The sequence below is a fragment of the Arctopsyche grandis genome, chromosome 4, assembly GCF_051622035.1.
Source record: "Arctopsyche grandis isolate Sample6627 chromosome 4, ASM5162203v2, whole genome shotgun sequence".
In the NCBI taxonomy this organism is placed as follows: Eukaryota; Metazoa; Arthropoda; class Insecta; order Trichoptera; family Hydropsychidae; genus Arctopsyche; species Arctopsyche grandis.
This window is the reverse complement of record NC_135358.1, coordinates 36,951,297-37,023,385: the sequence shown is the minus strand read 5'-3', so window position 1 is coordinate 37,023,385 and position 72,089 is coordinate 36,951,297. Positions and strand designations below refer to the sequence as shown.

General features: G+C 37.5%; 1 protein-coding gene across 1 annotated transcript; it reads right to left on the bottom strand.

Moving 5' to 3' along the window:
- Positions 1-22,037: 22,037 nt before the first annotated feature.
- Positions 22,038-63,019, bottom strand: LOC143910841 (uncharacterized). Its single transcript, XM_077429439.1, has 2 exons — positions 59,875-63,019; positions 22,038-22,079 (listed from the first exon to the last, which is right to left on the bottom strand). The coding sequence occupies exons 1-2, from the start codon at positions 61,534-61,536 to the stop codon at positions 22,038-22,040; spliced, it is 1,704 nt and encodes a 567-aa protein (XP_077285565.1). The 5' UTR covers positions 61,537-63,019.
- Positions 63,020-72,089: the final 9,070 nt, after the last annotated feature.

Genomic DNA, 72,089 nt, shown 5'->3' with positions numbered 1-72,089 from the left:
GAGATTTTAAATTTTAAACAAAACTCGCTAAACTCCAAAACTAACCCAACCTAACCTAACTATCACCAAAATCAAAGAATTCGAGATTTTAAAATATACACGAAACTCGCTAACCTCACCAAACCTTATCCAACCTAACCTAACCATCACCGAAATCAAAGAATTCGACATTGCAAAAATATACACAAATTTCGCAGACCTCAAAAAACCTAACCCAACCTAGCCAAACTATCACCGAAATCAAAGAATTCGACAATGCAAAAATATACACAAAACTCGCTAACCTCACCAAACCTAACCCAACCAAGCCTAACTATCACCGAAATCAAAGAATTCGACAATGCAAAAATATACACAAAACTCGCTTACCTTACCAAACCTAACCCAACCTAACCTTACCATCACCGAAATCAAAGAATTCGACATTGCAAAAATATACACAAATTTCGCTAACCTCACCAAACCTAACCCAACCTAGCCTAACTATCACCGAAATCAAAGAATTCGACAATGCAAAAATATACACAAAACTTGCTAACCTTAAAAAACCTAACCCAACCCAACCTAACCGTCACCGAAATCAATAAACTGGACAATGGAAAAATATACACAAAACCCGCTTACCTCATTAAACTTAACCCAACCTAACCTAACCATCACCGAAATCAAAGAATTCGACAATGCAAAAGAATACACAAAACTCGCTAACCTCACCAAACCTAACCCAACCTAGCCTAACTATCACCGAAATCAAAGAAATCGACAATGCAAAAATATACACAATACTCGCTTACCTTTCCAAACCTAACCCAACCTAACCTTACCATCACCGAAATTAGAGAATTCGAGTTTTTAAAATAAACACGAAACTCGCTTACCTCACCAAACCTAATCCAACCTTACCTTTCCATCACCGATATCAAAGAATTCGAGATTCTAAGATTAACACAAAACTCGCTAACCTTACCAAACCTAACCCATCCCAACCTTACCGTCACCGAAGTCAAAGAATTCGACATTGCAAAAATATACACAAAACTCGCTAATCTCACCAAACCTTATCCAACCTAACCTAACCATCACCGAAATCAAAGAATTCGAGATTGTAAGATGTACACAAAACTCGTTAACCACACTAAACCTAACCCAACCTAGCCTAACTATCACCGAAATCAAAGAAATCGACAATGCAAAAATATACACAAAACTCGCTAACCTCACCAAACCTAACCCAACCTAGCCTAACTATCACCGAAATCAAAGAGTCCGACAATGCAAAAATATACACAAAATTCGCTTACCTTACCAAACCTAACCCAACCTAACCTAACCATCACCGAAATTAAGAATTCGAGATTTTAAATTTTAAACAAAACTCGCTAAACTCCAAAACTAACCCAACCTAACCTAACTATCACCAAAATCAAAGAATTCGAGATTTTAAAATATACACGAAACTCGCTAACCTCACCAAACCTTATCCAACCTAACCTAACCATCACCGAAATCAAAGAATTCGACATTGCAAAAATATACACAAATTTCGCAGACCTCAAAAAACCTAACCCAACCTAGCCAAACTATCACCGAAATCAAAGAATTCGACAATGCAAAAATATACACAAAACTCGCTAACCTCACCAAACCTAACCCAACCAAGCCTAACTATCACCGAAATCAAAGAATTCGACAATGCAAAAATATACACAAAACTCGCTTACCTTACCAAACCTAACCCAACCTAACCTTACCATCACCGAAATCAAAGAATTCGACATTGCAAAAATATACACAAATTTCGCTAACCTCACCAAACCTAACCCAACCTAGCCTAACTATCACCGAAATCAAAGAATTCGACAATGCAAAAATATACACAAAACTTGCTAACCTTAAAAAACCTAACCCAACCCAACCTAACCGTCACCGAAATCAATAAACTGGACAATGGAAAAATATACACAAAACCCGCTTACCTCATTAAACTTAACCCAACCTAACCTAACCATCACCGAAATCAAAGAATTCGACAATGCAAAAGAATACACAAAACTCGCTTACCTCACCAAACCTAACCCAACCTAGCCAAACAATCACCGAAATCAAAAAACTCGAGTTTTTAAGATTTACACAAATCTCGCTAACCTCACCAAACCTAACCCAACCTAGCCTAACTATCACCGATATCAAAGAATTCGACAAAGCAAAAATATACACAAAACTTGCTAACCTTAAAAAACCTAACCCAACCCAACCTTACCGTCACCGAAATCAATAAACTCGACAATGGAAAAATATACACAAAACCCGCTTACTTCATTAAACTTAACCCAACCTAACCTAACCATCACCGAAATCAAAGAATTCGACAATGCAAAAATATACACAAAACTTGCTAACCTTAAAAAACCTAACCCAACCCAACCTAACCGTCACCGAAATCAATAAATTCGACAATGAAAAAATATACACAAAACCCGCTTACCTCATTAAACCTAACCCAACCTAACCTAACCATCACCGAAATCAAAGAATTCGACAATGCAAAGTTATACACAAAACTCGCTAACCTCACCAAACCTTACCCAACCTAGCCTAACTATCACCGAAATAAAAGAATTCGACAATGCAGAAATATACACAAAACTCGCTTACCTCACAAAACCTAACCCAACCTAGCCTAGCTATCACCGAAATCAAAGAATTCGACAATGCAAAAATATACACAAAACTCGCTTACCTTTCCACACCTAACCCAACCTAACCTAACCATCACCGAAATCAGAGAATTCGAGTTTTTAAAATATACACAAAACTGGCTCACCTCACCAAACCTTATCCAACCTAACCTAACCATCACCGAAATCAAAGAATTCGTGATTGTAAGATGTACACAAAACTCGTTAACCTCACCAAACCTAATCCAACCTAGCCTAACTATCACCGAAATCAAAGAAATCGACAAGGCAAAAATATACACAAAACTCGCTAACCTCACCAAACCTAACCCAACCTAGCCTTACTATCACCGAAATCAAAGAATTCGACAATGTAAAAATATTCACAAAACTTGCTAACCTTACCAAACCTAACCCAACCCAACCTGACCGTCACCGAAATCAATAAATTCGACAACAGAAAAATATACACAAAACCCGCTTACATCATTAAACCTAACCCAACCTAACCTAACCATCACCAAAATCAAAGAATTCGACAAAGGAAAAATATACACAAAACTCGCTTACTTTACCAAACCTAACCCAACCTAACCTAACCATCACCGAAATCAAAGAATTTGACAATGCAAAAATATACACAAAACTCGCTAACCTCACCAAACCTAACCCAGCCTAGCCTAACTATCACCGAAATCAAAGAATTCGACAATGCAAAAATATACACAAATCCCGCTTACCTCACCAAACCTAACCCAACCTAACCTAACCATCACCGAAATCAAAGAATTCGACAATGCAAAAATATACACAAAACTCGCTCACCTCACTAAACCTAACCCAACCTAGCCTAACTATCACCGAAATCAAAGAAATCGACAATGCAAAAATATACACAAAACTCGCTAACCTCACCAAACCTAACCCAACCAAGCCTAACTATCACCAAAATCAAAGAATTCGACAATGCAAAAATATACACAAAACTCGTTAACCTCACTAAACCAAACCCAACCTAGCCTAACTATCACCAAAATCAAAGAAATCGACAATGCAAAAATATACACAAAACTCGCTAACCTCACCAAACCTAACCCAACCAAGCCTAACTATCACCGAAATCAAAGAATTCGAAAATGCAAAAATATACAGAAAACTCGCTTACCTTACCAAACCTAACCCAACCTAACCTTTCCATCACCGAAGTCAAAGAATTCGACAATGCAAAAATATACACAAAACTCGCTAACCTCACCAAACCTAACCCAACCTAGCCAAACAATCACCGAAATCAAAGAACTCGAGTTTTTAAGATTAACACAAATCTCGCTAACCTCACCAAACCTAACCCAACCTAGCCTAACTATCACCGATATCAAAGAATTCGACAAAGCAAAAATATACACAAAACTTGCTAACCTTAAAAAACCTAACCCAACCCAACCTAACCGTCACCGAAATCAATAAACTCGACAATGGAAAAATATACACAAAACCCGCTTACCTCATTAAACTTAACCCAACCTAACCTAACCATCACCGAAATCAAATAATTCGACAATGCAAAAATATACACAAAACTCGCTAACCTCACCAAACCTAACCCAACCAAGCCTAACTATCACCGAAATCAAAGAATTCGACAATGCAAAAATATACAGAAAACTCGCTTACCTTACCAAACCTAACCCAACCTAACCTTACCATCACCGAAGTCAAAGAATTCGACAATGCAAAAATATACACAAAACTTGCTTACTTTAACAAACCTAACCCAACCCAACCTAACCGTCACCGAAATCAATAAACTCGACAATGGAAAAATATACACAAAACCCGCTTACCTCATTAAACCTTACCCAACCTAACCTAACCATCACCAAAATCAAAGAATTCGACAATGCAAAAATATACTAAAAACTCGCTAACCTCACCATACCTAACCTAACCTAGCCTTACTATCACCGAAATCAAAGAATTTGACAATGCAAAAATATACACAAAACTCGCTAACCTTACCAAACCTAACCCAACCTAACCTTACCATCACCGAAATCAAAGAATTCGAGATTTTAAAATTTAAACAAAACTCGCTAAACTCACCAAAACTAACCCAACCTAACCTAACTATCACCAAAATCAAAGAATTCGAGATTTTAAAATATACACGAAACTGGCTAACCTCACCAAACCTTATCCAACCTTACCTTACCATCACCGAAATCAAAGAATTCGAGATTTTAAAATTTAAACAAAACTCGCTAACCTCACCAAAACTAACCCAACCTAACCTAACCATCACCGAAATCAAAGAATTCGACATTGCAAAAATATACACAAATTTCGCTAACCTCACCAAACCTAACCCAACCTAGACTAACTATCACCGAAATCAAAGAATTCGACAATGCAAAAATATACACAAAACTTGCTTACCTTACCAAACCTAACCCATCCCAACCTAACTGTCACCGAAGTTAAAGAATACGACATTGCAAAAATATACACAAAACTCGCTAACCTCACAAAACCTAACCCAACCTAGCCAAACTATCACCGAAATCAAAGAATTCGACAATGCAAATATATACACAAAACTTGCTAACCTTAACAAACCTAACCCAACCCAACCTAACCGTCACCGAAATCAATAAACTCGACAATGGAAAAATATACACAAAACCCGCTGACCTCATTAAATTTAACCCAACCTAACCTAACCATCACCGAAATCAAAGAATTCGACAATGCAAAAATATACACAAAACTCGCTAACCTCACTAAACCTAACCCAACCTAGCCTAACTATCACCGAAATCAAAGAAATCGACACTGCAAAAATATACACAAAACTCGCTAACCTCACCAAACCTAACCCAACCAAGCCTAACTATCACCGAAATCAAAGAATTCGACAATGCAAAAATATACACAAAACTCGTTAACCTCACTAAACCTAACCCAACCTAACCTTACCATCACCGAAGTCAAAGAATTCGACAATGCAAAAATATACACAAAACTCGCTAACCTCACCAAACCTAACCCAACCTAGCCAAACAATCACCGAAATCAAAGAACTCGAGTTTTTAAGATTTACACAAATCTCGCTAACCTCACCAAACCTAACCCAACCTAGCCTAACTATCACCGATATCAAAGAATTCGACAAAGCAAAAATATACACAAAACTTGCTAACCTTAAAAAACCTAACCCAACCCAACCTTACCGTCACCGAAATCAATAAACTCGACAATGGAAAAATTAACACAAAACCCGCTTACCTCATTAAACTTAACCCAACCTAACCTAACCATCACCGAAATCAAAGAATTCGACAATGCAAAAATATACACAAAACTTGCTAACCTTAAAAAACCTAACCCAACCCAACCTAACCGTCACCGAAATCAATAAACTCGACAATGAAAAAATATACACAAAACCCGCTTACCTCATTAAACCTAACCCAACCTAACCTTACCATCACCGAAATCAAAGAATTCGACAATGCAAAGTTATACACAAAACTCGCTAACCTCACCAAACCTTACCCAACCTAGCCTAACTATCACCGAAATAAAAGAATTCGACAATGCAGAAATATACACAAAACTCGCTTACCTCACAAAACCTAACCCAACCTAGCCTAGCTATCACCGAAATCAAAGAATTCGACAATGCAAAAATATACACAAAACTCGCTTACCTTTCCACACCTAACCCAACCTAACCTAACCATCACCGAAATCAGAGAATTCGAGTTTTTAAAATATACACGAAACTGGCTCACCTCACCAAACCTTATCCAACCTAACCTAACCATCACCGAAATCAAAGAATTCGTGATTGTAAGATGTACACAAAACTCGTTAACCTCACCAAACCTAATCCAACCTAGCCTAACTATCACCGAAATCAAAGAAATCGACAAGGCAAAAATATACACAAAACTCGCTTACCTCACCAAACCTAACCCAACCTAACCTAACCATCACCGAAATCAAAGAATTCGACAATGCAAAAATATACACAAAACTCGCTCACCTCACTAAACCTAACCCAACCTAGCCTAACTATCACCGAAATCAAAGAAATCGACAATGCAAAAATATACACAAAATTCGCTAACCTCACCAAACCTAACCCAACCTAGCCAAACAATCACCGAAATCAAAGAACTCGAGTTTTTAAGATTAACACAAATCTCGCTAACCTCACCAAACCTAACCCAACCTAGCCTAACTATCACCGATATCAAAGAATTCGACAAAGCAAAAATATACACAAAACTTGCTAACCTTAAAAAACCTAACCCAACCCAACCTAACCGTCACCGAAATCAATAAACTCGACAATGGAAAAATATACACAAAACCCGCTTACCTCATTAAACTTAACCCAACCTAACCTAACCATCACCGAAATCAAATAATTCGACAATGCAAAAATATACACAAAACTCGCTAACCTCACCAAACCTAACCCAACCAAGCCTAACTATCACCGAAATCAAAGAATTCGACAATGCAAAAATATACAGAAAACTCGCTTACCTTACCAAACCTAACCCAACCTAACCTTACCATCACCGAAGTCAAAGAATTCGACAATGCAAAAATATACACAAAACTTGCTCACCTTACCAAAACTAACCCAACCCAACCTAACCGTCACCGAAATCAAAAATTCGACATTGCAAAAAAAAACACAAATTTCGCTAACCTCACCAAACCTAACCCAACCTAGCCTAACTATCACCGAAATCAAAGAATTCGACAATGCAAAAATATACACAAAACTTGCTTACTTTAACAAACCTAACCCAACCCAACCTAACCGTCACCGAAATCAATAAACTCGACAATGGAAAAATATACACAAAACACGCTTACCTCATTAAACCTTACCCAACCTAACCTAACCATCACCGAAATCAAAGAATTCGACAATGCAAAAATATACACAAAACTCGCTAACCTCACCAAACCTAACCCAACCAAGCCTAACTATCACCGAAATCAAAGAATTCGACAATGCAAAAATATACAGAAAACTCGCTTACCTTACCAAACCTAACCCAACCTAACCTTACCATCACCGAAGTCAAAGAATTCGACAATGCAAAAATATACACAAAACTCGCTAACCTCACCAAACCTAACCCAACCTAGCCAAACAATCACCGAAATCAAAGAACTCGAGTTTTTAAGATTAACACAAATCTCGCTAACCTCACCAAACCTAACCCAACCAAGCCTAACTATCACCGAAATCAAAGAATTCGACAATGCAAAAATATACACAAAACTCGCTTACCTTACCAAACCTAACCCAACCTAACCTAACCATCACCGAAAACAAAGAATTCGACATTGCAAAAATATACACAAATTTCGCTTACCTCACCAAACCTAACCCAACCTAGCCTTACTATCACCGAAATCAAAGAATTCGACAATGCAAAAATATACACAAAACTTGCTTACCTCGCCAAATTTAACCCAACCTAACCTTAACATCACCGAAATCAAAAAATTCGAGTTTTTAAAATTTAAACAAAACAAGCTTACCTCACTTAATCTAACCCAACCTAACCTAGCCATCACCGAAATCAAAGAATTCGAGATTTTAAAATATACACAAAACTCGCTAACCTCACCAAACCTAACCCAACCTAACCTAACCATTATTGAAATCAAAGAATTCGACAATGCAAAAATATACACAATACTCGCTTACCTTTCCAAACCTAACCCAACCTAACCTTACCATCACCGAAATCAGAGAATTTGAGTTTTTAAAATAAACACGAAACTCGCTTACCTCACCAAACCTAATCCAACCTTACCTTTCCATCACCGAAATCAAAGAATTCGAGATTCTAAGATTAACACAAAACTCGCTAACCTAACCAAACCTAACCCATCCCAACCTAACCGTCACCGAAGTCAAAGAATTCGACATTGCAAAAATATACACAAAACTCGCTTATCTCACCAAACCTTATCCAACCTAACCTAACCATCACCGAAATCAAAGAATTCGACAATGCAAAAATATACACAAAACTTGCTAACCTTAAAAAACCTAACCCAACCCAACCTAACCGTCACCGAAATCAAAAAATTCGACAATGGAAAAATATACACAAAACCCGCTTACCTCATTAAACCTAACCCAACCTAACCTAACCATCACCGAAATCAAAGAATTCGACAATTCAAAAATATACACAAAACTCGCTTACCTCACCAAACCTAACCCAGCCTAGCCTAACCATCACCGAAATCAAAGAATTCGACATTGCAAAAATATACACAAATTTCGCTTACCTCACCAAACCTTACCCAAATTAGCCTAACTATCACCGAAGTCAAAGAATTCGACATTGCAAAAATATACACAAAACTCGCTAACCTCACCAAACCTAACCCAACCTAACCTAACCATCACCGAAATCAAAGAATTCGACATTGCAAAAATATACACAAAACTCGCAAACCTCACCAAACTTTACCCAACCTAGCCTAACTAATACCGAAATAAAAGAATTCGACAATGCAGAAATATACACAAAACTCGCTAACCTCACCAAACCTAACCCAACCTAGCCTAACTATCACCGAAATCAAAGAAATCGACAATGCAAAAATATACACAATACTCGCTTACCTTTCCAAACCTAACCCAACCTAACCTTACCATCACCGAAATTAGAGAATTCGAGTTTTTAAAATAAACACGAAACTCGCTTACCTCACCAAACCTAATCCAACCTTACCTTTCCATCACCGATATCAAAGAATTCGAGATTCTAAGATTAACACAAAACTCGCTAACCTTACCAAACCTAACCCATCCCAACCTAACCGTCACCGAAGTCAAAGAATTCGACATTGCAAAAATATACACAAAACTCGCTAATCTCACCAAACCTTATCCAACCTAACCTAACCATCACCGAAATCAAAGAATTCGAGATTGTAAGATGTACACAAAACTCGTTAACCACACTAAACCTAACCCAACCTAGCCTAACTATCACCGAAATCAAAGAAATCGACAATGCAAAAATATACACAAAACTCGCTAACCTCACCAAACCTAACCCAACCTAGCCTAACTATCACCGAAATCAAAGAGTCCGACAATGCAAAAATATACACAAAATTCGCTTACCTTACCAAACCTAACCCAACCTAACCTAACCATCACCGAAATTAAGAATTCGAGATTTTAAATTTTAAACAAAACTCGCTAAACTCCAAAACTAACCCAACCTAACCTAACTATCACCAAAATCAAAGAATTCGAGATTTTAAAATATACACGAAACTCGCTAACCTCACCAAACCTTATCCAACCTAACCTAACCATCACCGAAATCAAAGAATTCGACATTGCAAAAATATACACAAATTTCGCAGACCTCAAAAAACCTAACCCAACCTAGCCAAACTATCACCGAAATCAAAGAATTCGACAATGCAAAAATATACACAAAACTCGCTAACCTCACCAAACCTAACCCAACCAAGCCTAACTATCACCGAAATCAAAGAATTCGACAATGCAAAAATATACACAAAACTCGCTTACCTTACCAAACCTAACCCAACCTAACCTTACCATCACCGAAATCAAAGAATTCGACATTGCAAAAATATACACAAATTTCGCTAACCTCACCAAACCTTACCCAACCTAGCCTAACTATCACCGAAATCAAAGAATTCGACAATGCAAAAATATACACAAAACTTGCTAACCTTAAAAAACCTAACCCAACCCAACCTAACCGTCACCGAAATCAATAAACTGGACAATGGAAAAATATACACAAAACCCGCTTACCTCATTAAACTTAACCCAACCTAACCTAACCATCACCGAAATCAAAGAATTCGACAATGCAAAAGAATACACAAAACTCGCTAACCTCACCAAACCTAACCCAACCTAGCCTAACTATCACCGAAATCAAAGAAATCGACAATGCAAAAATATACACAATACTCGCTTACCTTTCCAAACCTAACCCAACCTAACCTTACCATCACCGAAATTAGAGAATTCGAGTTTTTAAAATAAACACGAAACTCGCTTACCTCACCAAACCTAATCCAACCTTACCTTTCCATCACCGATATCAAAGAATTCGAGATTCTAAGATTAACACAAAACTCGCTAACCTTACCAAACCTAACCCATCCCAACCTTACCGTCAGCGAAGTCAAAGAATTCGACATTGCAAAAATATACACAAAACTCGCTAATCTCACCAAACCTTATCCAACCTAACCTAACCATCACCGAAATCAAAGAATTCGAGATTGTAAGATGTACACAAAACTCGTTAACCACACTAAACCTAACCCAACCTAGCCTAACTATCACCGAAATCAAAGAAATCGACAATGCAAAAATATACACAAAACTCGCTAACCTCACCAAACCTAACCCAACCTAGCCTAACTATCACCGAAATCAAAGAGTCCGACAATGCAAAAATATACACAAAATTCGCTTACCTTACCAAACCTAACCCAACCTAACCTAACCATCACCGAAATTAAGAATTCGAGATTTTAAATTTTAAACAAAACTCGCTAAACTCCAAAACTAACCCAACCTAACCTAACTATCACCAAAATCAAAGAATTCGAGATTTTAAAATATACACGAAACTCGCTAACCTCACCAAACCTTATCCAACCTAACCTAACCATCACCGAAATCAAAGAATTCGACATTGCAAAAATATACACAAATTTCGCAGACCTCAAAAAACCTAACCCAACCTAGCCAAACTATCACCGAAATCAAAGAATTCGACAATGCAAAAATATACACAAAACTCGCTAACCTCACCAAACCTAACCCAACCAAGCCTAACTATCACCGAAATCAAAGAATTCGACAATGCAAAAATATACACAAAACTCGCTTACCTTACCAAACCTAACCCAACCTAACCTTACCATCACCGAAATCAAAGAATTCGACATTGCAAAAATATACACAAATTTCGCTAACCTCACCAAACCTAACCCAACCTAGCCTAACTATCACCGAAATCAAAGAATTCGACAATGCAAAAATATACACAAAACTTGCTAACCTTAAAAAACCTAACCCAACCCAACCTAACCGTCACCGAAATCAATAAACTGGACAATGGAAAAATATACACAAAACCCGCTTACCTCATTAAACTTAACCCAACCTAACCTAACCATCACCGAAATCAAAGAATTCGACAATGCAAAAGAATACACAAAACTCGCTTACCTCACCAAACCTAACCCAACCTAGCCAAACAATCACCGAAATCAAAAAACTCGAGTTTTTAAGATTTACACAAATCTCGCTAACCTCACCAAACCTAACCCAACCTAGCCTAACTATCACCGATATCAAAGAATTCGACAAAGCAAAAATATACACAAAACTTGCTAACCTTAAAAAACCTAACCCAACCCAACCTTACCGTCACCGAAATCAATAAACTCGACAATGGAAAAATATACACAAAACCCGCTTACCTCATTAAACTTAACCCAACCTAACCTAACCATCACCGAAATCAAAGAATTCGACAATGCAAAAATATACACAAAACTTGCTAACCTTAAAAAACCTAACCCAACCCAACCTAACCGTCACCGAAATCAATAAATTCGACAATGAAAAAATATACACAAAACCCGCTTACCTCATTAAACCTAACCCAACCTAACCTAACCATCACCGAAATCAAAGAATTCGACAATGCAAAGTTATACACAAAACTCGCTAACCTCACCAAACCTTACCCAACCTAGCCTAACTATCACCGAAATAAAAGAATTCGACAATGCAGAAATATACACAAAACTCGCTTACCTCACAAAACCTAACCCAACCTAGCCTAGCTATCACCGAAATCAAAGAATTCGACAATGCAAAAATATACACAAAACTCGCTTACCTTTCCACACCTAACCCAACCTAACCTAACCATCACCGAAATCAGAGAATTCGAGTTTTTAAAATATACACAAAACTGGCTCACCTCACCAAACCTTATCCAACCTTACCTAACCATCACCGAAATCAAAGAATTCGTGATTGTAAGATGTACACAAAACTCGTTAACCTCACCAAACCTAATCCAACCTAGCCTAACTATCACCGAAATCAAAGAAATCGACAAGGCAAAAATATACACAAAACTCGCTAACCTCACCAAACCTAACCCAACCTAGCCTTACTATCACCGAAATCAAAGAATTCGACAATGTAAAAATATTCACAAAACTTGCTAACCTTACCAAACCTAACCCAACCCAACCTGACCGTCACCGAAATCAATAAATTCGACAACAGAAAAATATACACAAAACCCGCTTACATCATTAAACCTAACCCAACCTAACCTAACCATCACCAAAATCAAAGAATTCGACAAAGGAAAAATATACACAAAACTCGCTTACTTTACCAAACCTAACCCAACCTAACCTAACCATCACCGAAATCAAAGAATTTGACAATGCAAAAATATACACAAAACTCGCTAACCTCACCAAACCTAACCCAGCCTAGCCTAACTATCACCGAAATCAAAGAATTCGACAATGCAAAAATATACACAAATCCCGCTTACCTCACCAAACCTAACCCAACCTAACCTAACCATCACCGAAATCAAAGAATTCGACAATGCAAAAATATACACAAAACTCGCTCACCTCACTAAACCTAACCCAACCTAGCCTAACTATCACCGAAATCAAAGAAATCGACAATGCAAAAATATACACAAAACTCGCTAACCTCACCAAACCTAACCCAACCAAGCCTAACTATCACCAAAATCAAAGAATTCGACAATGCAAAAATATACACAAAACTCGTTAACCTCACTAAACCAAACCCAACCTAGCCTAACTATCACCAAAATCAAAGAAATCGACAATGCAAAAATATACACAAAACTCGCTAACCTCACCAAACCTAACCCAACCAAGCCTAACTATCACCGAAATCAAAGAATTCGACAATGCAAAAATATACACAAAACTCGCTAACCTCACCAAACCTAACCCAACCTAGCCAAACAATCACCGAAATCAAAGAACTCGAGTTTTTAAGATTAACACAAATCTCGCTAACCTCACCAAACCTAACCCAACCTAGCCTAACTATCACCGATATCAAAGAATTCGACAAAGCAAAAATATACACAAAACTTGCTAACCTTAAAAAACCTAACCCAACCCAACCTAACCGTCACCGAAATCAATAAACTCGACAATGGAAAAATATACACAAAACCCGCTTACCTCATTAAACTTAACCCAACCTAACCTAACCATCACCGAAATCAAATAATTCGACAATGCAAAAATATACACAAAACTCGCTAACCTCACCAAACCTAACCCAACCAAGCCTAACTATCACCGAAATCAAAGAATTCGACAATGCAAAAATATACAGAAAACTCGCTTACCTTACCAAACCTAACCCAACCTAACCTTACCATCACCGAAGTCAAAGAATTCGACAATGCAAAAATATACACAAAACTTGCTCACCTTACCAAAACTAACCCAACCCAACCTAACCGTCACCGAAGTCAAAAATTCGACATTGCAAAAAAAAACACAAATTTCGCTAACCTCACCAAACCTAACCCAACCTAGCCTAACTATCACCGAAATCAAAGAATTCGACAATGCAAAAATATACACAAAACTTGCTTACTTTAACAAACCTAACCCAACCCAACCTAACCGTCACCGAAATCAATAAACTCGACAATGGAAAAATATACACAAAACCCGCTTACCTCATTAAACCTTACCCAACCTAACCTAACCATCACCAAAATCAAAGAATTCGACAATGCAAAAATATACTAAAAACTCGCTAACCTCACCATACCTAACCTAACCTAGCCTTACTATCACCGAAATCAAAGAATTTGACAATGCAAAAATATACACAAAACTCGCTAACCTTACCAAACCTAACCCAACCTAACCTTACCATCACCGAAATCAAAGAATTCGAGATTTTAAAATTTAAACAAAACTCGCTAAACTCACCAAAACTAACCCAACCTAACCTAACTATCACCAAAATCAAAGAATTCGAGATTTTAAAATATACACGAAATTGGCTAACCTCACCAAACCTTATCCAACCTTACCTTACCATCACCGAAATCAAAGAATTCGAGATTTTAAAATTTAAACAAAACTCGCTAACCTCACCAAAACTAACCCAACCTAACCTAACCATCACCGAAATCAAAGAATTCGACATTGCAAAAATATACACAAATTTCGCTAACCTCACCAAACCTAACCCAACCTAGACTAACTATCACCGAAATCAAAGAATTCGACAATGCAAAAATATACACAAAACTTGCTTACCTTACCAAACCTAACCCATCCCAACCTAACTGTCACCGAAGTTAAAGAATACGACATTGCAAAAATATACACAAAACTCGCTAACCTCACAAAACCTAACCCAACCTAGCCAAACTATCACCGAAATCAAAGAATTCGACAATGCAAATATATACACAAAACTTGCTAACCTTAACAAACCTAACCCAACCCAACCTAACCGTCACCGAAATCAATAAACTCGACAATGGAAAAATATACACAAAACCCGCTGACCTCATTAAATTTAACCCAACCTAACCTAACCATCACCGAAATCAAAGAATTCGACAATGCAAAAATATACACAAAACTCGCTAACCTCACTAAACCTAACCCAACCTAGCCTAACTATCACCGAAATCAAAGAAATCGACAATGCAAAAATATACACAAAACTCGCTAACCTCACCAAACCTAACCCAACCAAGCCTAACTATCACCGAAATCAAAGAATTCGACATTGCAAAAATATACACAAATTTCGCTTACCTCACCAAACCTAACCCAACCTAGCCTTACTATCACCGAAATCAAAGAATTCGACAATGCAAAAATATACACAAAACTTGCTTACCTTACCAAATTTAACCCAACCTTACCTAAACATCACCGAAATCAAAGAATTCGAGTTTTTAAAATTTAAACAAAACAAGCTTACCTCACTTAAACTAACCCAACCTAACATAGCCATCACCGAAATCAAAGAATTCGAGATTTTAAAATATACACAAAACTCGCTAACCTCACCAAACCTAACCCAACCTAACCTAACCATTATTGAAATCAAAGAATTCGACAATGCAAAAATATACTCAAAACTCGCTTACCTCACCATACCTTACCCAACCCAACCTAACCGTCACCGAAATCAAAAAATTCGACAATGGAAAAATATACACAAAACCCGCTTACCTCATTAAACCTAACCCAACCTAACCTCACCATCACCGAAATCAAAGAATTCGACAATTCAAAAATATACACAAAACTCGCTTACCTCACCAAACCTAACCCAGCCTAGCCTAACCATCACCGAAATCAAAGAATTCGACATTGCAAAAATATACACAAAACTCGCTTACCTCACCAAACCTAACCCAACCTAGCCAAACTATCACCGAAATCAAAGAACTCGAGTTTTTAAGATTTACACAAATCTCGCTAACCTCACCAAACCTAACCCAACCTAACCTAACCATCACCGAAATCAAAGAATTCGACATTGCAAAAATATACACAAAACTCGCTTACTGGAAAAGACTTCGATAATGGTTTGATGTAGTTTATTGAAATGTAAAATCTGCACGTGGATATGGGCCAGCGGAGCGTACGAGAACACAAGTTGTCCGTACGCCGTCTGCTCGCTGACTACTCGACCGTAGCGGTCTTCCGCTTGGGTCGACACTACTGCCAACTCTTCAATAATGCCAATCGACAATCAGTTAATAAGACTGTTTGCCATACGTCATTATAAAAGTCGGAACATAGTCCCACATAGGAAAACTGTTGAACAATACAGTTATTCTACAGAGTTACAGCATTACTGACGAGTCGTTTACAATAACTCATAGCTCTTAAAATAATTAAATAGAGGGTGAATAATGAAACCTTTGCCTCATCCAGTGTGAGGATAAAATCAATTTATTGGTTCAGTAATATTTCAACTTATAGGTATACCTCTGGTGAATGTTGTTTCTATTTACATTAAAATTTTTGAAATCTCCTTTGAAGCTGTGAATAAGCATTACAAGATAAGTTTACTTTAAAGAAGAGAGAGTGGACTGTATATGGTTTAAAACTTAAGCATTCCTCATCTTGATGTTAACTTAGACAATACAATGTTGACACTATTACAGTTGTCAATACAGATCAGCTATTACCGATCAACTAAACTTGATTAGTGAGTGTAATGCTCCTAAGTTAACTTGATTTCATCAACAAGTAACACAAACATTGCTAAATTACAAGTAAATTGGAAAGTCATTCATTCATTCCTACAAGCAGGAAATGAAGGCGAACTATGATTATAGATGTCTCTACGTTAAACATCGAAATGTTCAGTATTATAATATTTACTTATTCTATGATTCACATAAATACTATAAACAGTAAGAGTTAACTTATGTTTTCATAACAAGAAACATAAGACCTGCGGATGACTCCCGGCAGGTTATAATTAAGTAGACATGAAATAATTTAAGATGCTCCATTAAGTTTGGCTTGGAGACTAACATTAACAAATCATGAATATAATTTTAACTGTCAAATTTGAACAGTTTATTTTAAACTCGGATATAATCCTTCCGAGTGATGACATGAGACAAGTCTTATATTATAAAGACAAAATGATTAGATTAAATTCGGAGATATATACTGCCGAATGTTAAAATGAAAATAGCTTAAATTATACACACAACACAATTAAAGTGAATTACGGAGTACTACTATTAACATTGAATGATTTAAACTCATGATTACATCTAATAAGTAATATGCGTTGGGGGTAGTGTCTTCGGGTTAAACTAAGCTACCGAAGTTGACGGAATTGAAGCTGCTGTTTCTCCTCCATCTTGCTGATCTTCCTTCCTGTCAAGTGGTCCTTGTGGTAGAATCGGCAATGGCGCCACTAGATGACTGGACCGACGAAACTCTCCGCTGGCAGTAAAGACGTCGACGACTCGAACTCTGCCATCTGGTCCGGGATACAATTTAGTGACTCGATCCAAGACCCATCGGGTTGGCAGCATGTGTTCCTCCTTTAACAGGACCATTTGACCCACACTCAGATTGTTGCTCGAGTCCTTCTTCCATTTGTGTCGTAACTGCAAAGAATGTAAATATTCCGCCGACCAACGTTTCCAAAATGCTGCTGTGGTCAATTGTATCTGAAGCAGATTGGCATGGACATTAGTGTTATATTTAACCTCCATTGGAAGAGCGAGTAAGGATCTGCCAACTAAGAAATGTCCAGGTGTGAGGGGTAAAAGGTCTAGTGGATCCGATGACAAGGGACTAAGAGGACGGGAATTCATGCAAGCTTCTATTTGAGTCAATACCGTACAAAATGATTCGAAATTTAAGGTGGTGGTCTTTAACACCTTGTTTAAATGAATTTTCATGGATTTAACCGCTGCTTCCCACAGCCCTCCCATGTGAGGCGCCCTTGGCGGGTTAAACTTCCAACGAATCCCTTCGGAGGCTACATACCGTAGTAGCTTCTCCTCATGAGGACGTTCGTAAATTAATTTTACTAAATTAACGAGTTCACGACTTGCACCGACAAAATTAGTAGCATTGTCGGAATATATCGTATTGGGCCTGCCACGTCTGGCTACGAATCTTCTTAAACAATTTAAGAAATTTGAACTCGTTAAGTCTCCGACAAGTTCCAAGTGAACTGCCTTACTGGAAAAACACACAAAGACACAAACGTAACCCTTAATTATCTTAGAATTCTTATTGCAACCACTCTTCACAGGAAAAGGTCCTGCGAAGTCTATCCCCACATGACTGAAGGGAAAATTAGCAGTGGTACGTTCGAGCGGGAGTAATCCCATTAATCTATTGTGTGACAGTGGTTTATTTCTGAAACAAATGACACATGAACGCACCACTCCTTTGACAGTATTATGTCCGGCCAATGGCCAATAGGTCTGCCGCAATAACGACAGTAAGGCTTGAGTACCCAAGTGAATATATTTCAAGTGTGCATCTCGGACAATCATGTGTGTAAGTTTATGCTTATTTGACAAGATAATGGGTGACGTTGATAGAGTTGTTCCCAGAGGAAGTCTACTTCCAACACAAATTAAATTCTCATGGAATAGAGGGGACAATTTAGCTAATTTACTGCTACTGGGAATTGGATGTCCCTTGCTCAGCAAATGATATTCCAATGGAAATGATTCCATTTGCGATAACCTAATCAAATTATTTAAAGCATCTTTTAATTCTAAAGCGGACGGTTCGTTATTTTCTTTAACGTTTAATTGTTTATTCCTTAGTGGCCGACGAACATATGATAAAACTCGAAGGAGTCTTGGAAGATGAGAATATTTATCTATCCAATTATTTTCCCTCACAAGGGTAGCGTTAGTGACTACCCTTCTCTCTGGAAGATCTATTGTGATCTCAGGAGGTCTTCGAGGCCATCGTGATTCATCTAATTTCAACCAACTAGGGCCGTCCCACCATAACGAATTATGATTTAATTCTGATGGTTGAGTCCCTCGAGAAATTAAATCTGCTGGATTGTCTGTAGAGGAGACATGGTACCACTCAATGGGTTGAGATATTGATTGGATTTCGGCCACTCGATTGGCAACGAAGGTAGTCCATTTACATGACTCTCCCCTAATCCAATGCAATGCGACGGTTGAATCCGTCCAATAATATTTTTCATTAATATGAATTGTTAATTGGTCTATTGTTGACTTCATTAACTTTGATAATAACATAGCGGAGCACAGCTCTAAACGCGGAATAGTTACAAAACTGAGCGGAGCGACTCTCGAACGAGAACACACAAGATGACATTTGGAATTTCCCAATTGATCAGTACATTTTACATAAATACAAGCACCATAAGCTTTCTCGGATGCGTCACAAAATCCGTGTGCCTGTATATTAATGGCATTATTTAGTATTATCAATCTAGGAATTTTATAAAGTTTCATGACTGTATTGGATAATTGACAATCCTTCCATTTTTTGAAGATTGTCTGAGGAATGAGTTCAATAAGTTTTAATAAAAATAAATTTAACCAATCTGATTGGACACTAGGTCCCACCATCAAAATATTATTTAGTGAGATATTGGACGTTGTCTTTGCGGACGCATCAAAAACTACACGATATTTAGTGGTAAGGCTAGACTCCTTAACCACGACGTGATGAGGTAAATAACAATGAACCTCATGTGCCTCCGGAGGTTCACACTCTGACATATGTCCTAAATTTATGTACTCTTCTAAAACTTTATTGTATTCCATTTTTAAATTATTATTGGCTAAAAAACGTCTTTCCAAAGTTTTGTGTCTTTTCTCCGCAATGTGCAATGAACTTCCTAATACTACCGGGGAATTTTTATATGGTAAAGCTACACAAAATCTACCGTTTTTATCTCGTGATGTGTGTGCTTGGAAATGTTCCTCACATCTTTTCTCCTCAAGAGATTGATGTTTTACCATAGGAACCTGGTCTATCATCCAAAAGTTTTGAATGTGACTGTCTAATTGACTTAAGCCTATGTGGCTCTTCCCTGGAGCATTATTTACTTCGGGATATGGACCAACTATTGTCCATCCGAATTCGGTATCCTTTAAGATAGGCATACCTTTTCCTAACTGGATGGTTCCTGCTTTCATAGCATGAACGCAAATCTCGGCGCCGAGCAATAAATCGATTGGCGTCGGTTTATTCCAAAGGGGATCTGATAACTTGATTCCCGCTGGTATTGAAATTAACTGTTGATCCAGTTTCACAGTTGGAATTTCGCCAGTAATTTCTGGTAATACCAAACACAACACTTTGGTTGAGTAATTAGTGGTTGAAGACCTTATGGTCACCTTGGTGATGTGACGAATGCTACTTTCTTGATTAGCGATACCTACAATTTTTTGAGAGATTTTCTCTAATTTGAAGTTATTCTTCTTAGCGAAAGATGTGGTAACATAGTTGACTTGTGAGCCGGAATCTAATAATGTGCGACCCTTAACGACCGTTCCATTGGACGTTATAATGTCTACTTGTACCGTGGGTAAAATTATCTCCCTTTGAGAGAAATGAGTAGAATGAGCATTAATTGACTTCCTTCCCGTATTATTTGAACTAAATGTATCGTCCTGATGCAACAAAGTATGATGGTTTTGTTTGCACCTTAAGCAATTATAGTTAGACTTGCAATTTGTTATCTTATGCGATGAATTTAAACATTTAAAACACATGTTATTAGATTTAACGAATTCATTTCTTTCCAAACTGGATTTTGCTTTGAATTTATCACATTTGCCTATGAAATGATTATTTCGACAGAATGCGCATGCGTTTACCTTACTTGATGGGTTTTTGTTCGCGACATGAGTTCTCATGATTCTTTGACGACTATGAGGGAATTCCTTCACCGTAGTTACAGATGCAGTAGATTGTAATACATTACATCTATTCTGCAAGAATGTCTCTAAACTTTCATATGGTGGCATTTCTCTGCTAACCAGCGATATTTCCCAGTCTCTTACTATATTAAAAGGTAATTTCCTTAGAACTAAACATGTTACCCATGGATCTAAAATTTCTCTCGCGTAACCCAACGATTCAATGTTTTTAATACACACTGTTACCTGATTCAATAGATTTCTCAATTCGATATGTGATTCTCTTGTGATTAATTTTAAGTCACAAAGTGAATTAATCCTAGTTTTGAGATTAAGTCTTGGTAAATTATATTGCTTGTCTAAAATACTCCAAGCTATTTCGTAATTGTCTGAGCTAATATCTAAACCTGATACAGCTGCCAAAACGGGACCGATTAAGGATTGATGCAAATATTGCAATTTCGTGACATTCGAATATTCCGTTTTGTTTCCTATTATATTCTTAAAAGCTTGTTGAAATGATTGCCATTCAGATGGATCTCCCTGAAATGTGGGAATGGTTAACGTCGGTAACTTATCTCTAGCAAATTTAATTGTTGCTTGCTCTACCTTCAGTTTACCATCTTGAATGGATTGTCTCTCTAATGCTGCTTTAAGATTTTGAATTGTCATTGTGATTGCATCGTACTCTTCGTCTATTTTGGCCGCTTTCGGTATGTCTGTAAGGTTATCTAAATACTCGTAATGGAGTTTTCGGACATAATCGTATGCTTCTTTAATGGTTTGATACTGTCCTTCATCTAATTCGGAGGATTTATCTATTTTTCCTTTTAGTCTTTGTACCGCGCCTGAATACCTTAATTCTATTGACGTCATTATAACTTCTACTTTATTTTCCTTCGCTAATATTTCTATCGATTGAGTCTGACTTCGAGTCTGATGTATTCTAGAGCTTGACCTGTCTCTAATAGGTTCTACGTCCCTAGTTGGATTTCGACCTTTATGCGACTGGGAAGTCGAAGCTTCTATTTCCTCGTTTTCAGCACTTGACATTTGTTTCAGAAAGTTGCACTATTTCGTCTCATAAATACAGTTATTCTCTACTATAGCTGTCAATTGAACTATTCGTAGAGATAAGGTAATAATATTCAATAATTAACCGTGAATCTTAATATTCTACTTTAACTATTATCACCGGAATCTATCCAACATATTTTGGAAGAAATAACAACCCTAAATTGGTGGGTGCTTGATTTAAACCACTTTGGGGCTACAAGTCTTGTGATTTATTTTAAATCACCACTGTTTCATCACACATTATGAAACAAAGAGATCTACCGATGTATGAATATACCGGTATGTACTTGGTTTAAGCCACTTTGGGGCTACAAGTGTAATTCCACATTTATCGTGGAAGGGGGGGGGGAGGATGTTTCTACATACATTAAGAAACAAATAGATCTACCGATGTATGAATATACCGGTATGTACTTGGTTTAAGCCACTTTGGGGCTACAAGTGTAATTCCACATTTATCGTGGAAGGGGGGGGGGAGGATGTTTCTACATACATTAAGAAACAAATAGATCTACCGATGTATGAATATACCGGTATGTACTTGGTTTAAGCCACTTTGGGGCTACAAGTGTAATTCCACATTTATCGTGGAAGGGGGGGGGGAGGATGTTTCTACATACATTAAGAAACAAATAGATCTACCGATGTATGAATATACCGGTATGTACTTGGTTTAAGCCACTTTGGGGCTACAAGTGTAATTCCACATTTATCGTGGAAGGGGGGGGGGAGGATGTTTCTACATACATTAAGAAACAAATAGATCTACCGATGTATGAATATACCGGTATGTACTTGGTTTAAACCACTTTGGGGCTACAAGTATAATTCCCCACGTGCTTTGCTAATTTTACACTACATCTGATTTTACACTTTTAATACGAAATTCGATGCGACCGATGAAACATTCCTTCGTAGCGCGATATTATTTTATACAATCGCGTTAATTAATTGCTATACTTTAAAACATATTTTAAAAACTGACCTACCCACATGATTGCCTTTTGAACAGATTGCCTGAGATTGAATACATTCACTTACTTGAATATCCTTTACGATGTTTATGTGATCGTTCCGATAATTTTGGATTACCTCTGTGTCCCATGCGTCTTTGTAGGTTATGTTTTTATTTATATATTTTCTGCGTCCAATCACGCGGTCATGCACCTCTGTACATCAATCAATATATTGCTGAAATAGAAGCAAACATGTTATTAGTATTGGAAAGGTACGGATTGTAACAAAGGAACGATACCGATTTCTTAATTGACATCCATTTTTTCTCGACCACGTTTTTTCCTATTGGTTTGTCCGTTTGGTGTTGTGGCCTAGGTTACTGGTGTCCGGTTCGAAATGACCATCATGGAAAAGACTTCGATAATGGTTTGATGTAGTTTATTGAAATGTAAAATCTGCACGTGGATATGGGCCAGCGGAGCGTACGAGAACACAAGTTGTCCGTACGCCGTCTGCTCGCTGACTACTCGACCGTAGCGGTCTTCCGCTTGGGTCGACACTACTGCCAACTCGTCAATAATGCCAATCGACAATCAGTTAATAAGACTGTTTGCCATACGTCATTATAAAAGTCGGAACACTTACCTCACCAAACCTTACCCAACCTAGCCTAACTATCACCGAAATAAAAGAATTCGACAATGCAGAAATATACACAAAACTCGCTAACCTCACCAAACCTAACCCAACCTAGCCTAACTATCACCGAAATCAAAGAAATCGACAATGCAAAAATATACACAATACTCGCTTACCTTTCCAAACCTAACCCAACCTAACCTTACCATCACCGAAATCAGAGAATTCGAGTTTTTAAAATAAACACGAAACTCGCTTACCTCACCAAACCTAATCCAACCTTACCTTTCCATCACCGAAATCAAAGAATTCGAGATTCTAAGATTAACACAAAACTCGCCAACCTTACCAAACCTAACCCATCCCAACCTAACCGTCACCGAAGTCAAAGAATTCGACATTGCAAAAATATACACAAAACTCGCTAATCTCACCAAACCTTATCCAACCTAACCTAACCATCACCGAAATCAAAGAATTCGAGATTGTAAGATGTACACAAAACTCGTTAACCACACTAAACCTAACCCAACCTAGCCTAACTATCACCGAAATCAAAGAAATCGACAATGCAAAAATATACACAAAACTCGCTAACCTCACCAAACCTAACCCAACCTAGCCTAACTATCACCGAAATCAAAGAATCCGACAATGCAAAAATATACACAAAACTCGCTTACCTTACCAAACCTAACCCAACCTAACCTTACCATCACCGAAATCAAAGAATTCGACATTGCAAAAATATACACAAATTTCGCTAACCTCACCAAACCTAACCTAACCTAGCCTAACAATCACCGAAATCAAAGAATTCGACAATGCAAAAATATACACAAAACTTGCTAACCTTAAAAAACCTAACCCAACCCAACCTAACCGTCACCGAAATCAATAAACTGGACAATGGAAAAATATACACAAAACCCGCTTACCTCATTAAACTTAACCCAACCTAACCTAACCATCACCGAAATCAAAGAATTCGACAATGCGAAAATATACACAAAACTCGCTAACCTCACCAAACCTAACCCAACCTAGCCAAACAATCACCGAAATCAAAAAACTCGAGTTTTTAAGATTTACACAAATCTCGCTTACCTCACCAAACCTAACCCAACTTAACCTAACCATCACCAAAATCAAAGAATTCGACAATGCAAAAATATACACAAAACTCGCTTACCTCACCAAACCTAACCCAGCCGAGCCTAACTATCACCGAAATCAAAGAATTCGACAATGCAAAAATATACACAAAACTCGCTAACCTCACCAAACCTAACCCAACCAAGCCTAACTATCACCGAAATCAAAAAATTCGACAATGCAAAAATATACACAAAACTCGTTAACCTCACTAAACCTAACCCAACCTAGCCTAACTATCACCGAAATCAAAGAAATCGACAATGCAAAAATATACACAAAACTCGCTAACCTCACCAAACCTAACCCAACCAAGCCTAACTATCACCGAAATCAAAGAATTCGACAATGCAAAAATATACACAAAACTCGCTTACCTTACCAAACCTAACCCAACCTAACCTTACCATCACCGAAATCAAAGAATTCGACATTGCAAAAATATACACAAATTTCGCTAACCTCACCAAACCTAACCTAACCTAGCCTAACAATCACCGAAATCAAAGAATTCGACAAAGCAAAAATACACACAAAACTTGCTAACCTTAAAAAACCTAACCCAACCCAACCTAACCGTCACCGAAATCAATAAACTGGACAATGGAAAAATATACACAAAACCCGCTTACCTCATTAAACTTAACCCAACCTAACCTAACCATCACCGAAATCAAAGAATTCGACAATGCAAAAATATACACAAAACTCGCTAACCTCACCAAACCTAACCCAACCTAGCCAAACAATCACCGAAATCAAAAAACTCGAGTTTTTAAGATTTACACAAATCTCGCTTACCTCACCAAACCTAACCCAACTTAACCTAACCATCACCAAAATCAAAGAATTCGACAATGCAAAAATATACACAAAACTCGCTTACCTCACCAAACCTAACCCAGCCTAGCCTAACTATCACCGAAATCAAAGAATTCGACAATGCAAAAATATACACAAAACTTGCTAACCTTTCCAAACCTAACCCAACCTAACCTTACCATCACCGAATACAGAGAATTCGAGTTTTTAAAAAATACACGAAACTCGCTTACCTCACCAAACCTAATCCAACCTTACCTTTCCATCACCGAAATCAAAGAATTCGAGATTCTAAGATTTACACAAAACTCGCTAAACTCACCAAAACTAACCCAAAGTAACCTAACTATCACCGAAATCAAAGAATTCGAGATTTTTAAATATACACGAAACTCGCTAACCTCACCAAACCTTATTCAACCTAACCTAACCATCACCGAAATCAAGAAATTCGAGATTGTAAGATGTACACAAAACTCGTTAACTTCACTAAACCTAACCCAACCTAGCCTAACTATCACCAAAATCAAAAAAATCGACAATGCAGAAATATACACAAAACTCGCTTACCTCACCAAACCTTACCCAACAAGCCTTACTATCACCGAAATCAAAGAATTCGACAAAGCAAAAATATACACAAAACTCGCTTACTTTACCAAACCTAACCCAACCTAACCTAACCATCACCGAAATCAAAGAATTCGAGATTTTAAAATGTAAACAAAACTCGCTAACCTCACCAAAACTAACCCAACCTAACCTAACCATCACCGATATCAAAGAATTCGCGATTGTAAGATGTACACAAAACTCGTTAACCTCACAAAACCTAACCCAACCTAGCCTAACTATCACCGAAATCAAAGAAATCGACAATGCAAAAATATACACAAAACTCGCTAACCTCACCAAACCTAACCCAACCAAGTCCAACAATCACCGAAATCAAAGAATTCGACAATGCAAAAATATACACAAAACTCGCTTACCTTACCAAACCTAACCCAACCTAACCTAACAATCACCGAAAACAAAGAATTCGACATTGCAAAAATATACACAAATTTCGCTTACCTCACCAAACCTAACCCAACCTAGCCTTACTATCACCGAAATCAAAGAATTCGACAATGCAAAAATATACACAAAACTTGCTTACCTCACCAAATTTAACCCAACCTAACCTAAACATCACCGAAATCAAAGAATTCGAGTTTTTAAAATTTAAACAAAACAAGCTTACCTCACTTAAACTAACCCAACCTAACCTTGCCATCACCGAAATCAAATAATTCGAGATTTTAAAATATACACAAAACTCGCTAACCTCACCAAACCTAACCCAACCTAACCTAACCATTATTGAAATCAAAGAATTCGACAATGCAAAAATATACTCAAAACTCGCTTACCTCACCATACCTTACCAAACCCAACCTAACCGTCACCGAAATCAAAAAATTCGACAATGGAAAAATATACACAAAACCCGCTTACCTCATTAAACCTAACCCAACCTAACCTAACCATCACCGAAATCAAAGAATTCGACAATTCAAAAATATACACAAAACTCGCTTACCTCACCAAACCTAACCCAGCCTAGCCTAACCATCACCGAAATCAAAGAATTCGAGATTGTAAGATGTACACAAAACTCGTTAACCACACTAAACCTAACCCAACCTAGCCTAACTATCACCGAAATCAAAGAAATCGACAATGCAAAAATATACACAAAACTCGCTAACCTCACCAAACCTAACCCAACCTAGCCTAACTATCACCGAAATCAAAGAATCCGACAATGCAAAAATATACACAAAACTCGCTTACCTTACCAAACCTAACCCAACCTAACCTAACCATCACCGAAATTAAGAATTCGAGATTTTAAATTTTAAACAAAACTCGCTAAACTCCAAAACTAACCCAACCTAACCTAACTATCACCAAAATCAAAGAATTCGAGATTTTAAAATATACACGAAACTCGCTAACCTCACCAAACCTTATCCAACCTAACCTAACCATCACCGAAATCAAAGAATTCGACATTGCAAAAATATACACAAATTTCGCAGACCTCACAAAACCTAACCCAACCTAGCCAAACTATCACCGAAATCAAAGAATTCGACAATGCTAAAATATACACAAAACTTGCTAACCTTAACAAACCTAACCCAACCCAACCTAACCGTCACCGAAATCAATAAACTCGAAAATGGAAAAATATACACAAAACCCGCTTACCTCATTAAACCTAACCCAACCTAACCTAACCATCACCGAAATCAAAGAATTCGACAATGCAAAAATATACACAAAACTCGCTAACCTCACTAAACCTAAACCAACCTAGCCTAACTATCACCGAAATCAAAGAAATCGACAATGCAAAAATATACACAAAACTCGCTAACCCCACCAAACCTAACCCAACCAAGCCTAACTATCACCGAAATCAAAGAATTCGACAATGCAAAAATATACACAAAACTCGTTAACCTCACTAAACCTAACCCAACATAGCCTAACTATCACTGAAATCAAAGAAATCGACAATGCAAAAATATACACAAAACTCGCTAACCTCACCAAACCTAACCCAACCAAGCCTAACTATCACCGAAATCAAAGAATTCGACAATGCAAAAATATACACAAAACTCGCTTACCTTACCAAACCTAACCCAGCCTAACCTTACCATCACCGAAATCAAAGAATTCGACATTGCAAAAATATACACAAATTTCGCTAACCTCACCAAACCTAACCTAACCTAGCCTAACAATCACCGAAATCAAAGAATTCGACAATGCAAAAATATACACAAAACTTGCTAACCTTAAAAAACCTAACCCAACCCAACCTAACCGTCACCGAAATCAATAAACTGGACAATGGAAAAATATACACAAAACCCGCTTACCTCATTAAACTTAACCCAACCTAACCTAACCATCACCGAAATCAAAGAATTCGACAATGCGAAAATATACACAAAACTCGCTAACCTCACCAAACCTAACCCAACCTAGCCAAACAATCACCGAAATCAAAAAACTCGAGTTTTTAAGATTTACACAAATCTCGCTTACCTCACCAAACCTAACCCAACTTAACCTAACCATCACCAAAATCAAAGAATTCGACAATGCAAAAATATACACAAAACTCGCTTACCTCACCAAACCTAACCCAGCCGAGCCTAACTATCACCGAAATCAAAGAATTCGACAATGCAAAAATATACACAAAACTCGCTAACCTCACCAAACCTAACCCAACCAAGCCTAACTATCACCGAAATCAAAAAATTCGACAATGCAAAAATATACACAAAACTCGTTAACCTCACTAAACCTAACCCAACCTAGCCTAACTATCACCAAAATCAAAGAAATCGACAATGCAAAAATATACACAAAACTCGCTAACCTCACCAAACCTAACCCAACCAAGCCTAACTATCACCGAAATCAAAGAATTCGACAATGCAAAAATATACACAAAACTCGCTTACCTTACCAAACCTAACCCAACCTAACCTTACCATCACCGAAATCAAAGAATTCGACATTGCAAAAATATACACAAATTTCGCTAACCTCACCAAACCTAACCTAACCTAGCCTAACAATCACCGAAATCAAAGAATTCGACAAAGCAAAAATACACACAAAACTTGCTAACCTTAAAAAACCTAACCCAACCCAACCTAACCGTCACCGAAATCAATAAACTGGACAATGGAAAAATATACACAAAACCCGCTTACCTCATTAAACTTAACCCAACCTAACCTAACCATCACCGAAATCAAAGAATTCGACAATGCAAAAATATACACAAAACTCGCTAACCTCACCAAACCTAACCCAACCTAGCCAAACAATCACCGAAATCAAAAAACTCGAGTTTTTAAGATTTACACAAATCTCGCTTACCTCACCAAACCTAACCCAACTTAACCTAACCATCACCAAAATCAAAGAATTCGACAATGCAAAAATATACACAAAACTCGCTTACCTCACCAAACCTAACCCAGCCTAGCCTAACTATCACCGAAATCAAAGAATTCGACAATGCAAAAATATACACAAAACTTGCTAACCTTTCCAAACCTAACCCAACCTAACCTTACCATCACCGAATACAGAGAATTCGAGTTTTTAAAAAATACACGAAACTCGCTTACCTCACCAAACCTAATCCAACCTTACCTTTCCATCACCGAAATCAAAGAATTCGAGATTCTAAGATTTACACAAAACTCGCTAAACTCACCAAAACTAACCCAAAGTAACCTAACTATCACCGAAATCAAAGAATTCGAGATTTTTAAATATACACGAAACTCGCTAACCTCACCAAACCTTATTCAACCTAACCTAACCATCACCGAAATCAAGAAATTCGAGATTGTAAGATGTACACAAAACTCGTTAACTTCACTAAACCTAACCCAACCTAGCCTAACTATCACCAAAATCAAAAAAATCGACAATGCAAAAATATACACAAAACTCGCTAACCTCACCAAACCTTACCCAACAAGCCTTACTATCACCGAAATCAAAGAATTCGACAAAGCAAAAATATACACAAAACTCGCTTACTTTACCAAACCTAACCCAACCTAACCTAACCATCACCGAAATCAAAGAATTCGAGATTTTAAAATGTAAACAAAACTCGCTAACCTCACCAAAACTAACCCAACCTAACCTAACCATCACCGATATCAAAGAATTCGCGATTGTAAGATGTACACAAAACTCGTTAACCTCACAAAACCTAACCCAACCTAGCCTAACTATCACCGAAATCAAAGAAATCGACAATGCAAAAATATACACAAAACTCGCTAACCTCACCAAACCTAACCCAACCAAGTCCAACTATCACCGAAATCAAAGAATTCGACAATGCAAAAATATACACAAAACTCGCTTACCTTACCAAACCTAACCCAACCTAACCTAACAATCACCGAAAACAAAGAATTCGACATTGCAAAAATATACACAAATTTCGCTTACCTCACCAAACCTAACCCAACCTAGCCTTACTATCACCGAAATCAAAGAATTCGACAATGCAAAAATATACACAAAACTTGCTTACCTCACCAAATTTAACCCAACCTAACCTAAACATCACCGAAATCAAAGAATTCGAGTTTTTAAAATTTAAACAAAACAAGCTTACCTCACTTAAACTAACCCAACCTAACCTAGCCATCACCGAAATCAAATAATTCGAGATTTTAAAATATACACAAAACTCGCTAACCTCACCAAACCTAACCCAACCTAACCTAACCATTATTGAAATCAAAGAATTCGACAATGCAAAAATATACTCAAAACTCGCTTACCTCACCATACCTTACTAAACCCAACCTAACCGTCACCGAAATCAAAAAATTCGACAATGGAAAAATATACACAAAACCCGCTTACCTCATTAAACCTAACCCAACCTAACCTAACCATCACCGAAATCAAAGAATTCGACAATTCAAAAATATACACAAAACTCGCTTACCTCACCAAACCTAACCCAGCCTAGCCTAACCATCACCGAAATCAAAGAATTCGAGATTGTAAGATGTACACAAAACTCGTTAACCACACTAAACCTAACCCAACCTAGCCTAACTATCACCGAAATCAAAGAAATCGACAATGCAAAAATATACACAAAACTCGCTAACCTCACCAAACCTAACCCAACCTAGCCTAACTATCACCGAAATCAAAGAATCCGACAATGCAAAAATATACACAAAACTCGCTTACCTTACCAAACCTAACCCAACCTAACCTAACCATCACCGAAATTAAGAATTCGAGATTTTAAATTTTAAACAAAACTCGCTAAACTCCAAAACTAACCCAACCTAACCTAACTATCACCAAAATCAAAGAATTCGAGATTTTAAAATATACACGAAACTCGCTAACCTCACCAAACCTTATCCAACCTAACCTAACCATCACCGAAATCAAAGAATTCGACATTGCAAAAATATACACAAATTTCGCAGACCTCACAAAACCTAACCCAACCTAGCCAAACTATCACCGAAATCAAAGAATTCGACAATGCTAAAATATACACAAAACTTGCTAACCTTAACAAACCTAACCCAACCCAACCTAACCGTCACCGAAATCAATAAACTCGAAAATGGAAAAATATACACAAAACCCGCTTACCTCATTAAACCTAACCCAACCTAACCTAACCATCACCGAAATCAAAGAATTCGACAATGCAAAAATATACACAAAACTCGCTAACCTCACTAAACCTAAACCAACCTAGCCTAACTATCACCGAAATCAAAGAAATCGACAATGCAAAAATATACACAAAACTCGCTAACCCCACCAAACCTAACCCAACCAAGCCTAACTATCACCGAAATCAAAGAATTCGACAATGCAAAAATATACACAAAACTCGTTAACCTCACTAAACCTAACCCAACATAGCCTAACTATCACTGAAATCAAAGAAATCGACAATGCAAAAATATACACAAAACTCGCTAACCTCACCAAACCTAACCCAACCAAGCCTAACTATCACCGAAATCAAAGAATTCGACAATGCAAAAATATACACAAAACTCGCTTACCTTACCAAACCTAACCCAACCCAACCTAACCGTCACCGAAATCAATAAACTGGACAATGGAAAAATATACACAAAACCCGCTTACCTCATTAAACTTAACCCAACCTAACCTAACCATCACCGAAATCAAAGAATTCGACAATGCGAAAATATACACAAAACTCGCTAACCTCACCAAACCTAACCCAACCTAGCCAAACAATCACCGAAATCAAAAAACTCGAGTTTTTAAGATTTACACAAATCTCGCTTACCTCACCAAACCTAACCCAACTTAACCTAACCATCACCAAAATCAAAGAATTCGACAATGCAAAAATATACACAAAACTTGCTTACCTCACCAAACCTAACCCAGCCGAGCCTAACTATCACCGAAATCAAAGAATTCGACAATGCAAAAATATACACAAAACTCGCTAACCTCACCAAACCTAACCCAACCAAGCCTAACTATCACCGAAATCAAAGAATTCGAAAATGCAAAAATATACACAAAACTCGTTAACCTCACTAAACCTAACCCAACCTAGCCTAACTATCACCGAAATCAAAGAAATCGACAATGCAAAAATATACACAAAACTCGCTAACCTCACCAAACCTAACCCAACCAAGCCTAACTATCACCGAAATCAAAGAATTCGACAATGCAAAAATATACACAAAACTCGCTTACCTTACCAAACCTAACCCAACCTAACCTTACCATCACCGAAATCAAAGAATTCGACATTGCAAAAATATACACAAATTTCGCTAACCTCACCAAACCTAACCTAACCTAGCCTAACAATCACCGAAATCAAAGAATTCGACAATGCAAAAATACACACAAAACTTGCTAACCTTAAAAAACCTAACCCAACCCAACCTAACCGTCACCGAAATCAATAAACTGGACAATGGAAAAATATACACAAAACCCGCTTACCTCATTAAACTTAACCCAACCTAACCTAACCATCACCGAAATCAAAGAATTCGACAATGCAAAAATATACACAAAACTCGCTAACCTCACCAAACCTAACCCAACCTAGCCAAACAATCACCGAAATCAAAAAACTCGAGTTTTTAAGATTTACACAAATCTCGCTTACCTCACCAAACCTAACCCAACTTAAACTAACCATCACCAAAATCAAAGAATTCGACAATGCAAAAATATACACAAAACTCGCTTACCTCACCAAACCTAACCCAGCCTAGCCTAACTATCACCGAAATCAAAGAATTCGACAATGCAAAAATATACACAAAACTTGCTAACCTTTCCAAACCTAACCCAACCTAACCTTACCATCACCGAATACAGAGAATTCGAGTTTTTAAAATATACACGAAACTCGCTTACCTCACCAAACCTAATCCAACCTTACCTTTCCATCACCGAAATCAAAGAATTCGAGATTCTAAGATTTACACAAAACTCGCTAAACTCACCAAAACTAACCCAAAGTAACCTAACTATCACCGAAATCAAAGAATTCGAGATTTTTAAATATACACGAAACTCGCTAACCTCACCAAACCTTATTCAACCTAACCTAACCATCACCGAAATCAAGAAATTCGAGATTGTAAGATGTACACAAAACTCGTTAACTTCACTAAACCTAACCCAACCTAGCCTCACTATCACCAAAATCAAAAAAATCGACAATGCAAAAATATACACAAAACTCGCTTACTTTACCAAACCTAACCCAACCTAACCTAACCATCACCGAAATCAAAGAATTCGAGATTTTAAAATGTAAACAAAACTCGCTAACCTCACCAAAACTAACCCAACCTAACCTAACCATCACCGATATCAAAGAATTCGCGATTGTAAGATGTACACAAAACTCGTTAACCTCACAAAACCTAACCCAACCTAGCCTAACTATCACCGAAATCAAAGAAATCGACAATGCAAAAATATACACAAAACTCGCTAACCTCACCAAACCTAACCCAACCAAGTCCAACTATCACCGAAATCAAAGAATTCGACAATGCAAAAATATACACAAAACTCGCTTACCTTACCAAACCTAACCCAACCTAACCTAACCATCACCGAAAACAAAGAATTCGACATTGCAAAAATATACACAAATTTCGCTTACCTCACCAAACCTAACCCAACCTAGCCTTACTATCACCGAAATCAAAGAATTCGACAATGCAAAAATATACACAAAACTTGCTTACCTCACCAAATTTAACCCAACCTAACCTAAACATCACCGAAATCAAAGAATTCGAGTTTTTAAAATTTAAACAAAACAAGCTTACCTCACTTAAACTAACCCAACCTAACCTAGCCATCACCGAAATCAAATAATTCGAGATTTTAAAATATACACAAAACTCGCTAACCTCACCAAACCTAACCCAACCTAACCTAACCATTATTGAAATCAAAGAATTCGACAATGCAAAAATATACTCAAAACTCGCTTACCTCACCATACCTTACCAAACCCAACCTAACCGTCACCGAAATCAAAAAATTCGACAGTGGAAAAATATACACAAAACCCGCTTACCTCATTAAACCTAACCCAACCTAACCTAACCATCACTGAAATCAAAGAATTCGACAATTCAAAAATATACACAAAACTCGCTTACCTCACCAAACCTAACCCAGCCTAGCCTAACCATCACCGAAATCAAAGAATTCGACATTGCAAAAATATACACAAATTTCGCTTACCTCACCAAACCTTACCCAAATCAGCCTAACTATCACCGAAGTCAAAGAATTCGACATTGCAAAAATATACACAAAACTCGCTAACCTCACCAAACCTAACCCAACCTAACCTAACCATCACCGAAATCAAAGAATTCGACATTGCAAAAATATACACAAAACTCGCTAACCTCACCAAACCTTACCCAACCTAGCCTAACTATCACCGAAATAAAAGAATTCGACAATGCAGAAATATACACAAAACTCGCTAACCTCACCAAACCTAACCTAACCTAACCTAACCTAACCTAACCTAACCTAACCTAACCTAACCCAACCTAACCTAACCATCACCGAAATCAAAGAATTCGACAATTCAAAAATATACACAAAACTCGCTTACCTCACCAAACCTAACCCAGCCTAGCCTAACCATCACCGAAATCAAAGAATTCGACATTGCAAAAATATACACAAATTTCGCAGACCTCACAAAACCTAACCCAACCTAGCCAAACTATCACCGAAATCAAAGAATTCGACAATGCAAAAATATACACAAAACTCGCTAACCTCACCAAACCTAACCCAGCCTAGCCTAACTATCACCGAAATCAAATAATTCGACAATGCAGAAATATACACAAATCCCGCTTACCTCACCAAACCTAACCCAACCTAACCTAACCATCACCGAAATCAAAGAATTCGAGATTTTAAAATTTAAACAAAACTCGCTAACCTCACCAAAACTAACCCAACCTAACCTAACCATCACCGATATCAAAGAATTCGCGATTGTAAGATGTACACAAAACTCGTTAACCTCACAAAACCTAACCCAACCTAGCCTAACTATCACCGAAATCAAAGAAATCGACAATGCAAAAATATACACAAAACTCGCTAACCTCACCAAACCTAACCCAACCAAGTCCAACTATCACCGAAATCAAAGAATTCGACAATGCAAAAATATACACAAAACTCGCTTACCTTACCAAACCTAACCCAACCTAACCTAACCATCACCGAAAACAAAGAATTCGACATTGCAAAAATATACACAAATTTCGCTTACCTCACCAAACCTTACCCAAATCAGCCTAACTATCACCGAAGTCAAAGAATTCGACATTGCAAAAATATACACAAAACTCGCTAACCTCACCAAACCTAACCCAACCTAACCTAACCATCACCGAAATCAAAGAATTCGACATTGCAAAAATATACACAAAACTCGCTAACCTCACCAAACCTTACCCAACCTAGCCTAACTATCACCGAAATAAAAGAATTCGACAATGCAGAAATATACACAAAACTCGCTAACCTCACCAAACCTAACCTAACCTAACCTAACCTAACCTAACCTAACCTAACCTAACCTAACCCAACCTAACCTAACCATCACCGAAATCAAAGAATTCGACAATTCAAAAATATACACAAAACTCGCTTACCTCACCAAACCTAACCCAGCCTAGCCTAACCATCACCGAAATCAAAGAATTCGACATTGCAAAAATATACACAAATTTCGCAGACCTCACAAAACCTAACCCAACCTAGCCAAACTATCACCGAAATCAAAGAATTCGACAATGCAAAAATATACACAAAACTCGCTAACCTCACCAAACCTAACCCAGCCTAGCCTAACTATCACCGAAATCAAATAATTCGACAATGCAGAAATATACACAAATCCCGCTTACCTCACCAAACCTAACCCAACCTAACCTAACCATCACCGAAATCAAAGAATTCGAGATTTTAAAATTTAAACAAAACTCTCTAACCTCACCAAAACTAACCCAACCTAACCTAACCATCACCGATATCAAAGAATTCGCGATTGTAAGATGTACACAAAACTCGTTAACCTCACAAAACCTAACCCAACCTAGCCTAACTATCACCGAAATCAAAGAAATCGACAATGCAAAAATATACACAAAACTCGCTAACCTCACCAAACCTAACCCAACCAAGTCCAACTATCACCGAAATCAAAGAATTCGACAATGCAAAAATATACACAAAACTCGCTTACCTTACCAAACCTAACCCAACCTAACCTAACCATCACCGAAAACAAAGAATTCGACATTGCAAAAATATACACAAATTTCGCTTACCTCACCAAACCTTACCCAAATCAGCCTAACTATCACCGAAGTCAAAGAATTCGACATTGCAAAAATATACACAAAACTCGCTAACCTCACCAAACCTAACCCAACCTAACCTAACCATCACCGAAATCAAAGAATTCGACATTGCAAAAATATACACAAAACTCGCTAACCTCACCAAACCTTACCCAACCTAGCCTAACTATCACCGAAATAAAAGAATTCGACAATGCAGAAATATACACAAAACTCGCTAACCTCACCAAACCTAACCCAACCTAGCCTATTTATCACCGAAATCAAAGAAATCGACAATGCAAAAATATACACAATACTCGCTTACCTTTCCAAACCTAACCCAACCTAACCTTACCATCACCGAAATCAGAGAATTCGAGTTTTTAAAATAAACACGAAACTCGCTTACCTCACCAAACCTAATCCAACCTTACCTTTCCATCACCGAAATCAAAGAATTCGAGATTCTAAGATTAACACAAAACTCGCTAACCTTACCAAACCTAACCCATCCCAACCTAACCGTCACCGAAGTCAAAGAATTCGACAATGCAAAAATATACACAAAACTCGCTAATCTCACCAAACCTTATCCAACCTAACCTAACCATCACCGAAATCAAAGAATTCGAGATTGTAAGATGTACACAAAACTCGTTAACCACACTAAACCTAACCCAACCTAGCCTAACTATCACCGAAATCAAAGAAATCGACAATGCAAAAATATACACAAAACTCGCTAACCTCACCAAACCTAACCCAACCTAGCCTAACTATCACCGAAATCAAAGAATCCGACAATGCAAAAATATACACAAAACTCGCTTACCTTACCAAACCTAACCCAACCTAACCTAACCATCACCGAAATTAAGAATTCGAGATTTTAAATTTTAAACAAAACTCGCTTAACTCCAAAACTAACCCAACCTAACCTAACTATCACCAAAATCAAAGAATTCGAGATTTTAAAATATACACGAAACTCGCTAACCTCACCAAACCTAACCCAACCAAGCCTAACTATCACCGAAATCAAAGAATTCGACAATGCAAAAATATACACAAAACTCGCTTACCTTACCAAACCTAACCCAACCTAACCTTACCATCACCGAAATCAAAGAATTCGACATTGCAAAAATATACACAAATTTCGCTAACCTCACCAAACCTAACCTAACCTAGCCTAACAATCACCGAAATCAAAGAATTCGACAATGCAAAAATACACACAAAACTTGCTAACCTTAAAAAACCTAACCCAACCCAACCTAACCGTCACCGAAATCAATAAACTGGACAATGGAAAAATATACACAAAACCCGCTTACCTCATTAAACTTAACCCAACCTAACCTAACCATCACCGAAATCAAAGAATTCGACAATGCAAAAATATACACAAAACTCGCTAACCTCACCAAACCTAACCCAACCTAGCCAAACAATCACCGAAATCAAAAAACTCGAGTTTTTAAGATTTACACAAATCTCGCTTACCTCACCAAACCTAACCCAACTTAAACTAACCATCACCAAAATCAAAGAATTCGACAATGCAAAAATATACACAAAACTCGCTTACCTCACCAAACCTAACCCAGCCTAGCCTAACTATCACCGAAATCAAAGAATTCGACAATGCAAAAATATACACAAAACTTGCTAACCTTTCCAAACCTAACCCAACCTAACCTTACCATCACCGAATACAGAGAATTCGAGTTTTTAAAATATACACGAAACTCGCTTACCTCACCAAACCTAATCCAACCTTACCTTTCCATCACCGAAATCAAAGAATTCGAGATTCTAAGATTTACACAAAACTCGCTAAACTCACCAAAACTAACCCAAAGTAACCAAACTATCACCGAAATCAAAGAATTCGAGATTTTTAAATATACACGAAACTCGCTAACCTCACCAAACCTTATTCAACCTAACCTAACCATCACCGAAATCAAGAAATTCGAGATTGTAAGATGTACACAAAACTCGTTAACTTCACTAAACCTAACCCAACCTAGCCTAACTATCACCAAAATCAAAAAAATCGACAATGCAAAAATATACACAAAACTCGCTAACCTCACCAAACCTTACCCAACAAGCCTTACTATCACCGAAATCAAAGAATTCGACAAAGCAAAAATATACACAAAACTCGCTTACTTTACCAAACCTAACCCAACCTAACCTAACCATCACCGAAATCAAAGAATTCGAGATTTTAAAATGTAAACAAAACTCGCTAACCTCACCAAAACTAACCCAACCTAACCTAACCATCACCGATATCAAAGAATTCGCGATTGTAAGATGTACACAAAACTCGTTAACCTCACAAAACCTAACCCAACCTAGCCTAACTATCACCGAAATCAAAGAAATCGACAATGCAAAAATATACACAAAACTCGCTAACCTCACCAAACCTAACCCAACCAAGTCCAACTATCACCGAAATCAAAGAATTCGACAATGCAAAAATATACACAAAACTCGCTTACCTTACCAAACCTAACCCAACCTAACCTAACCATCACCGAAAACAAAGAATTCGACATTGCAAAAATATACACAAATTTCGCTTACCTCACCAAACCTAACCCAACCTAGCCTTACTATCACCGAAATCAAAGAATTCGACAATGCAAAAATATACACAAAACTTGCTTACCTCACCAAATTTAACCCAACCTAACCTAAACATCACCGAAATCAAAGAATTCGAGTTTTTAAAATTTAAACAAAACAAGCTTACCTCACTTAAACTAACCCAACCTAACCTAGCCATCACCGAAATCAAATAATTCGAGATTTTAAAATATACACAAAACTCGCTAACCTCACCAAACCTAACCCAACCTAACCTAACCATTATTGAAATCAAAGAATTCGACAATGCAAAAATATACTCAAAACTCGCTTACCTCACCATACCTTACCAAACCCAACCTAACCGTCACCGAAATCAAAAAATTCGACAGTGGAAAAATATACACAAAACCCGCTTACCTCATTAAACCTAACCCAACCTAACCTAACCATCACTGAAATCAAAGAATTCGACAATTCAAAAATATACACAAAACTCGCTTACCTCACCAAACCTAACCCAGCCTAGCCTAACCATCACCGAAATCAAAGAATTCGACATTGCAAAAATATACACAAATTTCGCTTACCTCACCAAACCTTACCCAAATCAGCCTAACTATCACCGAAGTCAAAGAATTCGACATTGCAAAAATATACACAAAACTCGCTAACCTCACCAAACCTAACCCAACCTAACCTAACCATCACCGAAATCAAAGAATTCGACATTGCAAAAATATACACAAAACTCGCTAACCTCACCAAACCTTACCCAACCTAGCCTAACTATCACCGAAATAAAAGAATTCGACAATGCAGAAATATACACAAAACTCGCTAACCTCACCAAACCTAACCTAACCTAACCTAACCTAACCTAACCTAACCTAACCTAACCTAACCCAACCTAACCTAACCATCACCGAAATCAAAGAATTCGACAATTCAAAAATATACACAAAACTCGCTTACCTCACCAAACCTAACCCAGCCTAGCCTAACCATCACCGAAATCAAAGAATTCGACATTGCAAAAATATACACAAATTTCGCAGACCTCACAAAACCTAACCCAACCTAGCCAAACTATCACCGAAATCAAAGAATTCGACAATGCAAAAATATACACAAAACTCGCTAACCTCACCAAACCTAACCCAGCCTAGCCTAACTATCACCGAAATCAAATAATTCGACAATGCAGAAATATACACAAATCCCGCTTACCTCACCAAACCTAACCCAACCTAACCTAACCATCACCGAAATCAAAGAATTCGAGATTTTAAAATTTAAACAAAACTCGCTAACCTCACCAAAACTAACCCAACCTAACCTAACCATCACCGATATCAAAGAATTCGCGATTGTAAGATGTACACAAAACTCGTTAACCTCACAAAACCTAACCCAACCTAGCCTAACTATCACCGAAATCAAAGAAATCGACAATGCAAAAATATACACAAAACTCGCTAACCTCACCAAACCTAACCCAACCAAGTCCAACTATCACCGAAATCAAAGAATTCGACAATGCAAAAATATACACAAAACTCGCTTACCTTACCAAACCTAACCCAACCTAACCTAACCATCACCGAAAACAAAGAATTCGACATTGCAAAAATATACACAAATTTCGCTTACCTCACCAAACCTTACCCAAATCAGCCTAACTATCACCGAAGTCAAAGAATTCGACATTGCAAAAATATACACAAAACTCGCTAACCTCACCAAACCTAACCCAACCTAACCTAACCATCACCGAAATCAAAGAATTCGACATTGCAAAAATATACACAAAACTCGCTAACCTCACCAAACCTTACCCAACCTAGCCTAACTATCACCGAAATAAAAGAATTCGACAATGCAGAAATATACACAAAACTCGCTAACCTCACCAAACCTAACCTAACCTAACCTAACCTAACCTAACCTAACCTAACCTAACCTAACCCAACCTAACCTAACCATCACCGAAATCAAAGAATTCGACAATTCAAAAATATACACAAAACTCGCTTACCTCACCAAACCTAACCCAGCCTAGCCTAACCATCACCGAAATCAAAGAATTCGACATTGCAAAAATATACACAAATTTCGCAGACCTCACAAAACCTAACCCAACCTAGCCAAACTATCACCGAAATCAAAGAATTCGACAATGCAAAAATATACACAAAACTCGCTAACCTCACCAAACCTAACCCAGCCTAGCCTAACTATCACCGAAATCAAATAATTCGACAATGCAGAAATATACACAAATCCCGCTTACCTCACCAAACCTAACCCAACCTAACCTAACCATCACCGAAATCAAAGAATTCGAGATTTTAAAATTTAAACAAAACTCGCTAACCTCACCAAAACTAACCCAACCTAACCTAACCATCACCGATATCAAAGAATTCGCGATTGTAAGATGTACACAAAACTCGTTAACCTCACAAAACCTAACCCAACCTAGCCTAACTATCACCGAAATCAAAGAAATCGACAATGCAAAAATATACACAAAACTCGCTAACCTCACCAAACCTAACCCAACCAAGTCCAACTATCACCGAAATCAAAGAATTCGACAATGCAAAAATATACACAAAACTCGCTTACCTTACCAAACCTAACCCAACCTAACCTAACCATCACCGAAAACAAAGAATTCGACATTGCAAAAATATACACAAATTTCGCTTACCTCACCAAACCTTACCCAAATCAGCCTAACTATCACCGAAGTCAAAGAATTCGACATTGCAAAAATATACACAAAACTCGCTAACCTCACCAAACCTAACCCAACCTAACCTTACCATCACCGAAATCAAAGAATTCGACATTGCAAAAATATACACAAAACTCGCTAACCTCACCAAACCTTACCCAACCTAGCCTAACTATCACCGAAATAAAAGAATTCGACAATGCAGAAATATACACAAAACTCGCTAACCTCACCAAACCTAACCCAACCTAGCCTATTTATCACCGAAATCAAAGAAATCGACAATGCAAAAATATACACAATACTCGCTTACCTTTCCAAACCTAACCCAACCTAACCTTACCATCACCGAAATCAGAGAATTCGAGTTTTTAAAATAAACACGAAACTCGCTTACCTCACCAAACCTAATCCAACCTTACCTTTCCATCACCGAAATCAAAGAATTCGAGATTCTAAGATTAACACAAAACTCGCTAACCTTACCAAACCTAACCCATCCCAACCTAACCGTCACCGAAGTCAAAGAATTCGACATTGCAAAAATATACACAAAACTCGCTAATCTCACCAAACCTTATCCAACCTAACCTAACCATCACCGAAATCAAAGAATTCGAGATTGTAAGATGTACACAAAACTCGTTAACCACACTAAACCTAACCCAACCTAGCCTAACTATCACCGAAATCAAAGAAATCGACAATGCAAAAATATACACAAAACTCGCTAACCTCACCAAACCTAACCCAACCTAGCCTAACTATCACCGAAATCAAAGAATCCGACAATGCAAAAATATACACAAAACTCGCTTACCTTACCAAACCTAACCCAACCTAACCTAACCATCACCGAAATTAAGAATTCGAGATTTTAAATTTTAAACAAAACTCGCTTAACGCCAAAACTAACCCAACCTAACCTAACTATCACCAAAATCAAAGAATTCGAGATTTTAAAATATACACGAAACTCGCTAACCTCACCAAACCTTATCCAACCTAACCTAACCATCACCGAAATCAAAGAATTCGACATTGCAAAAATATACACAAATTTCGCAGACCTCACAAAACCTAACCCAACCTAGCCAAACTATCACCGAAATCAAAGAATTCGACAATGCAAAAATATACACAAAACTCGCTAACCTCACCAAACCTAACCCAGCCTAGCCTAACTATCACCGAAATCAAATAATTCGACAATACAGAAATATACACAAATCCCGCTTACCTCACCAAACCTAACCCAACCAAGCCTAACTATCACCGAAATCAAAGAATTCGACAATGCAAAAATATACACAAAACTCGCTTACCTTACCAAACCTAACCCAACCTAACCTTACCCTCACCGAAATCAAAGAATTCGACATTGCAAAAATATACACAAATTTCGCTAACCTCACCAAACCTAACCCAACCTAGCCTAACTATCACCGAAATCAAAGAATTCGACAATGCAAAAATATACACAAAACTTGCTTACCTTAACAAACCTAACCCAACCCAACCTAACCGTCACCGAAATCAATAAACTCGACAATGAAAAAATATACACAAAACCCGCTTACCTCATTAAACCTAACCCAACCTAACCTAACCATCACCGAAATCAAAGAATTCGACAATGCAAAAATATACACAAAACTTGCTAACCTTAAAAAACCTAACCCAACCCAACCTAACCGTCACCGAAATCAATAAACTGGACAATGGAAAAATATACACAAAACCCGCTTACCTCATTAAACTTAACCCAACCTAACCTAACCATCACCGAAATCAAAGAATTCGACAATTTAAAAATATACACAAAACTCGCTAACCTCACCAAACCTAACCCAACCTAGCCAAACAATCACCAAAATCAAATAACTCGAGTTTTTAAGATTTACACAAATCTCGCTTACCTCACCAAACCTAACCCAACCTAACCTAACCATCACCGAAATCAAAGAATTCGACATTGCAAAAATATACACAAAACTCGCTAACCTCACCAAACCTTACCCAACCTAGCCTTACTATCACCGAAATAAAAGAATTCGACAATGCCGAAATATTCACAAAACTCGCTTACCTCACCAAACCTAACCCAACCAAGCCTAACTATCACCGAAATCAAAGAATTCGACAATGCAAAAATATACACAAAACTCGCTTACCTTACCAAACCTAACCCAACCTAACCTTACCCTCACCGAAATCAAAGAATTCGACATTGCAAAAATATACACAAATTTCGCTAACCTCACCAAACCTAACCCAACCTAGCCTAACTATCACCGAAATCAAAGAATTCGACAATGCAAAAATATACACAAAACTTGCTTACCTTAACAAACCTAACCCAACCCAACCTAACCGTCACCGAAATCAATAAACTCGACAATGAAAAAATATACACAAAACCCGCTTACCTCATTAAACCTAACCCAACCTAACCTAACCATCACCGAAATCAAAGAATTCGACAATGCAAAAATATACATAAAACTCGCTAACCTCACCAAACCTAACCCAACCAAGCCTAACTATCACTGAAATCAAAGAATTCGACAATGCAAAAATATACACAAAACTTGCTAACCTTAAAAAACCTAACCCAACCCAACCTAACCTTCACCGAAATCAATAAACTGGACAATGGAAAAATATACACAAAACCCGCTAACCTCATTAAACTTAACCCAACCTAACCTAACCATCACCGAAATCAAAGAATTCGACAATGCAAAAATATACACAAAACTCGCTAACCTCACCAAACCTAACCCAACCTAGCCACTAATCACCGAAATCAAAAAACTCGTGTTTTTAAGATTTACACAAATCTCGCTTACCTCACCAAACCTAACCCAACCTAACCTAACCATCACCGAAATCAAAGAATTCGACATTGCAAAAATATACATAAAACTCGCTAACCTCACCAATCCTTACCCAACCTAGCCTAACTATCACCGAAATAAAAGAATTCAACAATGCCGAAATATACACAAAACTCGCTTACCTCACCAAACCTAACCCAACCTAGCCTAACTATCACCGAAATCAAAGAAATCGACAATGCAAAAATATACACAAAACTCGCAAACCTTTCCAAACCTAACCTAACCTAACCTTACCATCACCGAAATCAGAGAATTCGAGTATTTAAAATATACACAAAACTCGCTAACCTCACCAAACCTAACCCAACCCAACCTTACCGTTACCGAAATCAAAGAATTCGACATTGCAAAAATATACACAAAACTCGCTAACCTTACCAAACCTAATCCAACCTAACCTAACTATCTCCGAAAGCAAAGAATTCGAGATTTTAAAATTTAAACAAAACAAGCTTACCTCACTTAAACTAACCCAACCTAACCTTACCATCACCGAAATCAAAGAATTCGAGATTTTAAAATATACACAAAACTCGCTAACCTCACCATACCTTAGCCAACCCAACCTAACCGTCACCGAAATCAATAAATTCGACAATAGAAAAATATACACAAAACCCGCTTACCTCATTAAACCTAACCCAACCTAACCAAACCATCACCGAAATCAAAGAATTCGACTATGCAAAAATATACACAAAACTCGCTAACCTCACCAAACCTAACCCAGCCTAGCCTAACTATCACCGAAATCAAAGAATTCGACATTGCAAAAATATACTCAAAACTCGCTAACCTCACCATACCTAACCCAACCAAGCCTAACTATCACCGAAATCAAAGAATTTGACAATGCAAAAATATACACAAAACTCGCTAACCTTACCAAACCTAACCCAACCTAACCTATCCATCACCGAAATCAAAGAATTCGAGATTTTAAAATTTAAACAAAACTCGCTAAACTCACCAAAAATAACCCAACCTAACCTAACTATCACCGAAATCAAAGAATTCGAGATTTTAAAATATACACGAAACTGGCTAACCTCACCAAACCTTATCCAACCTAACCTTACCATCACCGAAATCAAAGAATTCGACAATGCAAAAATATACACAAAACTCGCTAACCTCACCAAACCTAACCCAACCTAGCCACTAATCACCGAAATCAAAAAACTCGAGTTTTTAAGATTTACACAAATCTCGCTTACCTCACCAAACCTAACCCAACCTAACCTAACCATCACCGAAATCAAAGAATTCGACATTGCAAAAATATACATAAAACTCGCTAACCTCACCAATCCTTACCCAACCTAGCCTAACTATCACCGAAATAAAAGAATTCAACAATGCCGAAATATACACAAAACTCGCTTACCTCACCAAACCTAACTTAACCTAGCCTAACTATCACCGAAATCAAAGAAATCGACTAAGCAAAAATATACACAAAACTCGCAAACCTTTCCAAACCTAACACCTAACCTTACCATCACCGAAATCAGAGAATTCGAGTATTTAAAATATACACAAAACTCGCTAACCTCACCAAACCTAACCCAACCTAGCCACTAATCACCGAAATCAAAAAACTCGAGTTTTTAAGATTTACACAAATCTCGCTTACCTCACCAAACCTAACCCAACCTAACCTAACCATCACCGAAATCAAAGAATTCGACATTGCAAAAATATACACAAAACTCGCTTACCTCACCAAACCTTACCCAACCTAGCCTAACTATCACCGAAATAAAAGAATTCGACAATGCCGAAATATACACAAAACTCGCTTACCTCACCAAACCTAACCCAACCTAGCCTAACTATCACCGAAATCAAAGATTTTGACAATGCAAAAATATACACAAAACTCGCTAACCTTTCCAAACCTAACCTAACCTAACCTTACCATCACCGAAATCAGAGAATTCGAGTATTTAAAATATACACAAAACTCGCTAACCTCACCAAACCTGACCCAACCCAACCTAACCGTTACCGAAATCAAAGAATTCGACATTGCAAAAATATACACGAAACTCGCTAAACTCACCAAACCTAACCCAACCTAGCCTAAATATCACCCAAATCAAAGAATTCGACAATGCAAAAATATACACAAAACTCGCTAACCTCACCAACCCTAACCCAGCCTAGCCTAACTATCACCGAAATCAAAGAATTCGACAATGCAAAAATATACACAAATCCCGCTTACCTCACCAAACTTAACCCAACCTACCCTAACCATCACCGAAATCAAAGAATTCGAGATTCTAAGATTTACACAAAACTTGCTAAACTCACCAAAACTAACCCAAACTAACCTAACTATCACCGAAATCAAAGAATTCGAGATTTAAAAATATACACGAAACTCGCTAACCTCACCAAACCTTATTCAACCTAACCTAACCATCACCGAAATCAAAGAATTCGAGGATGTAAGATGTACACAAAACTCGTTAACTTCACTAAACCTAACCCAACCTAGCCTAACTATCACCAAAATCAAAGAAATCGACAATGCAAAAATATACACAAAACTCGCTAACCTCACCAAACCTTACCCAACAAGCCTTACTATCACCGAAATCAAAGAATTCGACAAAGCAAAAATATACACAAAACTCGCTCACTTTACCAAACCTAACCCAATCTAACCTAACCATCACCGAAATCAAAGAATTCGACATTGCAAAAATATACACAAAACTCGCTAACCTCACCAAACCTAACCCAGCCTAGCCTAAATATCACCGAAATCAAAGAATTCGACAATGCAAAAATATACTCAAAACTCGCTTACCTCACCATACCTTACCCAACCCAACCTAACCGTCACCGAAATCAAAAAATTCGACAATGGAAAAATATACACAAAACCCGCTTACCTCATTAAACCTAACCCAACCTAACCTAACCATCACCGAAATCAAAGAATTCGACAATTCAAAAATATACACAAAACTCGCTAACCTCACCAAACCTAACCCAGCCTAGCCTAACCATCACCGAAATCAAAGAATTCGACATTGCAAAAATATACACAAATTTTGCTAACCTCACCAAACCTTACCCAAATTAGCCTAACTATCACCGAAGTCAAAGAATTCGACATTGCAAAAATATACACAAAACCCGCTTACCTCATTAAACCTAACCCAACCTAACCTAACCATCACCGAAATCAAAGAATTCGACAATTCAAAAATATACACAAAACTCGCTAACCTCACCAAACCTAACCCAGCCTAGCCTAACCATCACCGAAATCAAAGAATTCGACATTGCAAAAATATACACAAATTTCGCTTACCTCACCAAACCTTACCCAAATTAGCCTAACTATCACCGAAGTCAAAGAATTCGACATTGCAAAAATATACACAAAACTCGCTTACCTCACCAAACCTAACCCAACCTAACCTAACCATCAACGAAATCAAAGAATTCGACATTGCAAAAATATACACAAAACTCGCTAACCTCACCAAACCTTACCCAACCTAGCCTAACTATCACCGAAATCAAAGAAATCGACAATGCAAAAATATACACAATACTCGCTTACCTTTCCAAACCTAACCCAACCTAACCTTACCATCACCGAAATCAGAGAATTCGAGTTTTTAAAATAAACACGAAACTCGCTTACCTCACCAAACCTAATCCAACCTTACCTTTCCATCACCGAAATCAAAGAATTCGAGATTCTAAGATTAACACAAATCTCGCGAACTTCACCAAACCTAACCCATTCCAACCTAACCGTCACCGAAGTCGAAGAATTCGACAATGCAAAAATATACACAAAACTCGCTAACCTTACCAAACCTTACCCAACCTAGCCTAACTATCACCGAAATCAAAGAACTCGAGTTTTTAAGATTTACACAAATTTTGCTAACCACAGCAAACCTAACCCAACCCAACCTAACCGTCACCGAAGTCAAAGAATTCGACAATGCAAAAATATACACAAAACTCGCTAGCCTCATTAAACCTCACCCAACCTAACCTAACCATCACCGAAATCAAAAAATTCGACATTGCAAAAATATACACAAAACTCGCTAACCTCACCAAACCGAACCCAACCTAGCCTAACTATCACCGAAATCAAAGAATTAGACAATGCAAAAATATACACGAAACTCGCTTACCTCACCAAACCTATCCCAACCTAGCCTGACTATCACCGAAATCAAAGAATTCGAAAATGCAAAAATATACACAAAACTCGCTTACCTCACCAAACCTAGCCCAACCTAGCCTAACTATCACCGAAATCGAAGAAATCTACAATGCAAAAATTTACACAAAACAAGCTTACCTCACCAAACCTAACTAAACCTAGCCAAGCTATCACCGAAATTAAAGAATTCGACAATGCAAAATTATACACAAAACTCGCTTACCTCACCAAACCTAACCCAACCTTACCTAACTATCACCAAAATTAAAGAATTCGACAATGCAAAAATATACACAAAACTCGCTTACCTCACCAAACCTAGCCCAACCTAGCCTAACTATCACCGAAATCGAAGAAATCTACAATGCAAAAATTTACACAAAACAAGCTTACCTCACCAAACCTAACCCAACCTAGCCTAACTATCACCGAAATCAAAGAATTCGAAAATGCAAAAATATACACAAAACTCGCTTACCTCACCAAACCTAACCCAACCTAGCCTAACTATCACCGAAATCGAAGAAATCTACAATGCAAAAATTTACACAAAACAAGCTTACCTCACCAAACCCAACTAAACCTAGCCTAGTTATCACCAAAATTAAAGAATTCGACAATGCAAAAATATACACAAAACTCGCTTACCTCACCAAACCTAGCCCAACCTAGCCTAACTATCACCGAAATCGAAGAAATCTACAATGCAAAAATTTACACAAAACAAGCTTACCTCACCAAACCTAACCCAACCTAGCCTAACTATCACCGAAATTAAAGAATTCGACAACGCAAAAATATACACAAAACTTGTTTACCTCACCAAACCCAACCCAACCTAGCCTAACTATCACCGAAATCAAAGAATTCGACATTGCAAAAATATACACGAAACTCGCTTACCTCACCAAATTTTACTCAACCCAACCTAACCGTCACCGAAATCAAAGAATTCGACATTGCAAAATAAAAAAACACAAAACTCGCTTACCTCACCATACCAAACCCAACCTAACCTATCCAACACCGAAATCAAAGAATTCGTTAGTGCAAAAATATACACAAAACTCGCTAACCTCACCAAACCTAACCCAACCTAGCCTTACTTTCACCGAAATCAAAGAATTCGACAATGCAAAAATATACACGAAACTCGCTCACCTCACCAAACTTAACCCAACCCAACCTAACCGTCACCGAAGTCAAAGAATTCGACAATGCAAAAATATTTACAAAACTCGCTTACCTCACCAAACCTAACCCAACCTAGCCTAACTATCACCGAAATCAAAGAATTCGAAAATGCAAAAATATACACAAAACTCGCTAACCTTACCAAACCTAGCCCAACCTAGCCTAACTATCACCGAAATCAAAGAAATCTACAATGCAAAAATTTACACAAAACAAGCATACCTCAAGAAATAAGAAATCAAAGAATTCAAGATTTTAAAATTTAAACAAAACTCGCTAAACTCACCAAAACTAACCCAACCTAACCTAACTATCACCAAAATCAAAGAATTCGAGATTTTAAAATATACACGAAACTGGCTAACCTCACCAAACCTTATCCAACCTTACCTTACCATCACCGAAATCAAAGAATTCGAGATTTTAAAATTTAAACAAAACTCGCTAACCTCACCAAAACTAACCCAACCTAACCTAACCATCACCGAAATCAAAGAATTCGACATTGCAAAAATATACACAAATTTCGCTCACCTCACCAAACCTAACCCAACCTAGACTAACTATCACCGAAATCAAAGAATTCGACAATGCAAAAATATACACAAAACTTGCTTACCTTACCAAACCTAACCCATCCCAACCTAACTGTCACCGAAGTCAAAAAATTCGACATTGCAAAAATATACACAAAACTCGCTAACCTCACAAAACCTAACCCAACCTAGCCAAACTATCACCGAAATCAAAGAATTCGACAATGCAAATATATACACAAAACTTGCTAACCTTAACAAACCTAACCCAACCCAACCTAACCGTCACCGAAATCAATAAACTCGACAATGGAAAAATATACACAAAACCCGCTGACCTCATTAAATTTAACCCAACCTAACCTAACCATCACCGAAATCAAGGAATTCGACAATGCAAAAATATACACAAAACACGCTAACCTCACTAAACCTAACCCAACCTAGCCTAACTATCACCGAAATCAAAGAAATCGACAATGCAAAAATATACACAAAACTCGCTAACCTCACGAAACCTTGCCCAACAAGCCTTACTATCACCGAAATCAAAGAATTCGACAAAGCAAAAATATACACAAAACTCGCTTACTTTACCAAACCTAACCCAACCTAACCTAACCATCACCGAAATCAAAGAATTTGACAATGCAAAAATATACACAAAACTCGCTAACCTCACCAAACCTAACCCAGCCTAGCCTAACTATCACCGAAATCAAAGAATTCGACAATGCAAAAATATACACAAATCCCGCTTACCTCACCAAACCTAACCCAACCTAACCTAACCATCACCGAAATCAAAGAATTCGAGATTTTAAAATTTAAACAAAACTCGCTAACCTCACCAAAACTAACCCAACCTAACCTAGCCATCACCGAAATCAAGGAATTCGACAATGCAAAAATATACACAAAACTCGCTAACCTCACTAAACCTAACCCAACCTAGCCTAACTATCACCGAAATCAAAGAAATCGACAATGCAAAAATATACACAAAACTCGCTAACCTCACCAAACCTAACCCAACCAAGCCTAACTATCACCGAAATCAAAGAATTCGACAATGCAAAAATATACACAAAACTCGTTAACCTCACTAAACCTAACCCAACCTAGCCTAACTATCACCAAAATCAAAGAAATCGACAATGCAAAAATTCACACAAAACTCGCTAACCTCACCAAACCTAACCCAACCAAGCCTAACTATCACCGAAATCAAAGAATTCGACAATGCAAAAATATACAGAAAACTCGCTTACCTTACCAAACCTAACCCAACCTAACCTTACCATCACCGAAGTCAAAGAATTCGACAATGCAAAAATATACACAAAACTCGCTAACCTCACCAAACCTAACCCAACCTAGCCAAACAATCACCGAAATCAAAGAACTCGAGTTTTTAAGATTTACACAAATCTCGCTAACCTCACCAAACCTAACCCAACCTAGCCTAACTATCACAGATATCAAAGAATTCGACAAAGCAAAAATATACACAAAACTTGCTAACCTTAAAAAACCTAACCCAACCCAACCTAACCGTCACCGAAATCAATAAACTCGACAATGGAAAAATATACACAAAACCCGCTTACCTCATTAAACTTTACCCAACCTAACCTAACCATCACCGAAATCAAAGAATTCGACAATGCAAAAATATACACAAAACTTGCTAACCTTAAAAAACCTAACCCAACCCAACCTAACCGTCACCGAAATCAAAAAACTCGACAATGAAAAAATATACACAAAACCCGCTTACCTCATTAAACCTAACCCAACCTAACCTAACCATCACCGAAATCAAAGAATTCGACAATGCAAAGTTATACACAAAACTCGCTAACCTCACCAAACCTTACCCAACCTAGCCTAACTATCACCGAAATAAAAGAATTCGACAATGCAGAAATATACACAAAACTCGCTTACCTCACAAAACCTAACCCAACCTAGCCTAGCTATCACCGAAATCAAAGAATTCGACAATGCAAAAATATACACAAAACTCGCTTACCTTTCCACACCTAACCCAACCTAACCTAACCATCACCGAAATCAGAGAATTCGAGTTTTTAAAATATACACGAATTTTGCTAACCTCACCAAACCTTTCCGAACCTAACCTAACCATCACCGAAATCAAAGAAATCGACATTGCAAAAATATACTCAAAACTCGCTAACCTCACCATACCTAACCCAACCTAGCCTAACTATCACCGAAATCAAAGAATTTGACAATGCAAAAATATACACAAAACTCGCTTACCTTACCAAACCTAACCCAACCTAACCTAACTATCACCGAAATCAAAGAATTCGAGATTTTAAAATATACACGAAACTGGCTCACCTCACCAAACCTTATCCAACCTAACCTAACCATCACCGAAATCAAAGAATTCAAGATTTTAAAATTTAAACAAAACTCGCTAAACTCACCAAAACTAACCCAACCTAACCTAACTTTCACCAAAATCAAAGAATTCGAGATTTTAAAATATACACGAAACTGGCTAACCTCACCAAACCTTATCCAACCTTACCTTACCATCACCGAAATCAAAGAATTCGAGATTTTAAAATTTAAACAAAACTCGCTAACCTCACCAAAACTAACCCAACCTAACCTAACCATCACCGAAATCAAAGAATTCGACATTGCAAAAATATACACAAATTTCGCTAACCTCACCAAACCTAACCCAACCTAGACTAACTATCACCGAAATCAAAGAATTCGACAATGCAAAAATATACACAAAACTTGCTAACCTTACCAAACCTAACCCATCCCAACCTAACTGTCACCGAAGTCAAAGAATTCGACATTGCAAAAATATACACAAAACTCGCTAACCTCACAAAACCTAACCCAACCTAGCCAAACTATCACCGAAATCAAAGAATTCGACAATGCAAATATATACACAAAACTTGCTAACCTTAACAAACCTAACCCAACCCAACCTAACCGTCACCGAAATCAATAAACTCGACAATGGAAAAATATACACAAAACCCGCTGACCTCATTAAATTTAACCCAACCTAACCTAACCATCACCGAAATCAAAGAATTCGACAATGCAAAAATATACACAAAACTCGCTTACCTCACTAAACCTAACCCAACCTAGCCTAACTATCACCGAAATCAAAGAAATCGACAATGCAAAAATATACACAAAACTCGCTAACCTCACCAAACCTAACCCAACCAAGCCTAACTATCACCGAAATCAAAGAATTCGACAATGCAAAAATATACACAAAACTCGTTAACCTCACTAAACCTAACCCAACCTAGCCTAACTATCACCAAAATCAAAGAAATCGACAATGCAAAAATATACACAAAACTCGCTAACCTCACCAAACCTAACCCAACCAAGCCTAACTATCACCGAAATCAAAGAATTCGACAATGCAAAAATATACAGAAAACTCGCTTACCTTACCAAACCTAACCCAACCTAACCTTACCATCACCGAAGTCAAAGAATTCGACAATGCAAAAATATACACAAAACTCGCTAACCTCACCAAACCTAACCCAACCTAGCCAAACAATCACCGAAATCAAAGAACTCGAGTTTTTAAGATTAACACAAATCTCGCTCACCTCACCAAACCTAACCCAACCTAGCCTAACTATCACCGATATCAAAGAATTCGACAAAGCAAAAATATACACAAAACTTGCTAACCTTAAAAAACCTAACCCAACCCAACCTAACCGTCACCGAAATCAATAAACTCGACAATGGAAAAATATACACAAAACCCGCTTACCTCATTAAACTTAACCCAACCTAACCTAACCATCACCGAAATCAAAGAATTCGACAATGCAAAAATATACACAAAACTCGCTAACCTCACCAAACCTAACCCACCCAAGCCTAACTATCACCGAAATCAAAGAATTCGACAATGCAAAAATATACACAAAACTCGCTAACCTCACCAAACCTAACCCAACCAAGCCTAACTATCACCGAAATCAAAGAATTCGAAAATGCAAAAATATACACAAAACTCGTTAACTGGAAAAGACTTCGATAATGGTTTGATGTAGTTTATTGAAATGTAAAATTTGCACGTGGTGGTTCAGCGGAGCGTACGAGAACACAACTTCTACGTACGCCGTCTTTTCGCTGACTCACCGACCGTAGCGTTCTTCCGCTTGGGTCGACACTACTGCCAACTCGTCAATAATGCCAATCGACAATCAGTTAATAAGACTGTTTGCCATACGTCATTATAAAAGTCGGAACATAGTCCCACATAGGAAAACTGTTGAACAATACAGTTATTCTACAGAGTTACAGCATTACTGACGAGTCGTTTACAATAACTCATAGCTCTTAAATTAATTAAATAGAGGGTGAATAATGAAACCTTTGCCTCATCCAGTGTGAGGATAAAATCAATTTATTGGTTCAGTAATATTTCAACTTATAGGTATACCTCTGGTGAATGTTGTTTCTATTTACATTTAAATTTTTGAAATCTCCTTTGAAGCTGTGAATAAGCATTACAAGATAAGGTTACTTTAAAAAAGAGAGAGTGGACTGTATATAGTTTAAAACTTAAGCATTCCTCATCTTGAGGTTAACTTAGACAATACAATGTTGACACTATTACAGTTGTCAATACAGATCAGCTATTACCGATCAACTAAACTTGATTAGTGAGTGTAATGCTCCTAAGTTAACTTGATTTCATCAACAAGTAACACAAACATTGCTAAATTAAAAGTAAATTGGAAAGTCATTCATTCATTCCTACAAGCAGGAAATGAAGGCGAACTATGATTATAGATGTCTCTACGTTAAACATCGAAATGTTCAGTATTATAATATTTACTTATTCTATGATTCACATAGATACTATAAACAGTAAGAGTTAACTTATGTTTTCATAACAAGAAACAGAAGACCTGCGGATGACTCCCGGCAGGTTATAATTAAGTAGACATGAAATAATTTAAGATGCTCCATTAAGTTTGGCTTGGAGACTAACATTAACAAATCATGAATATAATTTTAACTGTCAAATTTGAACAATTTATTTTAAACTCGGATATCCTTCCGAGTGATGACATGAGACAAGTCTTATATTATAAAGACAAAATGATTAGATTAAATTCGGAGATATATACTGCCGAATGTTAAAATGAAAATAGCTTAAATTATACACACAACACAATTAAAGTGAATTACGGAGTACTACTATTAACATTGAATGATTTAAACTCATGATTACATCTAATAAGTAATATGCGTTGGGGGTAGTGTCTTCGGGTTAAACTAAGCTACCGAAGTTGACGGAATTGAAGCTGCTGTTTCTCCTCCATCTTGCTGATCTTCCTTCCTGTCAAGTGGTCCTTGTGGTAGAATCGGCAATGGCGCCACTAGATGACTGGACCGACGAAACTCTCCGCTGGCAGTAAAGACGTCGACGACTCGAACTCTGCCATCTGATCCGGGATACAATTTAGTGACTCGACCCAAGACCCATCGGGTTGGCAGCATGTGTTCCTCCTTTAACAGGACCATTTGACCCACACTCAGATTGTTGCTCGAGTCCTTCTTCCATTTGTGTCGTAACTGCAAAGAATGTAAATATTCCGCCGACCAACGTTTCCAAAATGCTGCTGTGGTCAATTGTATCTGAAGCAGATTGGCATGGACATTAGTGTTATATTTAACCTCCATTGGAAGAGCGAGTAAGGATCTGCCAATTAAGAAATGTCCAGGTGTGAGGGGTAAAAGGTCTAGTGGATCCGAAGACAAGGGACTAAGAGGACGGGAATTCATGCAAGCTTCTATTTGAGTCAATACCGTACGAAAAGATTCGAAATTTAAGGTGGTGGCCTTTAACACCTTGTTTAAATGAATCTTCATGGATTTAACCGCTGCTTCCCACAGCCCTCCCATGTGAGGCGCCCTTGGCGGGTTAAACTTCCAACGAATCCCTTCGGAGGCTACATACCGTAGTAGCTTCTCCTCATGAGGACGTTCGTAAATTAATTTTACTAAATTAACGAGTTCACGACTTGCACCGACAAAATTAGTAGCATTGTCGGAATATATCGTATTGGGCCTGCCACGTCTGGCTACGAATCTTCTTAAACAATTTAAGAAATTTGAACTCGTTAAGTCTCCGACAAGTTCCAAGTGAACTGCCTTACTGGAAAAACACACAAAGACACAAACGTAACCCTTAATTATCTTAGAATTCTTATTGCAACCACTCTTCACAGGAAAAGGTCCTGCGAAGTCTATCCCCGCATGACCGAAAGGAAAATTCGCAGTGGTACGTTCAAGCGGGAGTAATCCCATTAATCTATTGTGTGACAGTGGTTTATTTCTGAAACAAATGACACATGAACGCACCACTCCTTTGACAGTATTATGTCCGGCCAATGGCCAATAGGTCTGCCGCAATAACGACAGTAAGGCTTGAGTACCCAAGTGAATATATTATAAGTGTGCATCTCGGACAATCATGTGTGTAAGTTTATGCTTATTTGACAAGATAATGGGTGACGTTGATAGAGTTGTTCCCAGAGGAAGTCTACTTCCAACACAAATTAAATTCTCATGGAATAGAGGGGACAATTTAGCTAATTTACTGCTACTGGGAATTGGATGTCCCTTGCTCAGCAAATGATATTCCAATGGAAATGATTCCATTTGCGATAACCTAATCAAATTATTTAAAGCATCTTTTAATTCTAAAGCGGACGGTTCGTTATTTTCTTTAACGTTTAATTGTTTATTCCTTAGTGGCCGACGAACATATGATAAAACTCGAAGGAGTCTTGGAAGATGAGAATATTTATCTATCCAATTATTTTCCCTCACAAGGGTAGCGTTAGTGACTACCCTTCTCTCTGGAAGATCTATTGTGATCTCAGGAGGTCTTCGAGGCCATCGTGATTCGTCTAATTTCAACCAACTAGGGCCGTCCCACCATAACGAATTATGATTTAATTCTGATGGTTGAGTCCCTCGAGAAATTAAATCTGCTGGATTGTCTGTAGAGGAGACATGGTACCACTCAATGGGTTGAGATATTGATTGGATTTCGGCCACTCGATTGGCAACGAAGGTGGTCCATTTACATGACTCTCCTCTAATCCAATGCAATGCGACGGTTGAATCCGTCCAATAATATTTTTCATTAATATGAATTGTTAATTGGTCTATTGTTGACTTCATTAACTTTGATAATAACATAGCGGAGCACAGCTCTAAACGCGGAATAGTTACAAAACTGAGCGGAGCGACTCTCGAACGAGAACACACAAGATGACATTTGGAATTTCCCAATTGATCAGTACATTTTACATAAATACAAGCACCATAAGCTTTCTCGGATGCGTCACAAAATCCGTGTGCCTGTATATTAATGGCATTATTTAGTATTATCAATCTAGGAATTTTATAAAGTTTCATGACTGTATTGGATAATTGACAATCCTTCCATTTTTTGAAGATTGTCTGAGGAATGAGTTCAATAAGTTTTAATAAAAATAAATTTAACCAATCTGATTGGACACTAGGTCCCACCATCAAAATATTATTTAGTGAGATATTGGACGTTGTCTTCGCGGACGCATCAAAAACTACACGATATTTAGTGGTAAGGCTAGACTCCTTAACCACGACGTGATGAGGTAAATAACAATGAACCTCATGTGCCTCCGGAGGTTCACACTCTGACATATGTCCTAAATTTATGTACTCTTCTAAAACTTTATTGTATTCCATTTTTAAATTATTATTGGCTAAAAAACGTCTTTCCAAAGTTTTGTGTCTTTTCTCCGCAATGTGCAATGAACTTCTTAATACTACCGGGGAATTTTTATATGGTAAAGCTACACAAAATCTACCGTTTTTATCTCGTGATGTGTGTGCTTGGAAATGTTCCTCACATCTTTTCTCCTCAAGAGATTGATGTTTTACCATAGGAACCTGGTCTATCATCCAAAAGTTTTGAATGTGACTGTCTAATTGACTTAAGCCTATGTGGCTCTTCCCTGGAGCATTATTTACTTCGGGATATGGACCAACTATTGTCCATCCGAATTCGGTATCCTTTAAGATAGGCATACCTTTTCCTAACTGGATGGTTCCTGCTTTCATAGCATGAACGCAAATCTCGGCGCCGAGCAATAAATCGATTGGCGTCGGTTTATTCCAAAGGGGATCTGATAACTTGATTCCCGCTGGTATTGAAATTAACTGTTGATCCAGTTTCACAGTTGGAATTTCGCCAGTAATTTCTGGTAATACCAAACACAACACTTTGGTTGAGTAATTAGTGGTTGAAGACCTTATGGTCACCTTGGTGATGTGACGAATGCTACTTTCTTGATTAGCGATACCTACAATTTTTTGAGAGATTTTCTCTAATTTGAAGTTATTCTTCTTAGCGAAAGATGTGGTAACATAGTTGACTTGTGAGCCGGAATCTAATAATGTGCGGCCCTTAACGACCGTTCCATTGGACGTTATAATGTCTACTTGTACCGTGGGTAAAATTATCTCCCTTTGAGAGAAATGAGTAGAATGAGCATTAATTGACTTCCTTCCCGTATTATTTGAACTAAATGTATCGTCCTGATGCAACAAAGTATGATGGTTTTGTTTGCACCTTAAGCAATTAAAGTTAGACCTGCAATTTGTTATCTTATGCGATGAATTTAAACATTTAAAACACATGTTATTAGATTTAACGAATTCATTTCTTTCCAAACTGGATTTTGCTTTGAATTTATCGCATTTACCTATGAAATGATTATTTCGACAAAATGCACATGAGTTTACTCTACTTGATGGGTTTTTGTTCGCGACATGAGTTCTCCTGATTCGTTGACGGTTATGAGGGAATTCTTTCACCGTAATTACAGATGCAGTAGATTGTAATACGTTACATCTATTCTGCAGAAACGTTTCTAACTTCTCGTACGGTGGCATTTCTCTGTCAACCAGAGATGTTTCCCAGTCCTTTAATAAACTAAATGGTAATTTCCTTAGAACTAAACATGTTACCCATGGATCTAAATTTTCTCTCGCGTAACCCAATGATTCAATGTTTTTAATACACACCGTTACCTTATTTAATAGATCTCTCAATTCGATATGTGATTCCTTTGTGATTAATTTTAAGTCACAAAGTGAGTTGATCCTAGTTTTAAGATTAAGTCTTGGTAAATTGTATTGCTTGTCTAAAATACTCCACGTTATTTCATAATTGTCTGAGCTAATATCTAACCCTGATACAGCTGCTAAAGCGGGACCGAGTAATGATTGATGCAAATATAGTAATTTAGTGACATTCGAATATTCCGTTTTGTTTCCTATTATATTCTTAAAAGCTTGTTGAAATGATTGCCATTCAGATGGATCTCCCTGAAATGTGGGAATGGTTAACGTCGGTAACTTATCTCTAGCAAATTTAATTGTTGCTTGCTCTACCTTTAGTTTACTATCTTGAAAGGATTGGCAATCTAATGCTGCTTTAAGATTTTTAACTGTTATTGTAATTGCATCGTACTCTTCGTCTATTTTGGCCGCTTTCGATATGTCTGTAAGGTTATCTAAATACTCGTAATGGAGTTTTCGGACATAATCGTATGCTTCTTTAATGGTTTGATACTGTCCTTCATCTAATTCGGAGGATTTATCTATTTTTCCTTTTAGTCTTTGTACCGCGCCTGAATACCTTAATTCTATTGACGTCATTATAACTTCTACTTTATTTTCCTTCGCTAATATTTCTATCGATTGAGTCTGACTTCGAGTCTGATGTATTCTAGAGCTTGACCTGTCTCTAATAGGTTCTACGTCCCTAGTTGGATTTCGACCTTTATGCGACTGGGAAGTCGAAGCTTCTATTTCCTCGTTTTTAGCACTTGACATTTGTTTCAGAAAGTTGCACTATTTCGTCTCATAAATACAGTTATTCTCTACTATAGCTGTCAATTGAACTATTCGTAGAGATAAGGTAATAATATTCAATGATTAACCGTGAATCTTAATATTCTACTTTAACTATTATCACCAGAATCTATCCAACATATTTTGGAAGAAATAACAACCCTAAATTGGTGGGTGCTTGATTTAAACCACTTTGGGGCTACAAGTCTTGTGATTTATTTTAAATCACCACTGTTTCATCACACATTATGAAACAAAGAGATCTACCGATGTATGAATATACCGGTATGTACTTGATTTAATCCACTTTGGGGCTACAAGTCTTGTGATTTATTTTAAATCACCACTGTTTCATCACACATTATGAAACAAAGAGATCTACCGATGTATGAATATACCGGTACGTACTTGGCTTAAGCCACTTTGGGGCTACAAGTGTAATTCCACATTTATCGTGGAGGGGGGGGGGGGAGGATGTTTCTACACACATTAAGAAACAAATAGATCTACCGATGTATGAATATACCGGTACGTACTTGGTTTAAGCCACTTTGGGGCTACAAGTGTAATTCCACATTTATTGTGGAGGGGGGGGGGAGGGTGTTTCTACATACATTAAGAAACAAAGATCTACCGATGTATGAATATACCGGTACGTACTTGGTTTAAGCCACTTTGGGGCTACAAGTGTAATTCCACATTTATCGTGGAGGGGGGGGGGAGGGTGTTTCTACACACATTAAGAAACAAAGATCTACCGATGTATGAATATACCGGTATGTACTTGCTTTAAACCACTTTGGGGCTACAAGTATAATTCCCCACGTGCTTTGCTAATTTTACACTACATCTGATTTTACACTTTTAATACGAAATTCGATGCGACCGATGAAACATTCCTTCGTAGCGCGATATTATTTTATACAATCGCGTTAATTAATTGTTATACTTTAAAACATATTTTAAAAACTGACCTACCCACATGATTGCCTTTTGAACAGATTGCCTGAGATTGAATACATTCACTTACTTGAATATCCTTTACGATGTTTATGTGATCGTTCCGATAATTTTGGATTACCTCTGTGTCCCATGCGTCTTTGTAGGTTATGTTTTTATTTATATATTTTCTGCGTCAATCACGCGGTCATGTACCTCTGTACATCAATCAATATATTGCTGAAATAGAAGCAAACATGTTATTAGTATTGGAAAGGTATGGATAGTAACAAAGGAACGATACCGATTTCTTAATTGACATCCATTTTTTCTCGACCACGTTTTTTCCTATTGGTTTTCCCGTTTGGTGTTGTGGCCTAGGTTACTGGTGTCCGGTTCGAAATGACCATCATGGAAAAGACTTCGATAATGGTTTGATGTAGTTTATTGAAATGTAAAATCTGCACGTGGATATGGGCCAGAGGAGCGTACGAGAACACAAGTTGTCCGTACGCCGTCTGCTCGCTGACTCACCGACCGTAGCGTTCTTCCGCTTGGGTCGACACTACTGCCAACTCGTCAATAATGCCAATCGACAATCAGTTAATAAGACTGTTTGCCATACGTCATTATAAAAGTCGGAACATTAACCTCACTAAACCTAACCCAACCTAGCCTAACTATCACCGAAATCAAAGAAATCGACAATGCAAAAATATACACAAAACTCGCTAACCTCACCAAACCTAACCCAACCAAGCCTAACTATCACCGAAATCAAAGAATTCGACAATGCAAAAATATACACAAAACTCGCTTACCTTACCAAACCTAACCCAACCTAACCTTACCATCACCGAAATCAAAGAATTCGACATTGCAAAAATATACACAAATTTCGCTAACCTCACCAAACCTAACCTAACCTAGCCTAACAATCACCGAAATCAAAGAATTCGACAATGCAAAAATACACACAAAACTTGCTAACCTTAAAAAACCTAACCCAACCCAACCTAACCGTCACCGAAATCAATAAACTGGACAATGGAAAAATATACACAAAACCCGCTTACCTCATTAAACTTAACCCAACCTAACCTAACCATCACCGAAATCAAAGAATTCGACAATGCAAAAATATACACAAAACTCGCTAACCTCACCAAACCTAACCCAACCTAGCCAAACAATCACCGAAATCAAAAAACTCGAGTTTTTAAGATTTACACAAATCTCGCTTACCTCACCAAACCTAACCCAACTTAAACTAACCATCACCAAAATCAAAGAATTCGACAATGCAAAAATATACACAAAACTCGCTTACCTCACCAAACCTAACCCAGCCTAGCCTAACTATCACCGAAATCAAAGAATTCGACAATGCAAAAATATACACAAAACTTGCTAACCTTTCCAAACCTAACCCAACCTAACCTTACCATCACCGAATACAGAGAATTCGAGTTTTTAAAATATACACGAAACTCGCTTACCTCACCAAACCTAATCCAACCTTACCTTTCCATCACCGAAATCAAAGAATTCGAGATTCTAAGATTTACACAAAACTCGCTAAACTCACCAAAACTAACCCAAAGTAACCTAACTATCACCGAAATCAAAGAATTCGAGATTTTTAAATATACACGAAACTCGCTAACCTCACCAAACCTTATTCAACCTAACCTAACCATCACCGAAATCAAGAAATTCGAGATTGTAAGATGTACACAAAACTCGTTAACTTCACTAAACCTAACCCAACCTAGCCTCACTATCACCAAAATCAAAAAAATCGACAATGCAAAAATATACACAAAACTCGCTTACTTTACCAAACCTAACCCAACCTAACCTAACCATCACCGAAATCAAAGAATTCGAGATTTTAAAATGTAAACAAAACTCGCTAACCTCACCAAAACTAACCCAACCTAACCTAACCATCACCGATATCAAAGAATTCGCGATTGTAAGATGTACACAAAACTCGTTAACCTCACAAAACCTAACCCAACCTAGCCTAACTATCACCGAAATCAAAGAAATCGACAATGCAAAAATATACACAAAACTCGCTAACCTCACCAAACCTAACCCAACCAAGTCCAACTATCACCGAAATCAAAGAATTCGACAATGCAAAAATATACACAAAACTCGCTTACCTTACCAAACCTAACCCAACCTAACCTAACCATCACCGAAAACAAAGAATTCGACATTGCAAAAATATACACAAATTTCGCTTACCTCACCAAACCTAACCCAACCTAGCCTTACTATTACCGAAATCAAAGAATTCGACAATGCAAAAATATACACAAAACTTGCTTACCTCACCAAATTTAACCCAACCTAACCTAAACATCACCGAAATCAAAGAATTCGAGTTTTTAAAATTTAAACAAAACAAGCTTACCTCACTTAAACTAACCCAACCTAACCTAGCCATCACCGAAATCAAATAATTCGAGATTTTAAAATATACACAAAACTCGCTAACCTCACCAAACCTAACCCAACCTAACCTAACCATTATTGAAATCAAAGAATTCGACAATGCAAAAATATACTCAAAACTCGCTTACCTCACCATACCTTACCAAACCCAACCTAACCGTCACCGAAATCAAAAAATTCGACAGTGGAAAAATATACACAAAACCCGCTTACCTCATTAAACCTAACCCAACCTAACCTAACCATCACTGAAATCAAAGAATTCGACAATTCAAAAATATACACAAAACTCGCTTACCTCACCAAACCTAACCCAGCCTAGCCTAACCATCACCGAAATCAAAGAATTCGACATTGCAAAAATATACACAAATTTCGCTTACCTCACCAAACCTTACCCAAATCAGCCTAACTATCACCGAAGTCAAAGAATTCGACATTGCAAAAATATACACAAAACTCGCTAACCTCACCAAACCTAACCCAACCTAACCTAACCATCACCGAAATCAAAGAATTCGACATTGCAAAAATATACACAAAACTCGCTAACCTCACCAAACCTTACCCAACCTAGCCTAACTATCACCGAAATAAAAGAATTCGACAATGCAGAAATATACACAAAACTCGCTAACCTCACCAAACCTAACCTAACCTAACCTAACCTAACCTAACCTAACCTAACCTAACCTAACCCAACCTAACCTAACCATCACCGAAATCAAAGAATTCGACAATTCAAAAATATACACAAAACTCGCTTACCTCACCAAACCTAACCCAGCCTAGCCTAACCATCACCGAAATCAAAGAATTCGACATTGCAAAAATATACACAAATTTCGCAGACCTCACAAAACCTAACCCAACCTAGCCAAACTATCACCGAAATCAAAGAATTCGACAATGCAAAAATATACACAAAACTCGCTAACCTCACCAAACCTAACCCAGCCTAGCCTAACTATCACCGAAATCAAATAATTCGACAATGCAGAAATATACACAAATCCCGCTTACCTCACCAAACCTAACCCAACCTAACCTAACCATCACCGAAATCAAAGAATTCGAGATTTTAAAATTTAAACAAAACTCGCTAACCTCACCAAAACTAACCCAACCTAACCTAACCATCACCGATATCAAAGAATTCGCGATTGTAAGATGTACACAAAACTCGTTAACCTCACAAAACCTAACCCAACCTAGCCTAACTATCACCGAAATCAAAGAAATCGACAATGCAAAAATATACACAAAACTCGCTAACCTCACCAAACCTAACCCAACCAAGTCCAACTATCACCGAAATCAAAGAATTCGACAATGCAAAAATATACACAAAACTCGCTTACCTTACCAAACCTAACCCAACCTAACCTAACCATCACCGAAAACAAAGAATTCGACATTGCAAAAATATACACAAATTTCGCTTACCTCACCAAACCTTACCCAAATCAGCCTAACTATCACCGAAGTCAAAGAATTCGACATTGCAAAAATATACACAAAACTCGCTAACCTCACCAAACCTAACCCAACCTAACCTAACCATCACCGAAATCAAAGAATTCGACATTGCAAAAATATACACAAAACTCGCTAACCTCACCAAACCTTACCCAACCTAGCCTAACTATCACCGAAATAAAAGAATTCGACAATGCAGAAATATACACAAAACTCGCTAACCTCACCAAACCTAACCTAACCTAACCTAACCTAACCTAACCTTACCTAACCTAACCTAACCCAACCTAACCTAACCATCACCGAAATCAAAGAATTCGACAATTCAAAAATATACACAAAACTCGCTTACCTCACCAAACCTAACCCAGCCTAGCCTAACCATCACCGAAATCAAAGAATTCGACATTGCAAAAATATACACAAATTTCGCAGACCTCACAAAACCTAACCCAACCTAGCCAAACTATCACCGAAATCAAAGAATTCGACAATGCAAAAATATACACAAAACTCGCTAACCTCACCAAACCTAACCCAGCCTAGCCTAACTATCACCGAAATCAAATAATTCGACAATGCAGAAATATACACAAATCCCGCTTACCTCACCAAACCTAACCCAACCTAACCTAACCATCACCGAAATCAAAGAATTCGAGATTTTAAAATTTAAACAAAACTCGCTAACCTCACCAAAACTAACCCAACCTAACCTAACCATCACCGATATCAAAGGATTCGCGATTGTAAGATGTACACAAAACTCGTTAACCTCACAAAACCTAACCCAACCTAGCCTAACTATCACCGAAATCAAAGAAATCGACAATGCAAAAATATACACAAAACTCGCTAACCTCACCAAACCTAACCCAACCAAGTCCAACTATCACCGAAATCAAAGAATTCGACAATGCAAAAATATACACAAAACTCGCTTACCTTACCAAACCTAACCCAACCTAACCTAACCATCACCGAAAACAAAGAATTCGACATTGCAAAAATATACACAAATTTCGCTTACCTCACCAAACCTTACCCAAATCAGCCTAACTATCACCGAAGTCAAAGAATTCGACATTGCAAAAATATACACAAAACTCGCTAACCTCACCAAACCTAACCCAACCTAACCTAACCATCACCGAAATCAAAGAATTCGACATTGCAAAAATATACACAAAACTCGCTAACCTCACCAAACCTTACCCAACCTAGCCTAACTATCACCGAAATAAAAGAATTCGACAATGCAGAAATATACACAAAACTCGCTAACCTCACCAAACCTAACCCAACCTAGCCTATTTATCACCGAAATCAAAGAAATCGACAATGCAAAAATATACACAATACTCGCTTACCTTTCCAAACCTAACCCAACCTAACCTTACCATCACCGAAATCAGAGAATTCGAGTTTTTAAAATAAACACGAAACTCGCTTACCTCACCAAACCTAATCCAACCTTACCTTTCCATCACCGAAATCAAAGAATTCGAGATTCTAAGATTAACACAAAACTCGCTAACCTTACCAAACCTAACCCATCCCAACCTAACCGTCACCGAAGTCGAAGAATTCGACAATGCAAAAATATACACAAAACTCGCTAATCTCACCAAACCTTATCCAACCTAACCTAACCATCACCGAAATCAAAGAATTCGAGATTGTAAGATGTACACAAAACTCGTTAACCACACTAAACCTAACCCAACCTAGCCTAACTATCACCGAAATCAAAGAAATCGACAATGCAAAAATATACACAAAACTCGCTAACCTCACCAAACCTAACCCAACCTAGCCTAACTATCACCGAAATCAAAGAATCCGACAATGCAAAAATATACACAAAACTCGCTTACCTTACCAAACCTAACCCAACCTAACCTAACCATCACCGAAATTAAGAATTCGAGATTTTAAATTTTAAACAAAACTCGCTTAACTCCAAAACTAACCCAACCTAACCTAACTATCACCAAAATCAAAGAATTCGAGATTTTAAAATATACACGAAACTCGCTAACCTCACCAAACCTAACCCAACCAAGCCTAACTATCACCGAAATCAAAGAATTCGACAATGCAAAAATATACACAAAACTCGCTTACCTTACCAAACCTAACCCAACCTAACCTTACCATCACCGAAATCAAAGAATTCGACATTGCAAAAATATACACAAATTTCGCTAACCTCACCAAACCTAACCTAACCTAGCCTAACAATCACCGAAATCAAAGAATTCGACAATGCAAAAATACACACAAAACTTGCTAACCTTAAAAAACCTAACCCAACCCAACCTAACCGTCACCGAAATCAATAAACTGGACAATGGAAAAATATACACAAAACCCGCTTACCTCATTAAACTTAACCCAACCTAACCTAACCATCACCGAAATCAAAGAATTCGACAATGCAAAAATATACACAAAACTCGCTAACCTCACCAAACCTAACCCAACCTAGCCAAACAATCACCGAAATCAAAAAACTCGAGTTTTTAAGATTTACACAAATCTCGCTTACCTCACCAAACCTAACCCAACTTAAACTAACCATCACCAAAATCAAAGAATTCGACAATGCAAAAATATACACAAAACTCGCTTACCTCACCAAACCTAACCCAGCCTAGCCTAACTATCACCGAAATCAAAGAATTCGACAATGCAAAAATATACACAAAACTTGCTAACCTTTCCAAACCTAACCCAACCTAACCTTACCATCACCGAATACAGAGAATTCGAGTTTTTAAAATATACACGAAACTCGCTTACCTCACCAAACCTAATCCAACCTTACCTTTCCATCACCGAAATCAAAGAATTCGAGATTCTAAGATTTACACAAAACTCGCTAAACTCACCAAAACTAACCCAAAGTAACCTAACTATCACCGAAATCAAAGAATTCGAGATTTTTAAATATACACGAAACTCGCTAACCTCACCAAACCTTATTCAACCTAACCTAACCATCACCGAAATCAAGAAATTCGAGATTGTAAGATGTACACAAAACTCGTTAACTTCACTAAACCTAACCCAACCTAGCCTAACTATCACCAAAATCAAAAAAATCGACAATGCAAAAATATACACAAAACTCGCTAACCTCACCAAACCTTACCCAACAAGCCTTACTATCACCGAAATCAAAGAATTCGACAAAGCAAAAATATACACAAAACTCGCTTACTTTACCAAACCTAACCCAACCTAACCTAACCATCACCGAAATCAAAGAATTCGAGATTTTAAAATGTAAACAAAACTCGCTAACCTCACCAAAACTAACCCAACCTAACCTAACCATCACCGATATCAAAGAATTCGCGATTGTAAGATGTACACAAAACTCGTTAACCTCACAAAACCTAACCCAACCTAGCCTAACTATCACCGAAATCAAAGAAATCGACAATGCAAAAATATACACAAAACTCGCTAACCTCACCAAACCTAACCCAACCAAGTCCAACTATCACCGAAATCAAAGAATTCGACAATGCAAAAATATACACAAAACTCGCTTACCTTACCAAACCTAACCCAACCTAACCTAACCATCACCGAAAACAAAGAATTCGACATTGCAAAAATATACACAAATTTCGCTTACCTCACCAAACCTAACCCAACCTAGCCTTACTATCACCGAAATCAAAGAATTCGACAATGCAAAAATATACACAAAACTTGCTTACCTCACCAAATTTAACCCAACCTAACCTAAACATCACCGAAATCAAAGAATTCGAGTTTTTAAAATTTAAACAAAACAAGCTTACCTCACTTAAACTAACCCAACCTAACCTAGCCATCACCGAAATCAAATAATTCGAGATTTTAAAATATACACAAAACTCGCTAACCTCACCAAACCTAACCCAACCTAACCTAACCATTATTGAAATCAAAGAATTCGACAATGCAAAAATATACTCAAAACTCGCTTACCTCACCATACCTTACCAAACCCAACCTAACCGTCACCGAAATCAAAAAATTCGACAGTGGAAAAATATACACAAAACCCGCTTACCTCATTAAACCTAACCCAACCTAACCTAACCATCACTGAAATCAAAGAATTCGACAATTCAAAAATATACACAAAACTCGCTTACCTCACCAAACCTAACCCAGCCTAGCCTAACCATCACCGAAATCAAAGAATTCGACATTGCAAAAATATACACAAATTTCGCTTACCTCACCAAACCTTACCCAAATCAGCCTAACTATCACCGAAGTCAAAGAATTCGACATTGCAAAAATATACACAAAACTCGCTAACCTCACCAAACCTAACCCAACCTAACCTAACCATCACCGAAATCAAAGAATTCGACATTGCAAAAATATACACAAAACTCGCTAACCTCACCAAACCTTACCCAACCTAGCCTAACTATCACCGAAATAAAAGAATTCGACAATGCAGAAATATACACAAAACTCGCTAACCTCACCAAACCTAACCTAACCTAACCTAACCTAACCTAACCTAACCTAACCTAACCCAACCTAACCTAACCATCACCGAAATCAAAGAATTCGACAATTCAAAAATATACACAAAACTCGCTTACCTCACCAAACCTAACCCAGCCTAGCCTAACCATCACCGAAATCAAAGAATTCGACATTGCAAAAATATACACAAATTTCGCAGACCTCACAAAACCTAACCCAACCTAGCCAAACTATCACCGAAATCAAAGAATTCGACAATGCAAAAATATACACAAAACTCGCTAACCTCACCAAACCTAACCCAGCCTAGCCTAACTATCACCGAAATCAAATAATTCGACAATGCAGAAATATACACAAATCCCGCTTACCTCACCAAACCTAACCCAACCTAACCTAACCATCACCGAAATCAAAGAATTCGAGATTTTAAAATTTAAACAAAACTCGCTAACCTCACCAAAACTAACCCAACCTAACCTAACCATCACCGATATCAAAGAATTCGCGATTGTAAGATGTACACAAAACTCGTTAACCTCACAAAACCTAACCCAACCTAGCCTAACTATCACCGAAATCAAAGAAATCGACAATGCAAAAATATACACAAAACTCGCTAACCTCACCAAACCTAACCCAACCAAGTCCAACTATCACCGAAATCAAAGAATTCGACAATGCAAAAATATACACAAAACTCGCTTACCTTACCAAACCTAACCCAACCTAACCTAACCATCACCGAAAACAAAGAATTCGACATTGCAAAAATATACACAAATTTCGCTTACCTCACCAAACCTTACCCAAATCAGCCTAACTATCACCGAAGTCAAAGAATTCGACATTGCAAAAATATACACAAAACTCGCTAACCTCACCAAACCTAACCCAACCTAACCTAACCATCACCGAAATCAAAGAATTCGACATTGCAAAAATATACACAAAACTCGCTAACCTCACCAAACCTTACCCAACCTAGCCTAACTATCACCGAAATAAAAGAATTCGACAATGCAGAAATATACACAAAACTCGCTAACCTCACCAAACCTAACCTAACCTAACCTAACCTAACCTAACCTAACCTAACCTAACCTAACCCAACCTAACCTAACCATCACCGAAATCAAAGA

Coding starts and splice junctions, on each gene's coding strand:
- LOC143910841 (XM_077429439.1), bottom strand. CDS start 61,536: ATGTCAAGTGCTAAAAACGAGGAAATAGAAGCTTCGACTTCCCAGTCG. Junction 22,080..59,874: donor TTACTGGCGAAATTCCAACT/GTGAAACTGGAT, acceptor AATAGAATTAAG/GTATTCAGGCGCGGTACAAA.